Here is a 72,089-nt window from a genome sequence, read left to right on the forward strand (position 1 = left end):
TTTGGGAGATATGGCGTTTTTACCAAGGTCTACCATATTCGGCAGTTTTGAGCAATCGGAAACATTGATTTTTTTAAAATAGTAAACGTTGTCCAATTGAGCTCAAATTTGGTGGATATCTAGCCCATACAGTAAGGTTGATACCATAAAAATTTGGAAATCTAATTCACACAGGAAGTCACTGAAATGAATGACTTTGTCCCCTGTTCTCTGAAATTCCCGGCAGAAATGTGCAGATTTGGTTTTGCATTTTATAAAAATAGTAAATCAAGTCCAAATGACTTGAAATTTTACAGAGGTGCTCAAGACTCATGTAGGGACATTCTGTAAAATTTTCAAAGCTTTTTGATATCGACAAACCGTCGATCACAGTAGGTCAGTAGCCTACGAAAAATCACCAAAAATTCATTCCCAACTCTTAAATGCTCAATTTAACATTTATACAAAGCAAACACATCAAAACTCATTTTAAGCACTTAAAGCACTTAAAAACATTCAAATACATCAAAATACTCATAATACTCAATCTTGACTCTTTTCTTTCATCATCCACTCAAATCTCAAGGAAAACGTTTCTACAACGTATCAATCAAATTCCTTTCAATCTCATGCTCAAAATTTCTCAATCATTCATTATTGACCTCATACATCATGTAACTCATTTTACACATATATTTCCCTTTTTATCATGTAAACTAACTCTAGTGAAAAACTCATATATCATCATAAAATTCTCAACAAAAGCATGACAACTTCACAAAATGATCATAAATCAATTTGACCTCATTTTATCATTCGTTAACCCCACATCATATGAGAACTCAAAAACTCCTTCAAACTAAACTAAGTCCAAATTTTACTTAGCTTACATTAGACTTAATCAAACATATTAAAACACTACTATCATGCTCAATTACACATATCTTAAGTTAAATCACTTAATAGACACATAGACAAGAAGATCCTAATTTTTATTAAACTAAACTCTAAGAAATTTTATAAACTCACATGGATCTTTAATCTCATCATATATCTATCAATTTTAGTCATTTAAACTCACATCAAAACCATCAATTCACAAATAAGGGCATATATACACATATCCCTAATTCTAGTAAACTAATCTCATATCAAAACTCCAATTGACATCATATACTCAATTTACTCCATCAATCATCATCATATACACCTCATAAACTCATTTTCATCATCAATTCATCACCTTGATCATCAAGTCAAAAATTCCCAATTTGGGGTAAACTAACTCAACCGAATTTTTACATCACAAAGCATAGCTTTTCAAAACATACACAAATCATTACCAAACATCACATAGATCATTTTTCTCACCTCAATTCAAGGAAAGAAGAAGAAAAATTTTTGAAGGGTAAGATACCCATTTTTTCGAAAATTTGAAGGAAAAAGGGAGGGGGTGATTTCTTGCTCCAATCCTTCAAATAAACTCATATACACACTCATACAAATTATATCTATGAAAATGGAGATCACTTACCCAAGTTTTCACCAATTATCCAAATTTTCTCTCACTATTCTTGAAACCAATCTTCAAGGATTCTCTTGGATTTAAGTTAATAGGATGTGTTTATGGAGGATTTAAGTAGTGATTTATGTGTTTGGCATACTTGGTAGAGCTTCGGAGGTTTCATCAATGGCTAACAATGGAGGAAAGTAGAGAGATGAAGGGGAGAGAGAGATGACCGAAAATGGGGTGGAGAAGAGAGAGGAAACTTTTGCAAGATTGTATTTGATTTGGATGATCTTGTGTATCTTTAAAGAGATTTGTAAATCTTAGGGAATATTTAGTAATTAATGGATGATCTATCTCTCACTCTAATCTCTCTCTAATCTCTACACTCTCCATCTCATACTCTCAATTCTCTACTCTCTCAAATCCATACTTAGCAAAATTTAGGCATATAACATATGGTATGGGTGATTAAATAAAGTGTGTGAAAGGTGATCAAATAAAATCACAAAACTATGGTAATGTCACTCATTAATAAAATACCACATCATAAATATTCATGTGACCAAAATAATAATTATAGCACTCATATTAGTGCACTCACATATATATAATATTCCTCTTCGTAGGAAGAAAAATAATTTAAAAAAAAATATTATGCTCGGAAAAATTTTCATAAACCGGCCTCATTCGATTTCTCGATAAAAATAAACCATACTTGCTTTGGAAACTTAAACAAAATTCCAAATGCTAAGGTCTCAAATAAAAATCATAATAACTCGGTCACAATGACACACGTCACAAAATCACATAATTACTCAGTCACGTAAATTCACATAACATCACATCAAAACAGTCGGCAGACTCAGATAAGTTAGACGTCTCTCTGACCGACTCTATATATCTAGGTTTCTCACTCTTTCTTCCTCGACTCTATTTCCAACTCAGTATTCCTATTTTTCTTAATAGGACAGTCAATCTCTAACAATTCAGTATCCGGTAACTCTATTCCCGGTAGTTGGAAATAAAATAAAATCTCAACTCGATATCAATCAGCATCTCTATCTCAACTCATTTCTCAAATCTCATCACTCTAATTCCATCATCGGTTTATTCATTCGTATCTCTATTTAAAAGACAATCCGTCTTATCTACTCATAAAAAAAGTAGTCTCGTATTTCGACATCTCGGTACTCTTATTAGTGTTAAGACACTATCTCACAACATGAGGAAAAGTACGGGGTGTTACATCCTACCCCCCTTAAAAAAAAATTTCGTCCCGAAATTTGAGTTATTCTTCTTCGGGAAAAAGCTCTGGGTACTTCTCTTTCATCTTCTCTTCAACTTCCCATGTTGATTCTTCTTGACTATAATATCTCCATTGGATTTTCATCAAAGGAATCGATTCGTCCCTCAATTATTGGATCTTCCAGTCCAGTATAGCATCAGGTCTATCTCATCGTAGCTCAAAACTGGTTCCAGGGACACCTCTTCTTGATAGATGACGTGTTTTGGATTAAACACGAACTTTCTCAATTGAGAAACATGGAAAACGTCATGGACGTTCGCGAAGCTCAGAGGCAACGCTAGTTTATAGGCTACATGGCCTATTTACTCTAATACATATCATAAGGTCCTATATATCTCGGTTTGAGTTCTTGTTAACTCGAAAATAACATGCTCCCCGAGATAGGGAAAAACTCACATAATCATCGTTTCTATCATCAACAGAATCTATTCACAATTACTCAATTGTTGAGTTTTCTTTTCTCGATTTTGCTAATCGATGCCATAATTCATGGCTAAGTGGTCTCACTTCTATTGTGGAAGTCTCTAATAGGTATAATTGTATAAGGTTGTCAAAGTGGCGCCTTCACGTGTTAACACGTTAAACATCCTTCTACGAAAGATGCCCCCTCTCGCTTCTTATTCTCCTATCAAAGCGTCGTTTCAGTCTTGGCATATCTTCATACTGCCCACATGTGTGGTGTAAGGGTGTCATGAGCTTCGCTCATAATCTCATTCCTCAACTCTTCTTTATCGGGTATACACACTCTCTTTTAGACAAAAAGGCATTATCTGTCGTCTCTTCATAATTCTCTACTTTTTCGGTTCGAAACTTTATTCGCAATCTTTCCATCTTCTCATCCACTCTCTATGCTGTGACCAATCTCGATCGTAGGTCAGGGGTAACGTTCAGCGCAGAAATTATTATTTCTGTCGTTTGTGGTGGTATTACTACCTCCAAATTCATCTTCTCGAATTCCTCGATTAGGTTCTCTTCTCGAGTAAGGAGAAATCCTAACTCTCCCTGATTCTTTCTGCTCAAAGCGTCGGTTACAACGTTAGCCTTCCCGGGGTGATAATTTATTTCACAATCGTAGTCTTTCATCAACTCTAGTCATCTTCTTCGTCGTATGTTCAGATCTTTTTGTTCAAAGAAATATTTGAGACTTTTATGATCGGTGTACATCTCACACCGTGCTCTATAGGAATGGCGTCTCCAGATCTTCAAAGCATGCACTACGGCTGCTAATTCTAAATCATGCGTCGGATAACTCATCTCGTGTGATCTCAGTTGTTGCTAAGCATACGCTATAACTCTTCATTCTTGCATCAGTGCACATCTTGGACCATTTCTCGATGCATCAGTATAAACTGCATACTCTTGATCCGCTTTTGGAATAGCTAACACTGGGGCTATTGTGAGCCTCTTTTTCAGCTCTTGAAAACTTCGCTCACATTCGTCCGTCTGACGGACTTGACTTCTTTCTTTAGCAGATGCGTCAATGGCTTAGCGATTTCTGAAAAGCCCTCAATAAAACGTCGATAATACCCTGCTAATCTCAGAAAACTGTGAATCTCGTGCGGTGTGGTTGGCGATCTCCGCTCCTGTACCGCTTGAACTTTTGCTGGGTCTACTTCAATTCCTCTCGCGGAAACAATATGGTCGAGAAAATTGACTTCTTCAGGCCAGAACTTTCATTTGCTAACCTCGCTTAAAGCTTTTCAGCTCGTAATCTTTTTAGCACGATCATCATGTGCTCTTTGCGTTCTCGTTTACTCTTCGAGTAAATCAGGATATCGTCAATGAAGACTATCACGAACTTGTCTAGGTATTTGCGAAAAATGCAGTTCATATGATCCATGAATACTGTCGGGACGTTCGTCAAACCGAAAGACATATCTTCCAAACATCTTTGAGTTTATAGTAATGCCATAATGCATACGCGATGCCGTCTTCGGAAATATCTTCCGATCATATCTTCAGCTGATGGTATCCCGTTCTCATGTCAAACTTTGAAAAAGTGCTCGCTCCTTGTAGTTGATCGAATAGATCATCGATCCGGGGTAACGGATATTGATTCTTCAACGTTACTTTATTCAGCTCTCGATAATCGATACACAACCTCAAGCTTCCATTCTTTTTTTTAACAAAAAGAACTGGTGCTCCACATAGTGAAACACTGGGTCGAAAAGAAAATCGTATCTAGAAATTCTTGGAGTTGCAACTTCAACTCTTGCAACTCTGTGGGGGTCATTCTATACGGCGCTTTCGACGTCGGTACGGCGCTAGGTTCTAACTCGATCGTAAACTCAAGCTGTCGATCTGGGGAAAACCCGGTAAAGTCTCAGGAAAACGTCTTTATACTCTCGCACATCTGGTACGTCGTCAACGTTTGCCTCGAATTCATCTCTCTGGTTCAAAATATACAACATACGCGGTTGTATCTTTTCTTCGCAAGAGATTTCTTGCTTACAGTGCCGAGATAATCGGCGTCTTCTTCCATTTTCTCTCAATACCAATGAAGGAAATTGGTTCTCGGCCAAATGGCTGAAAATATATTCGTCTCTCCGTGCATTGTTTCTTTGCACGATTTTCTTCTAACCAGTCCATTCCTCACATTTATATCCAAGTACCACATATGCATCAGTCTCAGATTTCTAATCTCGAGCTTAATCGATTCTAACTTAAATTCTAAGTTAGGGCATACGGATGAAACCGTAGTAATTCTGTCTATGGGTACGGCTACTCTTTAGAGGTTGTGGATCAAGCTCTATGTTCAGTGTCGAACAAACATACTATGGGCACATCTTTCAACTCGCCTATATCTAACGAATTTCCTCTATTCTTGTCCGGTGCTTCCTACTCAAGCGCGAACAGTTTCTGGCGATGCGGTTGATACGCCCACGACGATGCAGTCGATTCGCCTGCGGGGTTGGTAGTTGCCTTCCTGATTGACGCGGTCGATAGGCTGGCTGTTGTCGCTGTGGTGGAAATAGCGGTAGATTCCCTCCATTGCTTTGAGTTGCGGTCGAAACTGAATCGGTCGTCTTTCGCTTCCACTTTGCTGACGATTCGGACACTGTTTCGAATAGTGCCCGATCCTTCCGCAGGTATAATTGCTTATTCTTTCTCATCTTGCGTTATCTCCGACGTAATTTATTGCTCTTCGACAAAGCGATAACCCTCGCGGTCCTTGAAAAACTGCTGCTGGGGCAGCTGGGCCAATTAAAAGCCGTTCGTCTCGGTTCTGATATTGTGGTGGCGCATCATGACTCTGCCACGGCTTCTTGGGGTATTGACTTCGGTCGTCCCATTTTCTCTTTTCTTCTTGCCCGCATCCAGGAAAGGATGGATTGCACATCTGAGTGCTCTAACTCGTTTGGGTGCTGAAGCTCAAATCACGTTCTCTGGCTGCATTGCCAGTCTTATATCAAATGCTCTATTTAATGCTTCAGTACACATAACCGCATTCTGACTCGTTACATCGTCTCGTACCTCTTGTCTCAAACCTGATCGAAACAAAACTGACATCTTCTCAATCATCTCTTCTCGATATGTGGCACACCGGACCTAGTCGCGAAACTGACGTTCGTATTCAGCTACGGTTTTATTGCCTTATCTCATATCATCAACTCTATTTCTTTCTTCGATCGGTTTTTCTTTCTCGGTAAAAGTCTAAGGGAACATATATCAACCTTAGAACTAATTCTCATAACTCACGAATCATAAGACTCTTACTCAACATCATACTATTTTCTCAATTCTCATAACTCATCGTCAAAGACATATTTCATGTCTATCAATGCAACATTAGCTCAAAACTCTACTCAAGCATAGAGACTCTCTGGTCATCGTCATATAGACATATAAGAAAATTTTCTCTTTCGAGAACTCTTACTAATTGCGGGGCGTAACGAAAATAAAACATCCTCTAATACTACGACGATGCTACATCTATACTAGTTGTCATCTCAGTCTACTATCGTGGAAAACATTATCTGCTCTAATCTGTCATCTCGATCCCCTTGAATCTGCTATTGCCTATTCTGGCTTAGCATCACTTCTTCTCGTCCTCGAATTTGTTAGCTTGTTGCATACTTGGCTAATATAATAAAATCCATAATCGAAAAGTTGTGCTCGTCCCGTAATAATTATATTCTATGGCTGCTCCCATATATCGTGTTTCTTCCAAACACTCTTCTTGTTATACCATCCTAGTTACCTAGACATTCCTAATTCTTGTCGGATGTGGTAGGGTAATAGGATGTGATGAATAAAAATGCTTGATTTTGAACAAGACGAGCTCAAGTAATGGAATGATTCCATAATAGCCAGTGCTGTTTCAAGGATAATGAAGAAGTTACAATTAAGGCAAGATCAAAAGCTAGAACAAAATCTAGAACAAAAACTGAGATATGATATGATAGAAATAAATCAATACTGGAGGTAGAAACAATCCACTAAGTGGAAAATGAATAAATTGTCCACTGTTAAGCAAGGGGCAAGGATTTCCAACACAAACGGCTCAGGCTCAAACACAGTGGATCTGGAAAAATTTTCTCAATAGGAAATAGTTCATCTCCTGTTGGAGTTCAAATGGATGCAGAAAAATTTAAATACGACCCAGCGGGATAGGGACTCAATAAGTCTACTCTCATGACTACTCTAGCGATGAAACGCGCGGTCCCGGTGAAAGTACCTCTATTTCAAAGTACTATTGGTCGATAGTATCTATGCATCCCATGAAGTCTCCATAACACGTTCGTCCTATTAGGGTCGTGTCCCTAAATCGCGCTAAAAACTCTAACTCTCGTCGTATTATCTCAACGGTTGGTTTCTCTGTTCCTTTTCTTCATCTTCTTCTTGGTTTATGCTTGGTTCCCTCTTCTTTTCGGAGGTATACTACAAAAGGAAAAAGAGTTATATAACTATCGATCTCTAAACTAACCGTTCGTCTTTACAAAATACAAATCCTCGTTTCTCATTTCACTTCTATATCTCATTTGTGATCTCAAAGTTCTCAAAACTCTCATCCAGTCTATTTCTCGTCTATCATCGTTCGAAATTCTCATCAATCTCTATTTCTCATTTTTTTTTTTTTTCATCATGCATCAGCATCATCATCATTCTCAAAGCTCTGCTAAAGATAGTGAAACTCACTAATCATAAACATCTCTTGTATATATATATATGGAAAATTGCCTCTTTCTCGAGGTCTTTTACAAAAGTAAAGTCTTATGTACAAAAGCCCTAACTCCAAAATGATGCTCTAACTATACAAGCATCATACATACTAAGCATATATAGATCTAGGCTATACATACATACACACTATACTATGCTTCTCTACCTATATATATCAACTATGCATCTATACATATATACGCGTCTACTAGACATACGTGATCACTAGACATCATATCTCGAGATCCAGCTCGTCGCCTCAATCAATACGGGCTGTCATAATCTGACTCATCCACTATCGGAGTATAGACAGGTGTCTCAGGAATAGGTATCCACGTATCAACTCCATCGGCAGTAGTCTGTCGCTGCAGTGGCTGGGTCCAACCATAGCCGACCGTCATCTCTGGAGTCTCCTCCTCGGGGTCCTCCTCATCACTATCGGAGCGTGCCGGCCGAGATCCTCCCTCCTGAGCGTCTCGGTACGGTGAATATAGAATCGGGTGCATGTACGTCTGGAAGGCCAAAGTGCCAAGCTCAGGCAGCGGGGCAACCCTCGGATATGGATCTGAAGGAACATGCTGCGTCTCAGACTCAGTAGAATCAATCGGCTGTGTCGACTCAACAGGTGGCAATGGCAACGGTATCGTCGCCGGTGTCAAATCCCAAGGCGGGAAAACAGCACTGGGAGAAGGAATAAGTGATACAAACGCAAACGGATCACGCTCAATCCCAGGTGAGTACGGCTCGAAAACCATCGGCTCTGGATCATCGGACTCGAGAGAAACTGAAATCGGATCAGCTGGGGGTAGAGGTGCCATCAGAATCGGCTCCTCGAGAGGTGGAGGCACAACAACTAGCTCCCTTCCCTGGGCTGGTCCCTCAAGCTCTCCATACGGCGGTGAAGGCGGATCGCCATGAGCAAGATAACGGTGGCTCAGCGTCGCGATGAAGCCACTAAGGTCTCCGTACCTGATGCCCTCCAACCAGGTAGTATCTACGTACTGGGGCACTAAAGATGTCGCCCAGTCTCGCCACAAAGGTGGCAGTAGTGGAATCAAAAGCGTAATGGCCTCCGCGCCATCGATCCCATAGGGAATAGCCCTCCTCCATCGTCGGTGATAGTGTGCCAGAAGTTCACCCAAGGTGTCATCCTCGTCCGGGATATACTCCCTGAACCATCGCTGCATCGCTGTCTCGATATGACTCGGCATCCTGTAATATAAAACATCATATCCATTAGAAAATGGATGACGAAACTTACTTGGTACATCTCAATCAACAACATACTCGTCCTCGTTTGGTACGGTGGGGCATCGGCTATACTAGCCTCAACATTCCTCCTCATATTCCACATCAACTGCCTCATATCAGATTCCATCATCTCAAATAATTCCGTCATCAAAACAATTCATAACTCATTAGTAACCCAAACTCAGCTTTTAACAGAAAAGCAATAAGAAACAACATCAACCTCTTACCTCGTTAAGCCGGAGGAGATGGGGTGCTGGGGTTTCGTTTCAAACTGACTCTCTCAAACTAGCCTAAGAATTCAAATTAGACTAGTACTCAAGTTAAAAAGATACCAGTAATCAAAGGTTCAACTCAGTCAAGCAATAGACTCAGAGCAGATGACCTGCTCTGATACCACCCTGTCGCAGCCCGAAATCCCGACACTAGTGATAGTGGGGTACGAGTGTCGATACGACTATTTTTAAAGAATAAAAGATAAGAAGAATAGGTCGAACATCAAGCGGAAGCTCACATCAAAGCATGCTAAGGAAAATATTATCAATTGAACCCAAGGGTAAAATCGTCAACGTCGTTGTAACTTTTTAATTATCAGGAATTTCACGAATAAAAATAAAACAGGTATAGCTTATTTTTCATAAGGAAACATAATATGCAGAGTATCGCAGCAAAAGGCGAACCAGTTACATGTATGGAGACACATAACCGTGAGTATATTACTTGATTCATATTCAAAGTAACTTCACATCAAGACTTTATCGATAAAAAGGAAATACGATAAAGTAAATACGTCATCTAACGATTCCCCACCAGCACCAGACCAATCTCACTCCTCGCTTAGCCTGCACATTTAGAAATACATGCAGGGCGTGAGTATATAATACTCAGTGGGCAAACGCCGAAAAACAAGAAAGGCGCTCTTAGAGCTATAAGTTTGAAACTTGCCACATCTCAGCAATACACAGAAATAAAGTTAGCGTAAATGAATCTGTGCATGCAGTTTTCATAATCAACATCATAAATAAGTAACTGCGCAGTTTAAACATTCATCATGTATGTACCACTTCCACTACTCATCATCAAAGGTACTGAGAAGTAGGCCTCCCTCTCAAGTACCGTGACCGGCCGACCCGAAGACGGCTCACAGTCACCTCTGTGCACAAAATCCCGCTTGTGGCAGGACCGAATTCGTCTCATCAGTAGAGGGTAACACACAAGCTCAACATCAAAAATTGGCAAGTCAAACAGTTCTCAAATATCATTTATCTCAAAACATTTGTTAATCTCATAACATCATTATATCATCAAATCATTTTAGAAAACTCGGATAATATATTTATACTCAAAATATTGCCCACCTGAAGACCTTACTCAAAAACTCCCGTCAAAGTGGAGTTACTTACTTCCTTGCTCTGCTCGTGTCTTCAGGGATCATCGTCATCATCGAAGGTTCATGTCATAAAATGAATCCCGATTAGAAACTCAACGACAAAAACTCATGCCTCAACTCATGCTCTATATTATATTCTATCTCTTAATCAACTCTACATAAACTCTTTACTCATTTCAAAACCTTAAGTCCAAGGATAGGTTTCAAGAAAATCATGGTTCTAAGTCTCGATTTATCACTCATATATGGCTCGTCTAATATCATTCAAACACTTAGGCAACACAATCACATAAGGCACATAAGAAAATACCATCAAACGTCATCAAGACATGTTCTGTTTTTACACAGACTCGACTTCAAACTTTAACACGTTCTGACTCCGACATCCCCTGGACTCCAGACTCATACCAAACGAAAGGTATTTGAGTCTAGTTTCATTTAAAAAAAAGTAGAGTCAGAAACTCCAAGTGGTTTGGGAGATATGGCGTTTTTACCAAGGTCTACCATATTCGGCAGTTTTGAGCAATCGGAAACATTGATTTTTTTAAAATAGTAAACGTTGTCCAATTGAGCTCAAATTTGGTGGATATCTAGCCCATACAGTAAGGTTGATACCATAAAAATTTGGAAATCTAATTCACACAGGAAGTCACTGAAATGAATGACTTTGTCCCCTGTTCTCTGAAATTCCCGGCAGAAATGTGCAGATTTGGTTTTGCATTTTATAAAAATAGTAAATCAAGTCCAAATGACTTGAAATTTTACAGAGGTGCTCAAGACTCATGTAGGGACATTCTGTAAAATTTTCAAAGCTTTTTGATATCGACAAACCGTCGATCACAGTAGGTCAGTAGCCTACGAAAAATCACCAAAAATTCATTCCCAACTCTTAAATGCTCAATTTAACATTTATACAAAGCAAACACATCAAAACTCATTTTAAGCACTTAAAGCACTTAAAAACATTCAAATACATCAAAATACTCATAATACTCAATCTTGACTCTTTTCTTTCATCATCCACTCAAATCTCAAGGAAAACGTTTCTACAACGTATCAATCAAATTCCTTTCAATCTCATGCTCAAAATTTCTCAATCATTCATTATTGACCTCATACATCATGTAACTCATTTTACACATATATTTCCCTTTTTATCATGTAAACTAACTCTAGTGAAAAACTCATATATCATCATAAAATTCTCAACAAAAGCATGACAACTTCACAAAATGATCATAAATCAATTTGACCTCATTTTATCATTCGTTAACCCCACATCATATGAGAACTCAAAAACTCCTTCAAACTAAACTAAGTCCAAATTTTACTTAGCTTACATTAGACTTAATCAAACATATTAAAACACTACTATCATGCTCAATTACACATATCTTAAGTTAAATCACTTAATAGACACATAGACAAGAAGATCCTAATTTTTATTAAACTAAACTCTAAGAAATTTTATAAACTCACATGGATCTTTAATCTCATCATATATCTATCAATTTTAGTCATTTAAACTCACATCAAAACCATCAATTCACAAATAAGGGCATATATACACATATCCCTAATTCTAGTAAACTAATCTCATATCAAAACTCCAATTGACATCATATACTCAATTTACTCCATCAATCATCATCATATACACCTCATAAACTCATTTTCATCATCAATTCATCACCTTGATCATCAAGTCAAAAATTCCCAATTTGGGGTAAACTAACTCAACCGAATTTTTACATCACAAAGCATAGCTTTTCAAAACATACACAAATCATTACCAAACATCACATAGATCATTTTTCTCACCTCAATTCAAGGAAAGAAGAAGAAAAATTTTTGAAGGGTAAGATACCCATTTTTTCGAAAATTTGAAGGAAAAAGGGAGGGGGTGATTTCTTGCTCCAATCCTTCAAATAAACTCATATACACACTCATACAAATTATATCTATGAAAATGGAGATCACTTACCCAAGTTTTCACCAATTATCCAAATTTTCTCTCACTATTCTTGAAACCAATCTTCAAGGATTCTCTTGGATTTAAGTTAATAGGATGTGTTTATGGAGGATTTAAGTAGTGATTTATGTGTTTGGCATACTTGGTAGAGCTTCGGAGGTTTCATCAATGGCTAACAATGGAGGAAAGTAGAGAGATGAAGGGGAGAGAGAGATGACCGAAAATGGGGTGGAGAAGAGAGAGGAAACTTTTGCAAGATTGTATTTGATTTGGATGATCTTGTGTATCTTTAAAGAGATTTGTAAATCTTAGGGAATATTTAGTAATTAATGGATGATCTATCTCTCACTCTAATCTCTCTCTAATCTCTACACTCTCCATCTCATACTCTCAATTCTCTACTCTCTCAAATCCATACTTAGCAAAATTTAGGCATATAACATATGGTATGGGTGATTAAATAAAGTGTGTGAAAGGTGATCAAATAAAATCACAAAACTATGGTAATGTCACTCATTAATAAAATACCACATCATAAATATTCATGTGACCAAAATAATAATTATAGCACTCATATTAGTGCACTCACATATATATAATATTCCTCTTCGTAGGAAGAAAAATAATTTAAAAAAAAATATTATGCTCGGAAAAATTTTCATAAACCGGCCTCATTCGATTTCTCGATAAAAATAAACCATACTTGCTTTGGAAACTTAAACAAAATTCCAAATGCTAAGGTCTCAAATAAAAATCATAATAACTCGGTCACAATGACACACGTCACAAAATCACATAATTACTCAGTCACGTAAATTCACATAACATCACATCAAAACAGTCGGCAGACTCAGATAAGTTAGACGTCTCTCTGACCGACTCTATATATCTAGGTTTCTCACTCTTTCTTCCTCGACTCTATTTCCAACTCAGTATTCCTATTTTTCTTAATAGGACAGTCAATCTCTAACAATTCAGTATCCGGTAACTCTATTCCCGGTAGTTGGAAATAAAATAAAATCTCAACTCGATATCAATCAGCATCTCTATCTCAACTCATTTCTCAAATCTCATCACTCTAATTCCATCATCGGTTTATTCATTCGTATCTCTATTTAAAAGACAATCCGTCTTATCTACTCATAAAAAAAGTAGTCTCGTATTTCGACATCTCGGTACTCTTATTAGTGTTAAGACACTATCTCACAACATGAGGAAAAGTACGGGGTGTTACAACAGGAGCGCAGACTGATCAACAGACTGAAACTTCTTCAGTCTCAGAAACAAGAACTTCTACAACGTCTCAAGGAAGCAGAGACAGAATTCAAAATGGCGTCAGAAGTTTTTGAAGGAGTGATTCATGAGGAATCACTTCAGCACAGAAGAAAGATGGAACGTGAAAGGAGCGTGCAGCAACAGCCAATAGACCTGAATTCAAAGGAGAATCAGTCATAAGACTCAGGGGGAACTTACACTTCAAACATCGATGTATCTAGTGATGATCACTGTGTAAGCTTCTCTCAACAATTTCACATGTATCTATGACTGCTTTTCTTTATTACTTTTCGGCTGTATTGTGCTTAGTCTGACGTGTCTGAATGCTTACTCTCTTTATTTTATGTATTAGACACGTGCACACTTATTTTAAAACGGTTGTCACACGATCACACGATCCTGCCCTTTTTACTAACAAGCGGAGTGATCTACGTGTCACGACTCCATTTGCATGGATTTCAAACGTTTATTGAAACCGCCTTATGCACGATCTCTCACACCTTCTTCAAAAACGTTTCATCTTCGACTAAAAGATTTACTCAATCTCAGAGAAATCTTTGTGTGCAAAATTCCTTGAGAGTACCTTTTTCTGCAAGACTAACAGTAAGAATCCACAGTTCTACCTCTGTGAGAATCAGCCATCAGACTTTTGCAGAAAACCTCTTAAAGATCCAAATGGGAAAATCAGCATCACAACAAGTTGTTTGTTACGAATATGTTGTCACATTGGAGTCACTCCAACAGTTTGCTTATTTCAACAAGATCAACGAGATTTTAGAACGACATGGATGGATGAAGTTCGTTCAATGTTCGCCTGAGTTTCTTCTCGACGAGTCGATTATCCGAAAATTCTACGACAACATCAAAACAGATGAATTGACTGGTGAACTCAAAATAGAGATTTCTGTTTTCACGAATGAAGGCTTCTCAGAATCAACAAAGATGTCCATCAACATATCTCAAGAGGCTAGGGAAATGTTCAACCTCCCGACTGATGGACCAGCCCCATTCTTCACCGATGAAGAAGCCACAGTGTTGGATTTGTATACTGAAAGCAAGAACTTTATGCTTGTATACAATGATTCCTGTTATTCACTATTCTTATCTCCTATCTGATTGTGTTCATGATTGCATATGTATGTTCTTTATCTCTGTATAAGTAGATTATATGGTGTGTTGTAGATCACAGAAGACCATATAATTGGAATAACCTTAAGAGATATAATATGATCACAGCCGAAATAACTCTAGGACAAGTTATTGGTTTAGGCTGCAGTATAGATGGAAGTAGTTTGTCTTGGCTACTTGTCTATATTGGTACGTCATTACGTATTGATAGGACCAACAGTTGAGATGTATTCTTCTATCTGACTTAAGTGAAGAATCAAGATCTCGGTGACTCATAAATCTTAATACTAATAAGTATTCAGATATATATGTTAATTCGTATATCACTTTGACTTACTATGGGCGAGAGTTAAATACTAACTCGAGTACTCTGTATCTTGGGTGATAGCGGTTAATATATGATATTTGATTATCTGTATTAGTACCCGTATCCGGTATAGGATAATGACATCCCCTTAAGGAGCTCAATAAGGTTTATTACGCTAAACCCTACAGGTTGATTAAGTTCAGGCGTAATAATAAAGATTGAGTGGTACTGCTTAAGGAATTATTAAGAGATTAATTAATTTAAGCTGTCAGAGCTCTAATTAATTAATGGATGTCGGATATTTTAAATACGGAGATTTAATAAGTCTAAATACAAGCCCCGACTCATCACCGGCAATAAAGGGGTAAGTCAGTATCGGTTCTCTAGTGGAATGAACTGATATTTATAAATTAATTATGGTCTGGGCTGACCATAGATAAATTAATTTATTTGAGGCCCATCTTTATTCCTTGTATCTGGTCCCTGGGCTGGCCCAATGTCTCCTAGCCCAAGTAGGGCAGAAAAACGCCTACACCCTAAAACTGGCGCCCCACTCTTCTTTCTGTATTATTAAATACAGCTGTCAGCTCTTAGGAAAATACACTGATCAAAATTAGGGTTTTGAGAGCAGAGAGGGGGCGCAGAACGTGATTGGCTTTTCTGTCTTGGGAGTTCTCATAGTTCGTTGTCCATCCAACGTTGGGAATTGAGCGGGATACAGTCGAGAAGATCAGAGCTGGAGTCTGAATCATTCGACGCGATCATCAACCATCTGTGCATCTGATTCTCAAGTAAGTTTTCCTAACACCTGTGTGCAGCTGTTAAATTCATAGGAGCATGTTAGGAATTAATCGTTGTATGATGAATTAATAATAATCCAAGAAACGATCATCGGGCAATCGAGTATTAATTCAATTTAATATTCCTTCACACAGAGCATATGAGAGAGGCGCTGATGAACAATACATCTGCCGACCGCGCCATCACCAATGTTCCGAGTATTTCAAGAATTCATCCTCATCTCAAACCCATTGCCAAAATTATCAAGAAATGCTGGTTTGGCACTCTTAGATCCCCAGGTCATCTCTCTAGACCACACAAATTAGTGTTGATCGCCCTGATGCAGAAATGCCCATTCAACTGGGAGAAGGCCTACATTCAGATTCTCGCTGAAGAGAAGAAGGAATCCCACTCCACCAGGCATCTGCGTCAAGGAACCAGAGTTTCTGCACTCATTCTTCATAGTGCTAAGGAGACACCTTGTTTCTGGAAGAACACTACTCAAGTGTCTTCCACCATCCATCTGTTTGAAAAACAGAAAAGTTCACTCAGAGGGAATATCAGTATCTCGACTGAAATTCCTCTCCTCATTTCTGAGCCACGATACAAGACTCGAGGCTCAACCAAAAGAAAGTTCGACAGCTTGTCGTCTCCAGTCAAGATCTCACTTGACACTCCTCCGAAATCTCACAATGAGGAACATGAAGAAGATGCACCAAAATCTTCTGAAGAAGTCCTAATGCCAAGCACGGAAACTCCTCAACAACAGGCTCCTACTGTTCCACCACCAGATGAAGGAAATCAACCGACAGAGGAGACACAAGCAACCAATGATAGAGAAACTGATTCTGAAGAACTTCCCCTCAGAGGTTTCTTTCACTACTGTCTTGAAGGGTTCAACAAGAAGGCAAAGTTTGATGATGTTACTAACGTCAATGCCGCATCCTCATCCTCAACCTTGGTCAATCAAACTACCCTTCTCAAAGACTTCGTGACACAATTGTCAGAACACTGTGTCACAACCCTCTTTCCCACAGTCTTAGCCTCACTGAATCCTGAAGAGTTCCAAGCTCTTGTCAGCTATTTCTTTTTCATCTTCATCAAAACCCTACCCAAATCCCAATACAAGGAGATTGATGAAGTTCTCACTGAAAGAGAGATGGAAGCTTTGGAGAACAACATCTTTGAGAAATTCAGAGTCACAAATGTTTGGGATGGCATCCACGACTGGGCACCCAACTTCAGACTGTACCTCACTTCCAGAGGTCTTCTCAAAGAAGAAAATGCTGAGGACATCAAAGTCCACCATGAATCTCCATCGCATCAGAGTGCCCCAGCCAAAGCAATAGAGAAAGGAACGCCAGCTGAAGAACAAGAACCTGTTGAAACTACCACTGATGAAAGATTTCAGATGCTGGACGAGAGACTGCTCATTCAAGAAGAAGCTTCATATGAGCTGAGAGTCAAAATTGCAATTCTTGAATCAACAGTCACTCATCTTCAACAGTAACTGGAAATCCAGAATAAATTCAGCGAGGTCCCTGAGTTTGATGACAAAGACAAACGAGAAGAGGACAGAAAAGGAAAAGGGAAGCTGACTGAAGAACCAAAAGGAAGTCCTCCAAGGAAGCCAAGCAAACATCTCCGCATCAACTAAGGACTAAAGAATATCAAGGAATGTCATCTAAACAAAAACTCATTATTTTGATATGATGTTCTTAGATTGTCTTAGTTCGTTTTTCTTTGTTATGTTCTTCACCACTTTAGTTTGAAACTTTGTCCTTTACTGAGTATTAAGCTGATCCATGATTATTCAGTCTTTGTTCCCCTTGCCTAATTTACTCTTGATGATTATGGATTATCTAATTTAGGGGGAATTCTGTTTAAGCTTTTCCTGTACTTGTCTGTCGTCTTCACTGATTGTTGGGAACTTGTTCGCATTTTCTATTACTTGGACTTGTAATGAAAATAGGGCCTATGAGTGTTAATGATTAATTGACGAGATTGCGTTCTACATTAGACTTTCAATTTCCAAAATCTCTTTTTGAGCATATCTTTTCGAATCATTGCATGCACTATACGCCGCCTATTTTCGGCAAGAGATTATGACAAATATTCTATATCAGTCCATATCTCATTTTTCTAGACACTTTTCTGACGGGCATTTATTACGGACGTCAAAATTCATTAAAACTGATTTGGCGCGCAGATTTCAAACCGCCCACATCTTTTCGATTGCCCTAGGAAACTGTTCATCTCCCTCGATCACACTTTCTCCATTACGACCACTACTCAATCTTCCATCACTCTTGCATTCTCTCTAACTTTCAAAATCCACAGCATTATACTGTGAGATCCCTTCCTGTAAAATTTTCTTCACAGATTTCTTTTTCAAAATGGCCAAGACCAACATGAAGAAAAATGACAACAAGAAGGAGGCATCCAGAGAGAAAGAAGTCAGATATGAGCAGACGGTGCACAAAGAATCATTCGAAAAGAAGCCGGAATTTGCAAAGGTCTCAGAAATTCTTCACCGGAACAGATGGATGAAGTTTGTCACAAGTGAACCAAAGTACCTACTCGACGACGCTGTCAGAGAATTCTACGAGAATCTCAGATTCAACAACTCCGAAGGACTAATCTCAAAGGTCAGTGACTCATCCAAAAACACCTAACGGATGGACTCGAATTTATACGAGGTCGTCCTAGGGCGGTAAGGTGACTCAAGTCGTCTCTCAAGGAAGGCTTAGCAGGGCTTTAACTGCGCTACTCACAAGAAACAGAAAGAAACCCTAAACATTCTAATCGGGTAATTGGGTCTGGCACTCTCTCTCTTTAAATCTAGGCGTAATTTAATAAAGCTTGTAAAATTATCTAGTGCAGAATCAACGGGAAGCATATTAATATATCTAGGCGAGAAATATATATGAAGCAATAGATCAAGCATAAAAACTAGGGTTCTAAACTAATTAATCTAGAAGCGATAAATAACCTAGAAACGTAAAGCAATATTTATCTAGGCGCATAAAGAAACAATTATCTAGGCGATGAAAACATCAAAAGCATGAATCAAATATCATTATTTAAGTGTTCGATTATCTAGGCAATGCAATAACAAGAAAGCTTGTAAAGATTAACTAATCAAAATGAAGAACTTACAATTGATTCAATGAAAACAACGATCTAGCGGAATCCACAAATATCTAAAATGTTTCTATCTACCTAAACTAGGGGAAAAAGCATAAAATCGCAGGTGGAGGCTGCTGGGGTCGAGAGCTGTCTTCCAAACCCTAAAAATCGGATTTTATAGGGTGAAAACGTAACTGCCGGAATTACACAGGGACGGCGGCCGCCGTGGGACGGCGGCCGCCGTGAGCGCCCTTCGCAATTTCTCTCCAAACATTGTGCGGCCCGCGCCGTGGGGCGGCGGCGCCATGGACGGCGGCCGCCGTGAGCTCAGACTCCCAACCGACTCCAAATGATGCCGAAACGCGCGGTAACTCCCGATTCCTGCATACGACAGAAGCACACCCAAAAGGTCATCGAGCACGTGAAAAATAGAGCACAAAGGTACAAAACAAGCTCGAATGCGTAGCAGGAAAACTCACAAAATCATCACAAAATAGGGCTAAATAGTCAGCATCATCGATGGGGCAAAATGCATTGAAGAGACTCTCAACGTCTCCAAAATTGTCAGAAAACTGTTCAATCTCCCGAACAGTGGATCTTCCCTCTCCAGACTGACTGATAAGGACGCAAATCAAACTCTCAAGTCTGCAATGAAGGACGAATCCGAATCGACGGAGAGTCAAGTTACTCTTTCCCATCTTCATCCGGAGTTTGCCATGCTGGGCAAAATTATCCAGAAGTGCTGGATAGGTGCTACAGGGACGCCCGACAAAGCTTCTCAACCTCAAAAGAATGTCATGGCAGCTCTTATGGAAAAGGAATGCTTCAACTGGGAAGAAGCTTACCTGAAGCTTCTTTACAACGAGGCTCACAACACAAGGCCGGCGACGATGGTTCGACAAGGGAACAGGGTCTCTCAAATCATCATAGAAGGAACAAAGAAGCACAAGTTTGTGCGATGGCCAAAGATGATCGAATTCACAGATAGCCTTCGTCTCTTCAAACTGGCAAGAAGATATCACAAACCTTCTCCGAAGACGAAGGTAATTGATATCTCATCTCCACCATCATCTGACTCTGATGATACACCTGATTCACCGCCATCAAAATCTCCTGCTCACACAAATGTGCCACGCCGAGTTCGTACCAATCTCCCTAAAAGACCCTCCAAAAGACCTACTGAGATGCCTTGGAAACTCTCTCCAAAATCCAAAGACAAAGTAGTTTTGGAAACTGTCCCAGCACCAACCCCCATCCTTCTTTCAAAAGGAACTCAGGAAGTAGTTGAACTTCAGACCGAAGCTCAACAAAGTGCTACAAATCACCTCCGACGTATAATTGGTGATGTTGATACGTCATCAAAAGTCTACCGGAACCTTCATAGACTTCTTACGTATACCTTCCTGAAGACGGTGCCATGCCCAAGAATCAGCAGTCTTCACAGCCCTGAAGCCGAAGATTCATTCGAGATGGAAGAGGCTTCCCTAATTAGCCTCTTTCATATTGAAAGTGTTTGAGATGTAATTCATGACTTTGACAAATTTTCCATGAATTACTTGTACATGTCACTCAACGATGATGCTGAAACGCCAAAGACGTCTGAAGAGCCTCTCACGATAGAACAAGTAACTGTTGTTCTCAGCTCTCCAGTTGGTGACACTGATCAACCAGCAGAATCAATTGCTGATCCTGCTGCTGCTGAACAACCAATGACTGATTCGATCAGTCAACCGGATTTGCCATCTACGCCTCCAACAAATCCTGCTGAAGCAGACCGGAATTGCATCCCTGAAGCTGTTGCTACTTTACCAGAAGAAGAACAGAGATCAGCTGACAATGCTGATCGCCCAATGTCTGAAGAACGAGTCGAAGAAATCCCCAAGTCTCCTCCGCCTTCAACGACATCACTCTTGAACACTGATAAGCCTACTTCACCTGAAGACAAGAACATCAGTCAAGAGCAATCAATTCCTCTGCCTTTAGCTGAAGGAAGAACAGAACGTCCTGCTCCAACCAGCCAACCCGAGGCTTCAACATCCAAAACCAATGAAGATCGTCAGCAAGTGCAGAATTCTTCTGCCGAATCAGATGTTCCAATAGAACACGTAGAGCTTCCTCGCGCAGAAGGACCAGTTCTATTTGATTCAGATTCCGAAACTGACGAGCTTCTTACTGTCTGGAAGCACAATCGGCCACACAGGAATCTACTACGGATCTCTGATGATGCTGAAAAACCGATGGATGTTCTGCTTGAGCAGCTTGCTGATCAACGGCTTGAAATCGACTTACTCCAACACGAGCTCAAACGACAGAATATTTACGGAGAAAAGTTCGTGAAGAAGCTTAAAGAAGTCGAGAAACAGGCAACTGAAGACATGGTCTATCATGCCGGCTTGATCAATGAGCTCCAACAACGGATAGAAGCATAAAAGAAAGCTCTACTCAGATACAAGGTTGAAATGCTTGATCCAGAGAATGGTCTCCCCAAAATTCGGAAGGATCACGCAGAATTGTACACACTCTTCCTCGAATCAGAGATTGAAAGGAAGACACAATACATTGGACTAACTGACAAGATCCGGGAAATGGAACTTGAGTTCCTACAGACGTTCATGCCGAGAACCGAAGTCAAGGAACTAGTTGCAAAGACAGTACAGCCTATCCTGGAATGACTGTCATAGGTGGAAAGGAAACTCCAACGAACCAAGGAATCTCCTGACTCCGCTCTCCTTCAGAAGATGTTCAATGATCTTCAAGAGTTACAAAGCCGACTTCCTCCTGCTGATGCCAAAAAGGGGGAAGAGGATATAATGGAGCGCATGCGAAGAGAAGCGGAACTGCTCCCCTCTGTTTTCAAAAGGGTTGAAAACAGAGCTGAGGAAATCACTGCAAGGGTTGCTCCCACTTTTGCCTCAGTAGAAGCCAGCAGAAAGAGAAGCAGAGAAAGCTCCTCAAATGAATCAGAACTGAAGAAGAAGAAAACTGTCGACTTCAGCTCAACTCTAGAGGAAGGTCAGAAGCTTGAACATTACCTCAAGAATGGATTGATTGTATCCCATCTGGAAAAGTTTGAGCGACCAGATAAATGGATACCGTCAGAGTTGAATGACTGGTGGGAGAAAATCAAGGAACGCTACACCAAATGGATGGTGTTTGCAAAAATCCAAGGTGACAAGGAGCGCAGGTATGAAGCCTGGAAGTACTTCCTCATGCAATTGGAAGAACGAGATCTTGTTCGCCGAATGCTGGAAGCTCAGAAGGAATATGGAAAAGGCATTCCTGACCCTCAGAAGAAAGTAGTGACTCCACCAAGGATCAAGAATGGAGTCGACAGAGAAAGGATCAAGAAAGAAGTCAGAACAGTTTGCAGAATTTGGAGCATTCATCCAGACTCCAGGGAAGGCAGAAAGATATGGGAAGCAGTCTTCAAACTCTACAATCAGAAACCTTGAGTCAGTTGAATGTCCTCTGTAATGTTCTTTTTCTGCTCTCAAGTTGTAATTTAGACTGATGTTTTGTCAGTCTTTCCGTAATGAAAAGAACAACTTCTTATTGATCTCAACCTGAAGACAATAACTCTTTGTCCAGGCTCTGATTATGGTTTTTCTGTCTTCTTTTTGTTCTGTTTTAGAACTGTTTTCGTTCTTGCTCTAAGTACAATTTTTTAGGTTCTATTGTTAAGGGGGAACTGTTTTCACCCCATGATTAGAACTTGTACTGTGAGTTCAGTCTTTTTGCTGTCTAGAACTGCTGTGTGGTTTTGGCATCATCGAAAAGGGGGAAATTGTTGGGAACCTTGTGGAATATCCTAACCTTTGTTTTGATGATACCAAAATTCGTAGGACTTATATGTAATAGACTAGAATTGTTTTGAACTCAAGTGTTAGAGTTCGTTTCTAGTTTAGTTGCGGTGTCAAAGACTGAAGACTGAAGACTGAAGAACGAAGACTGAAGACTGAAGACTGCAGATACCAACTGAAGTATCAGTTGAAGACTGATTATTTAATGCGCGCAAAGGACTGATACTAAAGTCAAGTATCAGTTGAACATTCCTCCTAGGACTGATCTTCCAACGTTCAGAGGAAGCCACGTACGCACAAGTACAGCCGCATTAAATGCAGAGATCTCAGAATATCTTATCTCTGCAGAGGTCATTCCTATCTGGTGGTTACTTTTCAGAGATGTCACATCTCCTGTCCATCAAAGAGAGCCGTTTCCACATAGACAAGGAACCTCGAAGATTGAAGCCTCAGCCCAAATTCGAATTGCTCTCCAACGGAAGAAATCTTGAGGACGATTTACGCCAACGGATCTATTCAAGAGTTCTCCTACAAATAGCGCTCGAGGATCACTTCAACCTTCACCGATTCAACGACATAAGCTGAAGCTCTGCCGAAATTGCTACTCAGCCTAAAGCTTAACCGCCCCAAAGCTTGAATCGAAGAAGAGAATTCCAAAGCCAAAATCAGTCACTGCTGATTACATACATTCTCTTAGACCCTAGGCATATATCTGTTTACCCAGAAGCCAAGGTCAAACTTGCTTCAAAGAACTTGTTCTTTGTAAGTATAGTTGGCACTCGTTCAAACCTCCCCCCATAAGAGTGTTTGAGTGGTTCGGAGTTCAGGAAGGTACTCTGAACTCTGAGTGAAAAGTCTGAGCACGAGGTGTGCTTAGCAGGGAAATCCTACGCGAGGTGTGTGGGTGCTGAAGAAGGGTTTTCTTCAGTTTACGGTTGTGTGCACCAGGCAAGCACACGGGTACGGTTTGCAGTGCACCAGTGAAGCACTTGCGGAGTGGATTGTTGGTCTGATCAACCAACCGTGGATGTAGGAAAGGGTTTTTCCGAACCACGTAAAAGTCTCTATGTTATTTACAGCTTTCAGTTTTACATTCTTACTTGTGCTATTTCAATTGATAAAAATGAACACTGAATAACAGCAAAGAGAAACCTTAATCCAACAACCTACTCCACCGAGGCTATTACGAAACTAAGTTTAATTTTCGCTGCGTATGATATCAATCTGACTGAACTATCCTCTGATAGTAAGGAAGAGTGATATCATCTCTATCTTTGCAAACACGACTGAAGCCCTTACTTGGATCAGTTAAGTTCCAGTAACTTAACTGATAACACATTACTGAAGAGCTTTCAGTATCAGTCGTCAACCCTGTTGGTCAAAACTGATTTCAGTAAAACAGGAGTCCTTGTTTGCATGCAAAGTTTCGTTTTGATCTCTGACTGAGATCCCTCTGATTGAGGTCAGTAGATTAAGTCAAAAACAGCCTATAGGTGTATTCCCCCCCCATACACCTATTCGAGACCCTCTGGACCTAACATCTCTCAACTGAGTCGATGATGAAGAACAGCTGCTAACCCCAGCTTTAAGTGTTGAAGATGATATATCTAACTCATGATCTGGACCGTTGATGATAGACGCACCAGATCAGTCCTTGAGCAATAAAACAGTAACATATAACAGCCACGCATGAAAGAATAAAATATGACTTGTTTTTGCTACTTAGTCCATTTACTCTTTATAATATCAAAACAGAGATACATATTAAAAAAAATCGTGAAAATGAGATGGAAGCGATGACTCTCTCCAAAAAACCCTAGCCGCCGTCTTCTCCATGGCTACGACGACAACCGTTTGCTCCGGCAAAACTGTTATGACTTCGACTAACACAGCCTCTCCCACCTTTCCGAAGGTCTCTACCAATTTTGATCCACCACTGCCACGAAAGCAAACATCCAGCACTGATAAGGATAATACTAGGGTTTCTGAAAACCCTAACGCAGCCATGACACCTTCGATGAACCATGCGCTTGTTGCGGATACTGATGTCATCGGAACTTCCTCCACGACTGACAATCCTACGACAGCTCTTAAACAAACGTATGCTGCAGTTATGGGTCCACGTCCGGCACGCAAGCCAGATATTCTAGCCCATACTTTTTTCACGTTAAAGTCGGAGCAGCAAGGGAATGAGGTTGCTTTTAATATTCCTTCGTCGTTGTACCAGAAGCAGGTCTCTGAATTTCCACACGCTCTCATTGGCCGACTTCTTTTGCGCAAAGGGGATAAGCCGAGGCCAAACTTGGTGCTCAAGCAAGAGTTGCAGCATACATGGAATATTCAGAAGCCTTGGAGCCTTATTCCCATGGGAAAGGGATACTTCACTCTAAAATTTTCATGCGCTGAAGACAAAGTCAAGGTGAAAAAACAGATGATTTGAGATCTTACGACATGTACTATTCGGATCCGTGAATGGGTCAAGATGTTTGATCCTTATAGGGAAATTTCCTCGCTTTGCCATGTGTGGGTTAGAATCTATTATCTTCCTGTAGAGTGCTGGTATTCGAAGATTATCACGGGAATCGCACGGCATATCGGTCTTTCGTTAAAACTGGATTCTGCCTCTGCTTATGGGGAATTTGGCCATTTCGCTAGAATTCTTATAGAAGTTGATTGAGCTTTACCTCTGCCTGAGACTCTCTTAGTTAACTGCGATGAAGGTTCTTTTTACGTGAAATTTAGTTATGAACAGCTGCGCCTTTTCTGTTCCAGATGCAAGATTACGGGCCATTCTATATATAAATGTAAGAAAGTGGAAACCAAGGAACAGGTCGATAAAGCTACTATTGTCAGAAATAATGAAAAGGAGAATAAGAAGGCTAAGCAAAAACATGTGAAGAAGGACAATAATTCTTTTGGTTGCTTATCCCCGGGATGCAGAGATCAACAGGATCACGATGACATATATGGGCCAGATTTATTGGAGAAATTACTCGTAGATACTAAATCGGGACCGGTTGATGATGATTATGAAGCGGATGGTGGAGATGACTCGGAGGAGGAGTCTTCGGATGATCAGGATCAATCGGATCATCGTCAGGAGGAGGAAGGGGAGCACACAGATGAAGAAGTGGAAATTGTGTTTGATGAGAGGGATCAGGAAGAGGATTTTCAGCAACAGAATCATGCCATAACAGGCATGCAACAATCTCCTGTGCAGCGGAGCAAAGAGCAAATGCCTGTGCATCAATCTAAGAAGGAGGATGACTGTTCTTTAAAGGGATAGGATAAAGTTCCTATAGAGGAGCTGCCAGCAGCGGACACTTTCAAAACTCCGATGGGGACAACTTCAGTGGAAGGAATTTTGGAACATAAGATGAAAGTCGCACGAGTTGTGGACTCTATTGTTACAGCTCATCCTAAGGAGAAGAAACATCAACAGAAAAAAAGAGGTCGGCCGCCGAAATCTGAACAAACAACGCGGAAAGCTGTTCAGGATGATAGCATTAAGGGTAGGCTCAGGAGGCATGAACAGGCGGTGCGTAGGCCGGAGCAGAGGCCTAGTTCTTCTTCAGAGAATTATATACATAAGCGTATGAATGCGGCTATTGAGGCATGGCAACAACCGCGGGCTTATACGTTGGATAATACTAATACCCCAAGTCCTCGTTCAATGAACAACGTTATGGCAAGAAGCTGGGCTGCAGAAGTGGAATTGGAGGACACTCCGACCACACATCAATAATTTTTTAATGAATATTCTGGCTTGGAATGCCCGGGGTCTCTCGGACGAATCTAAACTTATTCTCAAAGAGCATTGTCACTCTTTTTCTCCTATGGTTGTGGGCATTCTTGAACCCAAGATTAAGTATACTAAAGTCCCGACTGGTTATTGGCGGTCTCTCAATCTCATTCCTTGCCATGAAAATAAGATAGATAATAAACGTCCGAACATTTGGGTTCTCACTCATCCGAATGTTGTGGCTAATACTATTTTTTCTTCTGAACAGGTTGCGATTATTGATTGTATTTGGACTCGTTATCAGTTTCGAGTGGCAGTAGTTCATGGTTCGAACTCTCAAGTGTTGAGACGGCAATTATGGATTGATCTTCTTAGCTTTGCTGACGAAGCTACGGTCTTTATCGGGGATTTCAATGCGATAAAGGGAGCTCATGAGAGAAGTAGTGATTGTATGCCGAATGTCACTTCTTGCCGGGACTTCTGTGACTTCATTGCTGCTTCTAACTTTATTGAACCTCCTGCGGTGGGACTTAAGTTTACTTGGTCTGGTCGGAGGTTCATGCCTTCACATGTTGAATCCACTTTGGATAGAGCCTTAATTTCCATGGATTTTGCGGATTACTGGAGCTCTGTGTACACTCAAATTCTTCCCCGCTTGACTTCTGATCACTCGCCCATTGTTCTGCGCTGCTGCCAAATGCTTCACACTGGACCGCATTTTTTAAAATTTTTGCACATGTGGACCCTTCATGAGAACTTTCAGGATACTGTGCGAAATTCTTGGATGGAGGAGGTCTCTAGCCGCTGCCCGATTTACAAAGTAATGTACAAACTTAAACATTTGCGGGGTGTTCTAAAATCTTGGAATCATTCTGAATTTGGGAATGTTGACACGATGATCGCGGATTCACAGGACAAACTTCTTGATGTTCAATCGCAGATAGCAACTTCTGGCTACACCGCGGATTTGTTTGATGCAGAGGTGGCTCTTCAAGCCAATATCAATAAGGTTCTCACTAGGAAGAACAGTCTTCTTCAACAAAAGAGCAGAATCTCGTGGCTTAATGATGGTGACCGCAACACTGCTTTCTTCCACTCCATGCTTAAGTACACGAAAAAACCACACATGATATCTCATCTCTCTCTCGATAACGAAGTGGTTTATGAGCAAGAGACAATTGGTAATCATATTATCGATTATTTCACTAAGCTTTTTGAGGAGGATAATCAGGAGGAGCTGGATATCACTAATATCGAAGCTATTATTGATGAGGTGGTGGATGACCATCATAATGCTATGCTTACTAGAACTCCCGATGAAGATGAGATTAAAGCCGCTATTTTTGGGATGGACGCTAGCAGCTCTCCTGGTCCGGATGGCTTTTCTAGAAAATTCTTTCAGACGTGTTGGGATATCATTAAACTTGATATTTGGAGGGCCGTGGAGACTTTCTTTGAAAAGTCCTACCTCCCTGTTGGATGCAATTCAAGTGTCATGGTTTTATTGCCTAAAAAAGAGGTGGTTCACTCGGTCGCCGATCTCAGACCTATTGTGTTGTCTAATTTTTTCTTCAAAATTATTTCTAAGATTCTGGCCAATCATCTCAGCACCGTTGCTTCTAAGTATGTCAGTGATAATCAATTTGGCTTCATCAGTGGCAGGTCGATACATGATTGCATCATGCTCGGTTCTGAGGGTGTTAATTGTATGAAACGCTCTGGCAAAGGCATTAACATGGCATGCAAAATTGATATTAAGAAGGCCTTTGATACCTTGAGATGGGATTTTCTTCTGGCGGTTCTCAAGGTCGGCGGCTATGAGGCTAAATTTATTAATTGGATTCGCATCATTCTGAATTATGCTCGCCTCTCTATTCTCTATAATGGTCATCTGCATGGTTATTTCGCTTGCTCACGTGGAGTTCGACAGGGGGACCCTCTATCTCCTATTCTTTTTGGCATCGCTGAAGACGTTCTTAGTGCTCTCTTCAAGAATTGTGTTGCCTCGGGACATTTCACTCCGATGACTATGTGCAGAGCTCGTCCTTTTCCCACTCATCTCTTCTATGCTGATGATATTTTGGTTTTCTGCAAAGCTTCGGAGCAGAATGCTCAAACTATAAGGAATATCCTTACGTTTTATGGATCCATATCAGGTCAGCTTTATAGCTCTGAAAAATCTCATCTCTACTTCGCGGATAAAGTGCCTACTGCTCTTAGAAGGGCTATTGGTAGGGATGTCAATGCAGCCCGAAACTCGTGGGCCGACCCGAATAACCCGACAAAATTAGAGGGTTAGGGTTGAAAAATCGCAACCCGAAAAAACCTCCAGCCCGATTAGCCCGCACCCGACTAACCCGGAACCCGATAGGGCTAGCCCGAAAACCCGATGGGCTGGCCTGGTGGGCTGACGGAATTGTGACTGATGCATCCAGTTACAATTTCTGCTATGTTTAGATCTATGGTATTTGCTTAAATATATATAAGTAGCCTCTTTAAAAAAAGTGAAATTGATTAGTTAGAATATATATGTGTGTGTGTGTGTGCAATCTCATTAAAAAAAAGTGAAATTAATTACGGATTTTTTGTAGAAATTGATTATTAGTATCTCATTAGTTAGAAATTAATTATTAGTATCTCATTTTAAAGTGATACCAATTTTTTTTTTTTTCTGTCAATGAGACGTGCATGGAAAATCCACTAATTATTCAGTAATAATCCAAATTGATTCTAGTGCATTGATACATGTTAAATTTTACTATCTCATTTTAATATAATTTTGTTTATGTAATCTTGAATATCTTATATTTTTACATTTCATGCTTTGTCATATAATTTATATCTTTAATATCTATGTATATTTTATATATTATACATTAGATCATTAGGAATAATAAAATATAAATGATAATTTTATTTTTACGCCTTTGACCTGATTAGCCCGATGGGCTAGCCCGAAACCCGAAAGTTTAAGGTTAGGGTTGAAGATTTACAACCCGAAAAAATCTCCAACCCGATTAGCCCGCACCCGACTAACCCGGAACCCGATAGGGCTAGCCCGAAAACCCGGTGGGCTGGCCCGATTGACATCCCTAACTATTGGTCGTACCATTGATTTCTCGGCAAGCTCGCTGCCCTTCAACTACCTTGGGGTGCCTCTTTTCGTTGGACGAACTCGAGCTTCCTATCTCCGACCCATACATGACCGTATTATTAATAAATTTGCCCGTTGGCGAGGACGGCATCTTTCGATGGCTGGGAGAGTCTGTTTGGTCAAATCGGTCATCCAAAGTTCTCTTACTCACTCTATGATGATTTACCGTTGGCCTCGTTCACTTTTGAAGGTCCTAGATGCTAAATGTCGTAATTTTATTTGGACTGGTAATACGGAAAAACGGGCTGCTTGCCTTGTGGCATGGGAGAGAATTTGCGCTATCAAAGAAGAAGGGGGTCTGGGTGTTCGCTCTTTCACGCTCATGAACAAAAGTTTTCTTATGAAACGTGCGTGGAGCATCATATGTGGTGATAAACTTGGCTTAGATATCATGAAGCAGAGATATTTGAAAAGTTTTGGGTAGGTGAAAACGGTTATGGTTCCTTCATCCGTCTGGCTCGGTATTCGGACTGAGGTCGAGCCGCTTATCCATGAATCTTACTGTTATGTTGGAATTGGGGATTTCATCAATTTTTGGAATGACGATTGGGTAGGTTACTCCATTGCTCAAAAGTGTGGTGTCCCTCACTATGTACAAGCTTTTCTTAACTACCCAATTTCGGATTATTTCTATGGAGGTGTTTGGCATTTTACTCGTGAATTCGTTGACACCTTCCCGGAAGTCGTCCGCGACATTCTGCTGCTTCCGATGGGAGAGGGGCAAGATGTGAGATTGTGGAAGCCTTCACTTCGTGGAGAGGTCACTGCCACTCTGGCTTTTGCACATCATTGTTCTCGTTTTCCGACTGTCCGTTGGGGCACTTAGATTTGGGAGAAGTTTATTCCCACAAGGCGGTCAATGATCTGTTGGAGATTGATTCATGGGAGACTGCCAACTTTTGATAATCTTATTAGGCATGGGTTCATTATGCCTAACTATTGTCCCTTATGCTTTGATGACTTTGAAACAATGGACCACATTTTTTGGAATTGTGGTAAGATTCGTCCCATATGGAAAGAGTTCTTGGATTGGTTTAACCACGGGCATGATACTCATAATTCGGACATTATGAGCATGCTTGTGGCTGCTTGGGGGTATTCCTTCAGCTCGCAAGTCGCGAGTTATTGGAAGGCAGGAATAATCAATTTAATTTGGGCCATTTGGATGCAACGTAACTGTTGTATTTTCGAGGATGGAAAGTTTGAGGCTAAACGGATTTTACATTCGGTCAAAGTGGCTTTTCGCGAGATGGATCAGAACTTTAGTCTTAGCTCGATGAATAACAACTGCGAGGATTTGATAATTCTTAGAAAGATCGGCATTAAAGGATGTGCTTCTCCGCCGTCGGATTTTATTAATGTCTACTGGTGGCCTCCTCCCAATCAATGGATTAAAGTAAATACTGACGGCTCGGCTTTGGGAGCTCCGGGAAAGATTGTGGCTGGGGGTGATTTTAGAGATAATCACAGCTTGGTTAGAGGTTGCTTCCATGTCAAAGGTGATCTGGGGTACGCTTTTGAAGCAGAATTATTGGCCGTCATCACTGCCATTCAAATCGCTCATCATCGTAATTGGTATTATCTTTGGGTGGAATCCGACTCCACTTATATTGTGAGTTTGCTTACGACTCGCTCTTTGACTGTTCCTTGGCGTTTCTTAGCCTCTTGGAGAAGGGTTATTGCTTTGTTGGAAAATTTTACTCTCCATATTACTCATATTTACCGTGAAGGTAATAAGGCCGTGGATATCATGGCCTCTAATAATATGGAAGAAGGCTGGTGGCCGGCTGAAATTGAGGCTATTAAAGATGTTGTTCGTCTTGATATCTCCACACACAGTCATCTAAGGATGATTCATTAGTTATTTCGATGTGTTGGCTGTTTTAGTTTGGGGCTTTGCCTGAGACCTCGGTCTGGCTTCACTTCAGTTTTCTCAGCTCTCAGTTCGGCTGGGGGTGGGCTGTTATGATTGTTCAGCTTTGTTGGATTCAGCTTGTGGTTGGGGATGATTGTATTTTTGTCAAACACGTTATGGGCTGTTCTTCGTGGGTTTCTTTCTTAGATTATGTGTGTAGATGGGCTGGAGCAAGTTGGCGGGCTGCGATCTCTTTCACGAGGGTGCTGGGGAGATGGAATACGAAGGCTTTCTGCTTTCTTTATGCTGGATTTTTCATCAAGAAGTGGAGACGTTTTTGTCGTCTTTTCGTCAAACACCTTATATGCATTTCGTGGCAGACTTTGGTTGCGCTTAGATGGAAGAGTTATGGGGTGTCTCTCCGGCCCTTTTTCAGTTTTTGGGTGCGCTCAAAGCTGGGGCTTGGGAGGTCGGACCTCGTTGGGAGCTCGGCGATAATGAGTTTTCGTTATCGGCCTCGAGTTTTTGGAGCTAGCGAGATTTGGTCATTGAGGAGCTATGCTCTCTTCTTCGGTTTTCTCAGCTCTCACTTCGGCTGGTGGTGGGCTGTTATGAATTTTATTCAGATTCGTTGGATTCAGTTTGTGGTTGGGGATGACGGTCCTTTTATAAAACACGTTATGGGCAGTTCTTCATGGGTTTCTCTCTCATGTTCTGCGTGTAGTTGGAGCTTGTTGGTTGGCTATGAATTTCCTGAGGGTGCTGGGAAGATGGAATAAGGATGCTTTCGTGCTGGGAAGATGGAATCAGGATACTTTCTGCTTTCTTTATGCGGGTTTTTCCATCAAGCTGTGGACAACTGATTGTGGTCTTTTCATCAAACACCTGCTATGCATCTCGTTGCAGATTCTTGTGGTGTTTAGTTGGAGGAGTTATGGGGTGTCTCTCCAGTCCTTTTTCAGCTTTTGGGTACGCTCAAAGCTGGGACTAGGGAGGTCGGACCTCGTTGGGAGCTCGGCGATAATGGGTTTGCGTTATCGGCCTCGAGTTATTGATGATAGCGAGTTTTGGCATTTGAGGCGCTTTGATCTTCTTTTTTGTTGGTTTTTTGAGAGTTTCCTTTCGATGGGCATCATTTTCTGTCGGTCTTTGCTCATGTGGACTATGAGGGGTGTGCCCGTTTCTTCTTTGTTTCATGTTTTGCACTGTTTTCCTTGCTTCAGAAAATCCCAGGTTTACTTGGGGGCGATGATTAGGTCGGAACTCTTGAAGTACTCCCTATTTTCTGAGGTTTGTTCCCGTTCTCTTTTCCGATAGACGAGTACTTTTTTTCCTCTCTTCTTGGGAGGTTTTAACGAGGCTCGGCCCTTAGTCTGCTTCCTGTGATTTCAAGGGTTTAGGTTTCTTTTTTCTTTTTTAATAAAATTTTTATTTAATAATATCAAAACAGACCTCAACTCCTAAGCATGCAGCCATATATACAACAAATCTCCACCTTGGCAAATGCTCAGCAATAATAGTAACAGGCTTCCTTTCCAAACTGCCCCATCACAGGGCTTCCTATCACTTTAATGAGTAAGAACATTAACCAACTGTAAGCAATATCTAAACTTAGCAGTTGGAAGAGATTTTGTGAGCATGTATGCTGCATTATGCTCTGTTGATACCTTCTTGATAACAACTGTACCTTTCTCAACTTCATCTCTTACAAAATGAAGTCTTACATCGATGTGTTTACTTCTCTCGTGGAATACTTGATGTTTTGCTAGATGTAATGCTGACTAACTATCACAATTGATAACCACCTTTTCTTGCTTGATACCAAAATCTTCCAGAATCCCTTTGAGCCACATACTTTCCTTCACTGCTTCGGTTAAAGCAATATACTCTGACTCTGTTGTTGATAGAGCAACGACATATTGCAAACTTGATTTCCAACTAATTGCAGTGCCAAATAAATTGAAAATATAACTTGTTTGTGACTTTCTTGTATCAAGGTTTGAAGCATAGTCTCCATCACAGTACCCAATCAATGGATCTTCTTCTGTATTAGTACTTCATTTGAACATAATCCCATGATTAACAGTTCCTCTTAGATATCTAAGTATCCATTTCACAGCTAACCAATGATCTTTACCCGGCTCTGACATGTACCTGCTCACTACACTCATAGCATGTGCCACATCAGGCCTAGTACACACCATCATATACATAATACTTTCAACAATATTGGAATATGGTATCTGCTTCATTTTTTATGCTTCTACTTCTGTCTTTGGCCTTTGATCTGCTGTAAGTTTAAAATGTTGAGCTAATGGTGTAGAAACCTCTTTTGTGTCTATCATCATGTACTTCTTTAAAATCTTTACCAGATAATCACTTTGTACTAACCATAGCTCCCTGTTCTGTTTGTTCCTTTTAATATCCATGCCCAAAATCCTTTTGGCACTCCCTAGGTCCTTCATATCAAAACTAGACCTCAGTTCAGTTTTGACCAATTCAATTTCAGACTTCTCTGGACCAGCTAATAACATATCATCAACGTATAAGAGTAGATAAACAAGGGCCACGCCATTCCTTCTTTTGATATACACACAACTATCATGATTTGACTTGTCAAAATTGAATTTCTGCATGTGTCCATCAAATTTTCTATACCACTGCCTGCTATTTTGCTTTAAACCATATAAACTCTTCTTGAGTAAGCAAACTTTGTTTTCATCTCCAGGCTTTACAAAGCCTTTAGATTGCTCCATATAAATTGTCTCCTCTAACTCACCATGTAGGAAAGCTGTTTTAACATCTAGTTGTTCCAGCTCCCAATCAAACTGAGCAACAAGAGCTAATAAAATCCTAATAGAACTGTGTTTCACAACCGGGGAGAAGACTTCATTGAAGTCAATCCCTTCCTTTTGAGTAAAACCCTTGGCAACCAGCCTGGCTTTAAACCTGACACTATCTTTATCAGTTGCTTCAATTTTCTTCTTAAAAATCCATTTACATCCTACAGCTTTCTGATAAGATCTCTCAACTAATACCCAAGTCTTGTTTCTCAATAAAGATTCAATCTCTTCTTTCATAGCAATGAACCATTTTCCCTTTTCTTTCCCAGCTATAGCTTCTTCATAGGTTGCTGGTTCAGAATGTTCAATATCCTCAGCAATGCATAAACAATAATGAATCATATCTGACTCTCCAAATCTGGTTGGTGGTTTAATGACCCTCCTCTGTCTATCTCTGGCAAGTTTATAATCTGTGAGTTCATCAGAATCAGTCTCTTCATTTCTCTCATCTGATCTCTCTTATGTCTGAGTGCTGCTGCTCTCAAGTTCTGATAAGTATTGATTCTGCCCTTGCTCCACCTTGATCCTTGTATTACCAGTACTCTGAATCTCATGTGATCCTTCTACAAGATCTTTGTTGAGGTAAGGCAGATCACTTTCTATAAACACCACATCTCTACTTATGACTATCTTTTGGTTTCCCTTTTCTATACACCATAATCTATAGCCCTTTACACCCTTTTGATAGCCTAGCATGACACACTTTATTGCTCTAGCATCTAGTTTTCCTTGTTTTATATGAGCGTAAGCCTTGAACCCAAAAACCTTGAGGCTAGAATAGTCTCCCTTACTACCATACCACTTATGATCTGGAGTTAAGAAACCTATGGCAGATGATGGGCTTTTGTTAATAAGAACAGCTGCTGTAGAAGTTGCTTCCCCCCAAAATCTTTTGGGCAAACCTAAACTTATTAACATACACCTAACCCTCTCTAATATGGTTCTATTCATCCTTTCTGCCACCCCATTCTGTTGAGGATTCATAGGTACTGTCCTATGTCTCTTAATCCCTTTTGATGTGCAAAATGACTGGAACTCTTGTGATAAGAATTCTAACCCATTATCCGTTCTAAGACATTTAAGTGTGGTGCCTTTTTCAACTTCTACTTCAGTGCACCATTCTTTAAATTTCTTAAAAGCTTCAGTTTTATCTTTTAACACAAACAACCATAATTTTCTAGAGAAATCATCTATAATGCTCATAAACCATTTGCCTCCACCTATGGATGTAGTTTGTGTAGGTCCCCATAGGTCACTGTGAGCATAGTCTAAAGGAGCCTCAGACGTATGTTTTCCCACCTTAAAGGGTGCCTTTTTGCTTTTAGACAAAATACACTGTTCACAGGTTTCTAGACTTCTAGAGCCCTCTACTTTTATCAGACCTTGTTTTACCAACTCCTTTAGGCCATTTTCACTAACATGAGCAAGTCTCATGTGCCATAAACCCATATCATTTGAAACAACAGCAGCATTAGAAACACCAGACACCACAGAAGCAATGAGATAATAAAGCTGATTTTTTCTTATGCCTTTCATGATAACTTTGGATCCTTTGCAGACATATATATATCCCTTCTCAGAATGAAAGATGTAATTCTTAGATTCTAGCATGCCCAAAGAAATAAGATTTCTTTTAATCTCAGGAATATATCTCACTTCAGTCAAAATCTTAAAAGAACCATCATGCATTTTCAATTTTATATTTCCAATTCCTCTAACTTTACATACCTGATTGTTCCCGAGTAGGACAGACCATTTTTCATCTTCTTGTATGTCTGTGAACCACTCTTTGTGTGGTGTCATGTGGAAGCTGCAGGCTGAATCCATGATCCAAGCCCCTTCCACATTTCCTTCCATAACATTCAGCATTTCAGCTTGGTCAAGATCCTCTGCAACATCTGTTGAGTCAAATTTCTGGCCTTCTTTAGATTGTTTCTTCTTGAAAGAATAGCAGTCCTTCATTAAATGTCCTGGTTTGTGGCACCAATGACACTTTCTTGTCTCCTTCTGATCTCCATCTTTTCCTTTCGGTTGAGGAGCTTGTTTCTTGGGCTGGTTTTCTTGTTTCTTTGATTTCTTTGACTTGAACTTCTTTACGTTCAAGCTTTCTCCTGTTGGATCCATAGAGCCGCCATTGATTTACTTTTGCAACTGCTTTGCCTTAAGAGCATTCTGAACCTCCTCAAGCGTAATAGAATTTTCACGCCCATAAAGCATAGCATCTTTAAGTTGATCGTAGCTCTTTGGTAGCGCATTCAAGAGCATTATCGCTTTATCTTCATCTTCTATTTGGACGTCGATGTTCTCTAAGTCATCAATAGACTTATTGAATTCATCGAGCTGCTCTGCAATCCCCCTATCTTCAACGATCTTGTATGAATATAGGCGCTACTTCATGTATAGACGATTAGCTAGTGATTTCGTCATATACAAACTCTCTAATTTCTCCAAGATACCAGCAGCAGTCGTTTCTTTCGCTACTTCACGCAGAACTTTATCTGTGAGGCAGAGAACAACCGCACTATGCGCTTTCTCCAATATCTCAGCCCTTTTGATCGTCGTCGCCTCCGCGAATTTGCTACCCACTTCTGCATCTTTCTTCAGTGACGGTTTCAAAGCATCGGCGAGTCCCTGTTGGATCAGCATCGCCTTCATTTTGATTCGCCAAAGTGCAAAATCATTTTTCCCCGAGAATTTCTCTGCATCGAATCTCGTTGTCGTCATTGTGGATCAGCTTCCAAATCTTGATCAATCGGCGGTGGAAGAAGTTCCCACAGATGGCGCCAATTTGTGAAACCAAATTAAAAGCAAAATCGACAATGAGATTTACGTGGTTCGGGAATAACCCCTACATCCACGGGAAAGTTAGCCAATATTATTGATGATTCTGAAACGAGGAAGAGATTACAATTCACACAAACTCACCAACACTCAATTGGATCTAAAACTCAAGAAACTTGCTACAAAGATTTCTCTCAGTAACTCTCTTCTCTCTCAACTGACTCGATGATGAAGAACAGCTGCTAACCCCAGCTTTAAGTGTTGAAGATGATATATCTAACTCATGATCTGGACCGTTGATGATAGACACACCAGATCAGTCCTTGAGTAATAAAATAGTAACATACAACAGCCACGTATGAAAGAATAAAATATGACTTGTTTTTGCTACTTAGTTCATTTACTCTTTATAATATCAAAACAGACCTCAACTCCTAAGCATGCAGCCATATATACAACACTTCTGGTGCACCCAAGTGGGTTTTGACTTAGCCTTTTAAGGTTAAAACTCAAATTCCTACGAGGAAGGTGCACCCCTCCACACACTATAAATTCCTACGAGGAAGGTGCACCTTCCGAAGCCGAGCACGTGCACGTCGCACTTGTTGCAATGGGTGCTTTGTAGGCGCACTTTGCATTTCGCTCGTTCGCATCATCTTGAGGAGTGGCTCGGGTGACGTGGAATATGCGGTTCGGTGATGTGGCGGATTATACCGACGCATGGCACTTATGTGGCGGATAAGGGGTCCGGGTGGAAGGGCACTACTGACGTGGCAGTGGTTGGATAAATCTGGGTGGTTTGGCCGAAACAGTGTGATGGTTCGAACCGTTGCACTGGTTTGTTCGATCAGCCTCCTCCCTGCAGACACACCCTTTTGAAGCACCCCTCCACACACTATAAATAGAACCCCCCCCCCCCCGGAATGAGATTTACTCACCAACGAATTCAGATAATCAATCTTGTCATATTAGTTTAGTATACATACTCAGTCCCGAGTATCAAGACGTTCGACCGGATAGCGATCTCCTAATGCTAAGGACTCGTCTATCATCCTCAAACCGTTGTATCTTGGGGGCAATTACTGTAGATCCGCAAGCACAGAGCGAAAGTAATTTTGCCTTACGGAGAAAGATTTATTCTCGCCTTGGTTCTGCATCTTTTCCATTCATCGTTATTCTATTTTCTACACTCCCATGTAGCATTATTTTGTGTTTGTTGCTAAGTTTTTAGGAGTATATATATATTATGCCAAGTCTTTTGTCTATGTCCATGTACAAAGATTCAAGTCCAGTTCATGTAGGCATAAAGAGAGATACATGTTTTGAAATAGAAGACTTGGAAAAGAAGTGCACCTCGTTCAAGCTTTTCTTGAGTTTATTGTTGGCTGTTTTTGTGATTTCTGTAAAACAACAAGACAAACAGATTTTTTGTTCTAGGAAAGTGACAAAATGAGAGTTGGTGAATCTATGAGATGAGAATAGATTAAAACCTTGATAACTATTGTTTTGGTGAAATTCTCCTTCTGGAACAGCAATAAAATTGTTTAACTATAAGGTAGATTCTTCTAGAGAGAAATAAATAATGGTGGTTATGGCAGTAAAGGTGAAAGGTAAGTGCAGGAGATGAGAAACAATTATTGAAACAGAGAAAAAAAGATTATCTGCAGAATGATTGAGACAAGGACAATGAGAATGTTTGTGGGTAAGGGGATATATAAAAGGAAGAAGAAGAGAGCGAAAAGACAGAAGAAAAGAATTCAATCTAGGGAAGAAGAAAAAGAATTTGTGCAGATATTGGGAGAATGATTTCTCGAGAAAAGAAAAGACGCTTAATTTCGTAAATATGATTCTGATAGAAATAAAATGAAGTAATATTTTAATTTAGACTCATAAAATAGGGGCCTACATTTGTTGGGCTTAAAGACCAAAAAGATAAATTACAACCCAAAGCTTTAAATATGTATTGAGCCTTAGACTTAATAGAAATAAATAAGTAAATGAGTAAAAAAAAAAAAAAAGATGATAGATAAAAGGTTAAATATAATGAAAAATACTTGTAGTAATATTCCTCATATACTTTAGCAATGGATCAAAATTTTGATCGATGAAAAATAATAATATCAAATGTAAATCTATATCAATTTCCTTAATATAATATAATTATTAAATACCGGGCGTGTATCAATAGTATACTTAATGAAGGGTCTTTTACATTTCTCTTATGGAAAGGTCGGGATATCACAGTTATGTATTGTGAGGCGGATTTTAAAGATAATGTGCAATTCTAAAAATTGGTGAAACTTTATGTATTTAAGGGCAATTACCCTCCCCTGAAAAAAAAAATTACCAAATGTATATTTAATTCGCCGCCCCCCCTCTCCAAAAAAAATTACCCCTTTTGAGAAATGTATATTTAATTTTAAAAAATTGATAATGTTATATATTGATTAAAAGATTTTCTAAATAGATAATATATAAAAAATAAATATGATTTAAAAAAAATAACAACTGTAACTATTCGACCCATTTGGTAATTTTTATTTTTGAAAATTAGTTTTATGAAATATTAACTGTTCTTTTTTTTTTGTAGTACAACTATAAATGTTATATAAAATTAAATATTTTAAATTTTATATTGTCATATTTAGATTTTTTAAATTTAATTATGTGTGTATATATATGATGAAGACTAAAATACTCATCAGCGATGTGCTTGGTAATTCAAGTCTATTTTACCTAATTATTATTATTATTACTGTTATTAAATAACTAACCAGCGCAGGTTTAAGTGAAGACTTGGGATAATAAAAGGTTCGATTGAGCGCCTGCGCAGTTCGAAGAGACTATTCAGCACAGATAAAGGGAGAATTCCACTTTCTAGGCGAAGGAGTAAAGAGAACTGAAGCACATGCGCAGGATAAAGAGCCCGAAGCACCCACGCGGGATAAAGAACCCAAATTATCTGCGCAGTCACAAGATAACGAAGCTCCCGGCGCTGAAGGCTCTAGTTAGGAGTTAAAGATAAATTTACTAAGGCATTAAGGGGCTTTAGGCCCAATTATCTTAGTGAATGGGCTTGGGGCATTAGGGCTCACTCTCATGTCTATAAATAGAAGGTCTATCATTAGAGTTAGGGGATTCTATTCATTCTAGCACTACACTTGTAACATGTAACTCTCTTGAAGTATAGTGAAAAACCCGAAGAACTCCCGTGGACGTAGGTCTTGATGACCGAACCACGTAAATATTGTGTCGTTTATTGCTTTATAGTATGTGTTGATTTCATTCATTATCAACTGGCATCGTCTGTGGGAATATCGTAAGCCGCAAAAGTTAGACAGGGTTCTTTGATTGTGTATGCTCCGCGCAGGAATATCGTAAGCCGCGAAAGTTAGACAGGGGATGAGCCTTAAGTGGCAACTCAGCCGCTCTGCGGATATGTGAGCCTTAAGTGGCAACTCAGTCGCTCTGCGGATATCTGAGCCTTAAGTGGGAACTCAACCGCTCTGCGGATATCTGAGCCTTAAGTGGGAACTCAGCCGCTTTGCGGATATCTGATCCTTAAATGACAACTCAGTCGCTCTGCGGATATTTGAGCCTTAAGTCGGCCATCTTTGACGATTTTCAAAGAGTCAAAAGAAAAATTACTATCTCTTTTATCTTAGTTCATTTGCAGCGCTGAAATACTTTGTCTCCATTGATTCGCAAAAATTGACAGTTCTTATCTAATAAATTACCGAAAATCATGTATACTTAATTGACACGGAAGAGCACCTCAGCACTGACTTTACACCACACACTACTGGCTGAACAAAGATAACACTGTTCAACCAGACTAGGGGGAGTAGCTGATGAGGACTAGAATACTCATCAGCGTTATGCTTAGTAATTCAAGTCTATTTTACCTAATTATTATTATTATTATTGTTATTAAATAAACTAACCAGCGCAGGTTTAACTAAAGACTTGGGATAATAAAAAGGTTCGATTGAGCGCCTACGCAGTTCGAAGAGACTATTCAGCACAGATAAAAGGAGAATTCCACTTTCCAAGCGAAGGAGTAAAAAGAACCGAAGCACCTGCGCAGGATAAAGAGCCTGAAGCACCCACGCGGGATAAAGAACCCGAATTGTCTGCGCAGTCACAAGATAACGAAGCTCCCGGCGCTGAAGGCTCTAGTTAGGAGTTAAAGATAAATTTACTAAGGCATTAAGGGGCTTTAGGCCCAATTATCTTAGTGAATGGGCTTGGGGCATTAGGGCTCACTCTCATGTCTATAAATAGAAGGTCTATCATTAGAGTTAGGGGATTCTATTCATTCTAGCACTACACTTGTAACATGTAACTCTCTTGAAGTATAGTGAAAAACCCGAAGAACTCCCGTGGACGTAGGTCTTGATGACTGAACTACGTAAATATTGTGTCGCAGCCCGATTCCCAAACACTAGTGATAGCGGGGTATGGGTATCGATACGACTAAAATAAACGAATAAAGGACATCACAACTAAATTGAACATCGGCGCGGAAGCTTACATCAAAACATGCAAAGGCAAAGCCTCATAACTCGACTCGGGGGCATATTTGTCAACATCGTTCTAACTTCTTGAATGTTAGGAATTTCAAGAAGAAAAGCAAAGTAGGTACGGCTTATTTTTCATATGGAATCATAATATCAAGAGTATTGCAGCAAAAGACGTATCAATTATATGTATGAAGACATATAATCGCGAGTACATTGCTTGATTTGGAAAGATTAGTGTATCATCTCACTAAGGTTTTATCAACATCAGAAGGAAAACAAAGCACATCATCCTTAAGACTCTAACATCAGGGAAAACTGCAAAGAACTTCATCAGAGAAACCATCCCCACCAGCACCAGTCCAATCTCGCTCCAGAGCTTAGCCTGCACATTTAGAAATATATGCAGGGCGTGAGTAATAATACTCAGTGGGCAAACGCCGGAAAAACATCAAAGGTGCTCTTAGAGCTATATGTTTGAAAACTTGCCATACCAATCAGCATTACACAGAAATAAGTTAACGTCAAAAATATCTGTGCATGCAGTTTTAAACATCATAACATCATAAAGAAATGACTGCAGTCAAAATATTCATCATGTATGTACCACGTCTACAATATCATCATTATTATCGATACTGAGAAGTAGGCCTCCCTCTCAAGTACCGTGACTGGCCGACCCGAAGACGGCTCACAGTCACATCTGTGCACAAAATCCCGCTTGTGGCAGGACCGAATTCGTCTTCATCAGTAGAGGGTAACACACAAACTTATCATCAAAATTTTGGCAAGTCAAACAGTTCATAAACATCATTTATCTCAAAACATCAAAACATCTTATAATCTCATCATCATTTAAAACAGTTTAGAAAAGCTCTTAAACTGTATACTCAAAATAATGCCCACCTGGAGTCCTTTGCTTAAGCTCGGATAGGAACAGGTGACTTACTTCTTTGTCTCGCTCGGGTCTTCATAAACCATCATCATCATCACGAAAGTTCATGTGATAAAACAACCCTTAGTTAGAACTTATTACTAAAATCCAAACTCGTCTCAACAATAACTTCTTATTCAACGTCTATTCACCCAGTAAAACTAAATCTCTAGGCATACTCGACTTCTAAGGATTCCCACGTCTTACTTTCGATTTAACTCTCAACTCGGACTATACTCATAGCACACAAGCACATAGGCATGTAACACATAAGCATACAACTTCACATAAACACATCACAAACCAACAAGCAAAGCTTGACTCGGGGACCAGAGCAGAGAAGTGCTCGGTGGTCAGGGTGGAAAACTCAGCAGAGCGGAGCGAAACAGCTCGGCGAAACTGCGAAGGAATGCTCGCCAGGGCAGAGGAATCAACTTGCCCGGGCAGCGAAGTCATGAACTCTCTAGCATAGCAGTAGAGAAATGCCAGCGGAATGATGAACTCTCTGGTGCCAGAGGAATGGCGAACGTCAGAGGAATCAAACATCAGAGGACTCGATCGTCAGAGGATTCGACATCAGAGAAATCAGACATCAGAGGAATCGATCTCAGAGGAATCAACGTCAGAGGAATCAAACTCAGAGGAGTCAAACTCAGAGGAATCACGTCAGAGGAATCGATTTCAGAGGAGTCAATTCAGAGGAGTCAAACTCAGAGGAGTCACGAACTCTCTGACATTACAGCGAGGAATGAAATCGCTGTCCTCTCCAGCGGGGAAATGAACTCGCTGGCCTCTTCCAGCGGTGAAATGAATTCTCTGGCATGCCAGCGGGGAAAATGACTTCTCTGGCATGCCAGCGGGGAAAATGACTTCTCGGTTCCGAGGGAAATCAAACGTCAGAGCAGAGGGATGACTTCTCGGCTGAGTAGAGCAAGACTCAAGACAGACGGTGCAATTATGAACAACTCGAAAATCATCATCTTCCTCATTCTCAAAAATCATCAAAAACTCTCAAACATCAAAAATACATATCATGCATCATCAACTCACCCACGAACTCTTCAACTCTAAAATCATCAAAAACACGTAACTCTTTTCATACGTTCTTACTCAACATCAAAACATCATTCAAGACATATCTTACAAATTTCCCCAAAATCATAAATCAAACTAAGTTTTGTAAAAACTCATATCTCCAGACTCAGTTTTGAAAACACCTCATAATTACTTCAAATCATCACATATAACATACAAAACATCACGTATGACACATTCTCACCTCGGTTTTAAGAAGAAAGATTTTTACAGGGCACGAACCCGAGTTTTCGGAAATGAAGAAAAAGTAGAAGGGGAAGTTTCTCATGCTTAAAAACATCTTCTTGCTCACACGAATCACCACATACTTCTCACAACAAGTCCAGACTCAAAGGATCAGAACACTTACTCAAAGAGTTTCATGAAAAAGGACGTCTTTCGATTTCTTCCGTTTATAACTCAACAGATCTTCTTGAAACAAGCGTGGAAAGTGTTTAAGGCTAGATTTAGTGGAGTATTCTGTCTCATTTGTGACTGGTGAAGCTTTCGAGCTTAGTCTCCAATGGAGGAGAATGAGAAAATCGTGAGAGAGAGAAAGTTGAAGGGCCGAAAATGATGAGAAATGACTGAAAGAGAGAGAGGCTCTTCGGTTTTAGCAAGATTCTCATCCCATCGGATAAGTAGCATTAAATGCTCAAATAGTAAATTGTCTCCCCCTTAGCAGCAAGTCTCATCCGCCAATTTCACATGTGGGAAAAAGGATTAAAATATTGCTTGTGAGTGTAGGAGTGTGCGATGGCAATAAAAATCATAAGTCAAGGTTTCGAAAATCATACTGACTCAAATGACATAAGTGCGCACATAACATATAAATCACATAACGTCAAACAAATAACTCACAAAGTTATCATGTTAACGGATCATCACTTATCATTAATCTCATCGTCATTCTATCTTAATCCACCCTATAGTGACTCTCAATCACTACTTCGACTCTATCTCTCGTCTTTCATCTCATCTCAAAATTTACTCAACGTCTCCATCTCAACTCTAACATCATTCTCAATTCTATCAACATCTCTATCTCGACTCGTTTCTCAAATCTCATCACTCTAACTCCATCAGTGGTTTGACCACTCATAACTCTATTTAATAGAAAATACATCTTATCCATCATAAAAGAAAAATAATCTCACCTCTCGACATCTCCGCATTCTCAATAGTGTTAAAACACTATCTCACAACATAGGGAAAAGTACGGGGTGTTACATCCTACCCCCCTTAAAAGAAATTTCGTCCCGAAATTTGAGTTATTCATCTTCGGGTAAAAGCTCTGGGTACGTCTCTTTCATCTTCTCTTAAAGCTCTAGGGGAATACACACTCCCGCTGATTTCAAGTAGTCCATCAAATGTGACTATCAATTTCTTCTACGCTTCTCAAACTTTGCTTCTCAGTCATCTCGAATTTTGTGCCTTACAGCCATCTTCTCTTCAAGTTCCCATGTTAACTCTCCTTTTTGGCCGTGATGTCTCCATTGGGTTTTCATCAAAGGAATCGACTTGTTCCTTAGTTGTTGGATTTCCCGGTCCAGTATGGCATCAAGACTTTCTCTTCGTAACTCAAAACTGGTACCAGGGACACTTCTTCTTAATGGATGGCGTGGTTTGGGTCAAACACATACTTTCTCAGTTGAGAAACATGGAAAACGTCTTGGACGTTCGCGAAGCTCAGAGGCAACGCTAGTTCATAGGCTACTTGGCCTACTTCTTCTAATACATCAACAGTCCTACGTACATCTCGGTTTATCACTTCTAATCAACTGACTCGGCAGAGCCGAGTAATAACTTCTCTGTCAAAACAGAGGAATCAACTCCCCGTCAGAGAAATGAATTCTCTGCCACTACTTTGTCACGGACAAAGCTTACATCTATTCCATCCTCGTTGGGGCTTTCCAACCTCAAGGTCATCAAAGGTAATAACTGGGTTCACCGTGTAGGGGAACGACATCAGCTCCCCGAGATAGGGAAAACTTAAATAAACATCATTTCTAACGTCTAAAGGATCTATCAGTGATCACTCAACTATCGGATTTCTTCTCTCGATTTTGCTAATCGATGTCATAACTCTTGTACTTACGTCACCTTCATTCGAAAAAAATAAAAAAAAAAAAAATAAAAAAAAAAATCAGCAGCCTTCTCTCGAGTTCTGTCCGTAGTGTCAGCGGAGGAAAGGTGATTTCCCTGCCAGAGCAGAGGAATCACTAATCAGAGCGGCGAAAACAAGACGCCAGAGGAATCGAATGCCAGAGCAGCGGAAAGAATCGTCAGAGGAACGGTTTCCCCTCTGGCGCAGAAATCTTATTTCGTCCTAAACTCATGTTTATAACTCAGCGCTCTAGTCTCATCAAAAGTGTAACTCTAATGCTCAACATCTCTATTTACCATCATAACTCCATCTCATCTTAATAACAATCTCATATCTCAGTACCGTAGTACTATCTGTAGTGTCTCGACACTACTACTACTCATAAAAGTACGGGTTCGCTCGTGATTTCATTCTTCCACTTTTCTTATCAGGCACATATAGTCTCTTTCCTTAAACAAAACAACATTAACTGCCGCCTCTCGATAATTCTCTACTCTCTCGGTTCGAATCTTCATTCGCAACCTTTCCATCTTTTATCATTCTCTGCCGGAGCAGAGAAATCGTGACTTCTCTGCCAGAGCAGAGGAATCAGCGCCCGTTCTGTCCAAAGTAAAGTCCGCTCCCTTCATAGCTCTCTTGGTAGAGCAGAGCTTCTCAGTCGTAAGTCTGGTGTAAAGCTCAGTGCGGAAATTATTATTCTGTCATTTGTGGTGGTATTACTACCTCCCATTTTATCTTCTCGAATTCCTTGATTAGCTTCACTTCTTGAGTAAGGAAAAATCCTAACTCTCCCTGATTCTCTCTACTTAACACATCAATTACAACATTATTCTTGCCAGGGTGATAATTCATTTTACATCGTAATCCTTCATTGACTCTAATCGTCTCCTTCGTTGCTCAAAGAAAAATTTGAGACTTTAAAGATCGGTGTATAACTCACACCGTACTCCATGGAGATGGTGTCTCCATGTCTTCAAAGCATGCACTACGGCTGCTAATTCTTATCATGCGTTAGATACTTTATCTCATGCGGTATCCACTTACTTTGACTTCCTTCTCTCTAAAGTTAGTCCTGCACTAAGGCAGGGGAAACAGCGTCAGTGCAGAGGAAACAACTCCAAAGCAGAGGGATGCTTTCAGCTCTGTCGTCAGAGCAGAGCTCGACTTCAGCTTTGCTTCCAGAGCAGAGCTCAACTTCAAATCATCGAAAGGTAAGATATCTTTTCCCTCTTGCTTCAGCATACAACCTAGACCATTCTTCGATGCATCAATGTAAATCGCGTACTAAGTCTCTTCTTTAACTCTTGAAAACTTCGTTCATAAATGTTCGACCAACGAACTTGACTTCTTCAAGTCAAAACTCGCATTAAACTTCTCAGTTCTCAAACTCTCTAACGCGATCTTATCTAGGTATTCTCGAAAAACGTGGTTCATGAGATCCCTGAACACAGTCAGAGCATCCATCAATCTAAAAGACATTATTATAACGCATAGCGTTTATTTCTCGTACGAAATGTCGTCTTCGGAACATCTTTCAATCGTATCGCTGGTGGTATACTGTTCTCAATTCAAAATTGAAAAAGTGCTCGCCTTTGTAGTTGATCGAACAGATCATCGATCCAGGGTAACGGATGCTCATTCTTTATCGTCACTTCGTTCAACTCTCGAAAACCGATACACAACTTCAAACTTCCATCTCTCTTTCACCAAGAGGATTGGTGCTTCCTTCTGGGAAACACTAGGTCAAAAGAAACCCATATCCAACAGTTCTTGTAGTTGCAGCTTTAACTCTCGCAACTTTATGGGGGCTATTCTGTATGGCTCTTTCGACGTCGGTGACGCGTTGGGCTCTAAGTCAATCGTAACCCAAACTGTCGGTCTGGGGAAAAATCCCGATAACAACTTAGGGAAAAACATCTCTATACTCTCGCACGACTGGTATCATCAACGTTTGCTTTGGGTTTATCTCTCTCTCTCTCGGATATACAACATACGCGGTTGTATCATTTCTCCGCAAGGACTTTCTTGCTTGCCGTGCCGAGGTGATCGGCGTCTTCTTCCATTTTCTCTCAACATCAAAGAAGGTAGTAGATCCTTGGCCAGGTGGCTGAAAGGATATCCGTCTCTCCTTGCATTATATCTTCACATGGTTTTCCTCTAACCAGTCTATTCCAAAATTATCCAAGTGCCATATAGGCATCAATCTCAAGTTTCTCGCTTCAAGCTCAATCGATCTTAACTCGAATTCTAAGTTAGGGCACACGGATGGAACTGTAGTGGTTCAACCTACGGGTGTGATTACTCATTAGAGGTTGTGGAACAGGCTCTTCGTTCGGTGTCGAACAACGTACTATGGGCGCATCTTTCAATTCGTCTATATCTGACAAAAATCCTCTATTTTTGTCTGGTGCTTTCTGCTCAAGCGCGTATAGTCTCTGGTGATGAGGTCGATTCGCCTGCGGGGCTGGTGGTTGCCTTCTTGACTGACGTGGTCGAAAGGCTGGTTGTTATCGTTATGGTGGAGGTAGCGGTAGAATTCCCTTCCTCGCTTTGAGTTGCAGTCGAAATTGGCTCGGTCGTTCTCTGCTTCCACTTTGTTGCCGATTCGAACACTGGTTTGAGTAGCGCCCGATCCTTCCGCAGGTGTAACAGCTATTCTGTCTCATCTTTCATTATCTCAAATTCCACTTATTGCTCTTCGACAAGGCGACATCCCTCACAATCCTTGAAGGTTTACTGCTGCTGAGGCAGTTGGGCCAACTTCAGGCCATTTATCTAACCTTTGCTATTGCGGTGGCGCATTCTGACTCTGCCACGGCTTCTTAAGGCCTTGACTTCGGTCATCCCATTTTTTTTTCTTTCCTTCTTGCCCTCGTCCAGAAAAGATAGATGGCACATTTAAGTGCTCTAACTCATTTGGGGTGCTGAAACTCAAATCGCTTTCTCTGGCTGCATTGCCAAAACTACATCAAAATGCTCTATTTGATGCATTAGTACTCATAACCACCCTCTGACTCGTTAAATCGTCTCATACTCTTATCTCAACCTTGCTCGCAACAATTCTGACATCTTCTCATTCATCTCTTCTCGATATGTGGCATACCGAACCTAGTCGCGAAACTGACGTTCGTAAGTAGCTACGGTTTTATTGCCTTATCTCATATCATCGACTCTATTTCTTTCTTCAATCGGTTTCTCCTTCTCGGCAAAGTCTAAGGGGACAGATATCAACCTTAGAACTACTTCTCATAACTCGCAATTCAGAAGACTCTTGCTTCGACATCATACTATTTCCTTCAATTCTCATAACTCAACGTCAAAGACATCTTTCATGTCTATCATCGTAACATCAGCTCAAAACTCTACTCAAGCATAGAGACTCTCTTGTCATCGTCGTATAGACATTTAAAACATTTTCTCTTTCGAGAACTTCTCATTACTTGCGGGGCATAACGGAAACAAAACATCCTGTAATATTATGCCATTGCTACTTCCATACTAATCGTCATCTCAGTCTACTATCGTGGAAAACGTCATCTGTTCTAATCTATCATCTCGATCTCCTTAAATCTGCTATTGCCTACTCTGGCTTAGCATCACTTCTTCTCATCCTCGAAATGATTAGCTTTCTACACACTTGGCTAATATAAGAAAATCCATAATCGAACAGTTGTGCTCGTCCCGTAATAACATGTTCTACGTCTGCTCCCGTAACTCGTGTTTTCTCTTAAAAACTCTTCTCATTATGCCTTCCTAGTTACCTAGACATTCCTAACTCTTGTCGGATGTGGTAGGGACTAGGAGGTAAAGAATAAAATGTCTGATCTTGAACAAGACGAGCTCAAATAATGGAATGATTCCATAATAGCCAGTGCTATCTCAAGGATAATGAAGAAGTTTCAATCAAAGGAAGATCAAAAGCTAGAACAGAAACTCAGATAAAAACTGAGATATAATATAATGGGAGTAAATCAATACTGGAAGTAGAAACAATCCAGCAATCCACTAAGTGGAAAATGAATAAATTGTCCACTGCTAAAGCAAGGGGTAAGGATTTTCAATACAAACGGTTCAGGCTCGAACACAGTGGATCTGCTCAATAGCAATCGGTTCATCTCTCATATAGGGGTTCAAATGGATGCAGAAAAATTTTTATAACGACCAAGCGGGATAAGGACTCAATACGTCTACTCTCACGATTAATCTAGCGATGGTAAACGCGTGATCCCGGTGACAGTACCTCTATTACGAAGTACAATTGGTCGAAAGCATCTATGCATCCTATGAGGTCTCCATAATACGTTCGCCCTATTAGGGTCATGTCTCTAAATCGCGACGAAGTTTCTAACTCTTATCGCATTATCCCAACTATCTCTCTCTGTTTCTCTTCTTCATCTTCATTTTCTTCGCAGTTTATGTTCCTTCCGTTCCCTCTTCTTCTCGGAGGTATACTACAAAGGAAAAGAATCATATAACTATCGACTTCGAAACTAGCCAATCGTCAAAATACTAATTCTCTTTTTCTTACTTCACTTCTATATCTCATAAGTGATCTCAAAATTCTTAGCCACTCTAGTTCTCGCTTATCATCATTCGAAATCCTCATAAATCTCTTTTTTCATCTCAAATATACGTCTCAACTCGGTTCTATATATTTCATATAGAATTCTCATCTCAGTTCTCTATATCTCGACTTAATTCTATATTTCCCCTATAGAATTCTCATGGTTCTCGTCATCTCTATCGTTCATCTAACATCATGCCTCAAATCATCAATCTCAAAATTCTAATGTGACATCAGTTCTCTAGTCATCAACGTCATCTCTATATGGTAGGGAAAATTGCCCCTCCCTCTCGAGGTCTTTTACAAAAGCAAAAGTTCTCAGCACAAAACGCCCTATCACTATAATGATGCTCTCGCTATGCAAGCACCATAGGGACTAAGCGTCATGTAGGTTCCATACCAAGCTTCTAGCTATGTACCACTATATCTATACGTACACCTCTCTAGATAGTCTCGGTCGTCATCTATCAATCTCCCCTCTTGTCATCGTCATCCTCCATATCCTCACTCGGCTCATCCTCGACGTCGGTGTCTAATCCCAAGGCGATAAATCAGCGCTGGGAGATGGAAAAAAAAGTGGTTGAATCAACTGGGGGTAAAGGTGCAATCGTAAACGGCTCCTCGGAAAGTGGGGGCGTAACAGCTAACTCCCTTCCTTGGACTGGTCCCTCAGGCTCTCCATACAGCGATGAAGGTGGCTCAAAGTCGCGATGAAGCCACGAAAAATTGGTGCTCACGAAACGCCCGAACTCAGTCCTCAAGATATGTTGCGGCACCAGCGAAACCGCCCAGTCTTGCTACTTGGGTGGCAGCTGTGGAAACAAAAACGTAATGGTCTTCGCACCATCAATCCCATAGGGAATAGCCCTCCTCTATCGTCGGTGATAGTGTGCCAGAAGTTCACCCAAGGTGTCATCCTCGTCCGGGACATACTCCCTGAACCATCGCTGCATCGCTGTCTCCACGTAACTCGGCATCTCATCCTCGTTTGGTACGGTGGGGCATTGGCTACACTAGCCTCAACATCTCTCCTCATCTTCCAGAATTCATCATCAAACAATTTCGTCATCAAAACAGTACATAACTCATTAGTGCATCACACTCAGTTCTCATCAGAAAAGCGATAAGAAACAACAATTTTCTCTTACCTCGTTAAGCCAGAGGAGATGGGGTGCTGGGGTTTCGTTTCACAAAGACTCTCTCTCAAACTAGTCTAAGAACTCAAATTAGACTAGTACTTACTCTAAAAGAGTAGAAGCAATCAAAGGTTCAACTCAATCAAGCAATTAACTCAGAGCAGACGACCTACTCTGATACCACTCTGTCGCAGCCCGATTCCCAAACACTAGTGATAGCGGGGTATGGGTATCGATACGACTAAAATAAACGAATAAAGGACATCACAACTAAATTGAACATCGGCGCGGAAGCTTACATCAAAACATGCAAAGGCAAAGCCTCATAACTCGACTCGGGGGCATATTTGTCAACATCGTTCTAACTTCTTGAATGTTAGGAATTTCAAGAAGAAAAGCAAAGTAGGTACGGCTTATTTTTCATATGGAATCATAATATCAAGAGTATTGCAGCAAAAGACGTATCAATTATATGTATGAAGACATATAATCGCGAGTACATTGCTTGATTTGGAAAGATTAGTGTATCATCTCACTAAGGTTTTATCAACATCAGAAGGAAAACAAAGCACATCATCCTTAAGACTCTAACATCAGGGAAAACTGCAAAGAACTTCATCAGAGAAACCATCCCCACCAGCACCAGTCCAATCTCGCTCCAGAGCTTAGCCTGCACATTTAGAAATATATGCAGGGCGTGAGTAATAATACTCAGTGGGCAAACGCCGGAAAAACATCAAAGGTGCTCTTAGAGCTATATGTTTGAAAACTTGCCATACCAATCAGCATTACACAGAAATAAGTTAACGTCAAAAATATCTGTGCATGCAGTTTTAAACATCATAACATCATAAAGAAATGACTGCAGTCAAAATATTCATCATGTATGTACCACGTCTACAATATCATCATTATTATCGATACTGAGAAGTAGGCCTCCCTCTCAAGTACCGTGACTGGCCGACCCGAAGACGGCTCACAGTCACATCTGTGCACAAAATCCCGCTTGTGGCAGGACCGAATTCGTCTTCATCAGTAGAGGGTAACACACAAACTTATCATCAAAATTTTGGCAAGTCAAACAGTTCATAAACATCATTTATCTCAAAACATCAAAACATCTTATAATCTCATCATCATTTAAAACAGTTTAGAAAAGCTCTTAAACTGTATACTCAAAATAATGCCCACCTGGAGTCCTTTGCTTAAGCTCGGATAGGAACAGGTGACTTACTTCTTTGTCTCGCTCGGGTCTTCATAAACCATCATCATCATCACGAAAGTTCATGTGATAAAACAACCCTTAGTTAGAACTTATTACTAAAATCCAAACTCGTCTCAACAATAACTTCTTATTCAACGTCTATTCACCCAGTAAAACTAAATCTCTAGGCATACTCGACTTCTAAGGATTCCCACGTCTTACTTTCGATTTAACTCTCAACTCGGACTATACTCATAGCACACAAGCACATAGGCATGTAACACATAAGCATACAACTTCACATAAACACATCACAAACCAACAAGCAAAGCTTGACTCGGGGACCAGAGCAGAGAAGTGCTCGGTGGTCAGGGTGGAAAACTCAGCAGAGCGGAGCGAAACAGCTCGGCGAAACTGCGAAGGAATGCTCGCCAGGGCAGAGGAATCAACTTGCCCGGGCAGCGAAGTCATGAACTCTCTGGCATAGCAGTAGAGAAATGCCAGCGGAATGATGAACTCTCTGGTGCCAGAGGAATGGCGAACGTCAGAGGAATCAAACATCAGAGGACTCGATCGTCAGAGGATTCGACATCAGAGAAATCAGACATCAGAGGAATCGATCTCAGAGGAATCAACGTCAGAGGAATCAAACTCAGAGGAGTCAAACTCAGAGGAATCACGTCAGAGGAATCGATTTCAGAGGAGTCAATTCAGAGGAGTCAAACTCAGAGGAGTCACGAACTCTCTGACATTACAGCGAGGAATGAACTCGCTGTCCTCTCCAGCGGGGAAATGAACTCGCTGGCCTCTTCCAGCGGTGAAATGAATTCTCTGGCATGCCAGCGGGGAAAATGACTTCTCTGGCATGCCAGCGGGGAAAATGACTTCTCGGTTCCGAGGGAAATCAAACGTCAGAGCAGAGGGATGACTTCTCGGCTGAGTAGAGCAAGACTCAAGACAGACGGTGCAATTATGAACAACTCGAAAATCATCATCTTCCTCATTCTCAAAAATCATCAAAAACTCTCAAACATCAAAAATACATATCATGCATCATCAACTCACCCACGAACTCTTCAACTCTAAAATCATCAAAAACACGTAACTCTTTTCATACGTTCTTACTCAACATCAAAACATCATTCAAGACATATCTTACAAATTTCCCCAAAATCATAAATCAAACTAAGTTTTGTAAAAACTCATATCTCCAGACTCAGTTTTGAAAACACCTCATAATTACTTCAAATCATCACATATAACATACAAAACATCACGTATGACACATTCTCACCTCGGTTTTAAGAAGAAAGATTTTTACAGGGCACGAACCCGAGTTTTCGGAAATGAAGAAAAAGTAGAAGGGGAAGTTTCTCATGCTTAAAAACATCTTCTTGCTCACACGAATCACCACATACTTCTCACAACAAGTCCAGACTCAAAGGATCAGAACACTTACTCAAAGAGTTTCATGAAAAAGGACGTCTTTCGATTTCTTCCGTTTATAACTCAACAGATCTTCTTGAAACAAGCGTGGAAAGTGTTTAAGGCTAGATTTAGTGGAGTATTCTGTCTCATTTGTGACTGGTGAAGCTTTCGAGCTTAGTCTCCAATGGAGGAGAATGAGAAAATCGTGAGAGAGAGAAAGTTGAAGGGCCGAAAATGATGAGAAATGACTGAAAGAGAGAGAGGCTCTTCGGTTTTAGCAAGATTCTCATCCCATCGGATAAGTAGCATTAAATGCTCAAATAGTAAATTGTCTCCCCCTTAGCAGCAAGTCTCATCCGCCAATTTCACATGTGGGAAAAAGGATTAAAATATTGCTTGTGAGTGTAGGAGTGTGCGATGGCAATAAAAATCATAAGTCAAGGTTTCGAAAATCATACTGACTCAAATGACATAAGTGCGCACATAACATATAAATCACATAACGTCAAACAAATAACTCACAAAGTTATCATGTTAACGGATCATCACTTATCATTAATCTCATCGTCATTCTATCTTAATCCACCCTATAGTGACTCTCAATCACTACTTCGACTCTATCTCTCGTCTTTCATCTCATCTCAAAATTTACTCAACGTCTCCATCTCAACTCTAACATCATTCTCAATTCTATCAACATCTCTATCTCGACTCGTTTCTCAAATCTCATCACTCTAACTCCATCAGTGGTTTGACCACTCATAACTCTATTTAATAGAAAATACATCTTATCCATCATAAAAGAAAAATAATCTCACCTCTCGACATCTCCGCATTCTCAATAGTGTTAAAACACTATCTCACAACATAGGGAAAAGTACGGGGTGTTACATATTGTGTCGTTTATTGCTTTATAGTATCTGTTGATTTCATTCATTATCAATATATATATAATTGTAACTAATGCCTATTATACTAAAGACAAATTTAGATTAACTTGTATAATAACTAGAATCGGTTAAAATTATACACATTTATTTCTTGTTGGATAATCATTAATCACTGTTATCATAATATTTCAACGACTCTATTGCTTCATGTAAAAAGGACAAGGCAAAATAATTTTAGGGCTTATTCTAGTTGTAAAATTTTCATTAGAAAATGATGGATAAGAAAATATGAAAAATTATTATATTTTTTTATTTTTATTATTTTATATTTATTAGAGATAAAAAGATGGAAAATGTATAAAATATTTTTTCACACTCACTACCCTAGGATAATATTATCCAACATTAGAGAGAATATGAATTGCCCAAGAAAATTTTTCATCATAATAAAATATATAAAAATAATAATAAATTAGTAAATTTATACTTTTTCTCTCATTTTTTTTGTCAAAGTTATACACCCTAATTGGAAAAGTGAAAGTGTTAAGGAATGATTGAACAACAAAAACAAAAAAAACAAAAAATAAACAACAACGATAATATTATTATAATGAAAAATGTACATGGCTTTGGGCTGAATAATAATTTGGGTAAGATAGGGTATAAAGCCCATGCCTATGATAAAAGTGCACCACTTAAAAATGTCTTGGCCCAGTTGGATTTGATCAATTGTTTTTTGAGATCATATTTTCTTAGAGTTTTTTTTACTTTTTTTTTTGGGGGTGAATATTTTCTTAGAGTTGATCAATTGTAAATATGCACTTTTGGTCAATTTTACCTAAATAAGAACTGAAATCAAATTCGATTAACAAAAAAAATGATACCTCCAGTCCTCGACGCTCAACATGGCACTTTTGTATTTCTTTTCTTTTTTCTTTTTTAGTTGAGTCTGTTATTTATTTTGAGTATTTATTATCAGGAAATTTGGATTAAAGGCCTGTAACATTTACATGGACTTTTAGGGTTAGGGTTTCCTTCCCTATTTAATAGGTGTATCATAGTTGGAGTTTATTATGTGGATTATAGTATTGTTTTAGGGGCAGTTATTGTTGTAGGCCTTGGTGAGGAGTTTCCTTTAACTTTTATCATTTATAATACTATCAGTCCAGTTCTCGTTCACTCCACCTTTACTCTATCAATTGGTCCGACCTGCCATGGTTGCTACGATGCACAACACCGAGTCTCGACTGAAATATTTAAAGAAGGTGGTGGTAGAGTTGCAGACATCGCTGACCTCCATCATCAGTACTTATATTTAAGGCTGGTAATCGGCCAGGTTCGATTTTAACCGAACCGGTACCAAATAAAGGCGATTTCACTAACCGATAATAGGATCGGTTAATCGATTAACTGCAAATAACCAATTTTTTTAATTTTTTTTAAAAAATGCGCTTTCATTACTACTCAAGGGATTCGAACCTATGCCCTTAGGAAGAAAGAGTAAAGTCTTATCCATTCCACCAACTCATCATTTATATTTACATAGAATATAAAATTATTTTATAGAAACTTGTAATTATTTTTTATTATTTTATTTCAATTTTGACTTTTAAAATAAAATATAATATTTTAATTACTGATCGGTTAAAACCGATTAACCGAATTCTACAAAATTCGATAATTGAAAATGGAACCGAACCGATAAAAATCGATTAACCGACTGATTAGCCGAACTCGTTTTACCACCCCTACTTATATTATTTACGATTTCAATATAAATGTAAGCTTGTAGTAATTTTATTTGATATTTAAATTTCAGACATATGCATGTGAGGTGGTGTTATTATTATTATTATTATTATTATTATTTTTAATTACAAGAGACATTTATTATGAAATAAATAAGCAATCCGCACGCTGGCGGGACCTCTACACCACATAAAGGTGGAAAAATTACTGGCACACAGACAAGACAACTAGCCACATAAAGAATGAGAAAACTATTCGCACGCAGACGAGATTGAACCCAAGACCTCTCACAAAAAGAGTGTTTGAGTGTCTCAACTTTGTCATTTAAGCTAGACTTCATTGGCCATGTGCAATGGTATTATTATTCGGTCTTAATTTATTCCTCTTAGAATTGTTGGAAGAATACTTGGTAAAAATTATATAAATATGCGTTTCATTTGAATTTAATGGAAATAAATTATAGATTTGGAACATAAGTTTTTAGTTGATGAATTTGATGTATTTATTTGTTCCAGTTTATGACTATAAAAATGAGCCCATGCTAGAGAAATTAATTAACATGGTCATTGACGGTGGCTATAATAAAGTCTAAGCTTCATCTTATTTAATTCCAAATACCAAATAGTTTGACATATGATGATAAAGATATTTTTTTTTAGTTATTCTTCAATCAATGCAGTAAAAGAATCATCTCTTTCTATTTATTTATCGTGTTAGATAAAAAGAAAATATGATCTAACAGAACCATTTTTTTCTTTTTTAGGGGATGAGGGTGAAAAGTACTATAAAAAAATGGAGATTACCGACGACGATTTGTCGTCGGTAAAGAGGGCACGACAGCCGATAAAGGCATTGCCGGCGGCGTTACCGACAGCAAATCGCCATCGGTGATTTTCTCGTCGGTAACGCCATTACCGACGGCGATCGGACGCCGCCGAAAATTAACGGCGGTAACGCCGCCGGCATTGTCGCCGTTGAACGGCGGAGAGTTGCCGAAAAATTATCGACGGCAAATGCGGTGGCGCCACCATCGTCGGTTATGTTGACCGGACGGCGGTGGCGCACTCGCCGGACTTGGCCGAGATATTACTGACGGTGATTTGCCGTCGGTAATATTTTTTAATTTATTTTTTAAATTTTATTTATTTATTTATTTATTTTATTGTATAACCACAATTTATTTCTGTATTTATATAGTATTGCATAAGTTAGACGAACTTCCCAGTCGGTCACCCATCTTAGTAAGTTTCTTCAATTGAAGAGTGATTAGTTGATATTCTACTTAAGATTCTTGATTCCAAACTAGATTAGTGAATAATTGTTAAGTTTCTTCAATTGAAGAGTGATTTGTTGGGATTCTACTTAAGATTCTTGATTCCAAATTAGATTATTGAATAATTTTGTTAAGATTCTTCAATTGAAGAGTGATTAACTTAAGATTCTTGATTCCAAACTAGATTATTGAATAATCTTGTTAAGATTCTTCAATTGAAGAGTGATTAACTTAAGATTCTTGATTCCAAACTAGATTATTGAATAATCTTGTTAAGTTTCTTCAGTTGAAGAGTGATTAGTTAAATTTCTTCAATTGAAGAGTGATTAGTTGAGATTCTACTTAAGATTCTTGATTCCAAACTAGATTAGTGAATATTCTTGTTAAGTTTCTTCAATTGAAGAGTGATTTGTTGGGATTCTACTTAAGATTCTTGATTCCAAACTAGATTATTGAATAATCTTGTTAAGTTTCTTCAATTGAAGAGTGATTAACTTAAGATTCTTGATTCCAAACTAGATTATTGAATAATCTTGTTAAGTTTATTCAATTGAATAGTGATTGGTTGAGATTCTACTTAAGATTCTTGATTCCAAACTAGATTATTGAATAATCATGTTAAGTTTCTTCAATTGAAGAGTGATTAACTTAAGATTCTTGATTCCAAACTAGATTATTGAATAATTTTGTTAAGATTCTTCAATTGAAGAGTGATTTGTTGGGATTCCACTTAAGATTCTTGATTCCAAACTAGATTAATGAATAATCTTTTTAAGTTTCTTCAATTGAAGAGTGATTTGAGAGGTGATAGTGTGCTTAATTAGTTGTGAGTCTTGTGACTTAAGTTCATTTTGAATTGTAACTGCCACGGGCCCACGACCCTTACTTACTTAATTTCCTACTCTTGGCTTGTTTTATTAGCTAGACTTCTTTATTAATGAAGTTTCATATTTTCTGATAGTCTGGTTGAAAATTGATGTTGTGACACATATTGCTAAAAGAGGTCATTATCTGACATTTATGAAACATGAATTTGTAGAATTTGATTGAAGTAAACGAAACTTTTGAGATGAATAATCAATGTTTAAATTTTCAATTGTATTTCAATATATATTTAATTTTAATATTTTTGTATTATTATCTTTGACCAACTTATTAGATGATAAATGGAAAAAAAAATTGAACAAAAGAAAAAAAAGAAAGAAACCAAAAAAAAGGCTGAAAAAAATAAAAATAAATTACCGACGGCATTTGATGTCGGTAATTAGCATTTGCCGTCGGTAATTAGCGGCGGCGGCACCGCCGGCGTAATTTTGGCCGGACGGCGGTGGTGCTATCGCCGGATCTCACCGGCGCCAGTGATTAGCGGCGGCCACATACTGCCGGTAAATAGCGACGGCAATTACCGTCGGTAATAAATAAATATTATTAAATTAATTAATATTAAATATAAAATAATATATATTTAAATTAGTGGCGGCTGTTTTGCCGTCGGTAATTCGCCGGTAATAGGCAAATGGCGGGTCGCCGTTTTCACCGTCGGTAATTGCCGGCGGCGGCGGCGCCGTCGCTATTCACGCGTTTTTTTGTAGTGAAGGGGTTTACATACAACCTAAACAAAGTAGTTTATAATTAAATCTCTTGGTGGATTAATTAAGTGCTAATATATATGGTTCGCAACTATTACTATAAAAATGACCCCATGCTAGCCACATTAATTAATAAGGCCATTAAAACTTTAAAAGTGATTATAATGAAGTCTAGGATTTCAATTTCGAATATCAAGTAGTTCGATATGTGTGAACGAGTTTTTTGTGGGCATAGTTATTATTGTATGTAATGTACACACAATTACAAATCTATATTATTTCATGTATAAAGAATTTAAACTGTGTGCATTGTTTTACGAACAAAAAGTGTAACTCTTCTTTAGGCTCGACTTTGTTCGCATTTGTTTCTTTAGCATTTCTTACTTCTGTTCAAATTCTATTGTTCTGTTTGTTTGGACAACTTTTTCAACAATTTCTGCATCTGCTTTAGCCAAATTTCTGACACATCTTTATCTTTATATATATAAAAAGCAAAGTAAATGTAATTTAATTCAATTGCAAGGATATAATTGAAATTTATGGGAAAAAAATACACCCACTACTCTAATTCAAACTGCCGAAAATATTGGAAAAAGAAAAACTAACAATAAAATTTATTTCTATGCATTTTTTTCGCTCATTTAAAAAACTTATAAAAACTGCTGATAGCTACTATCCTACAACACTATCCTTTTTTTAACTAATAACCAAGGCAAACAAAATAAAATGAGTTCGGTATTAGCAAAAACCAATCTTAAATGATTTGTGTGATTTTTTTTTAATTATTGTCCCTTTCGAAAAGATAAATAATATAAATATAAATATTAATAAATTGAACCTTTTTACTGTACTGTTAGCCTTTATCTCTCCAAATAAGTTAACTAATTCAATATTATTATTAAAATACGATTATATAAAAAAGAAAAAGAGAACAAGAACCTAACAAATTCAATATTAAATAATCTTTTTACTAATTTAATTGAATATTAAATATTTAATTATTGATGAACACACTATCATGCGAATTCTTTTAACTACTTCCTACGTTCCACTGTAATTGAGACTCTTTCTATTTTGGATGTCCCACCATAAGTGATACTCTTTTTTTTTGGATAAAAGTTTTATCCTTTAAACACATTTTCACCTACACACAAAATACACATTTCTTAATTTTTGTGCCCAAAAAGGGGTCTCACTTATAGTGGGACGGAGGGAGTATAAAATTTGAAGTATATTTACAGACTATACATAAGTTTTTAAAAGGGTTAATTGACACATAAATACATTAATTTTGGACTAATTCTAATCTATATCTTTATATATATACAAGGAGAAGTGAGTGGAAATAAATTTAATTTGAAGAGTAAATTTGGAATTTAGATTCAATATATTATGTTTTCTCTTTATGGTACAATTAAATTTTTTTTTTTGGTATAATTTTCTTCATAATAAAATATGCAATATTTACTTATGTATCTTAAACAAAAGATCATGAATAATCTTATTTTGATACATGAAAAGTATAAATCAATTTAACGAGCAAGTTATGACCGTTTAAAATTTGTATATATTATTTATCTATTTATTTTTAGTTTTTAATTAATTTTTTCCAATTTGAGACAACTGACATGCTTAAATATTTTTTTCTAAATATTGTTTGTTCATGGTTTTCTTATTTAATGACATTTCAATTTTCATAGTATGTAGTTCTATGTAGTTTTTTTTAGCTCATGTAGTTCTATTTAGTTAACAACGAAAATTTGTTACAAGATATAATTTCACTATTATAAGAAGATATTATATATTAGTATATAATTTAGGGATTATAGCCAAAAAAATACACGAACTTTGATAAAAGTTGCAATTTTCACCTGAACTTTTAAATTGGCCAAAATATACGTGAACTTATATTTTTGTTGTAAATTTCACCTCGACGGAGTTCAATCATTGCAAGTTCAGGTGAAATTTACAACAAAAAATATAAGTTCAGGTATATTTTGGCTAATTTGAAAGTTCAGGTGAAAATTGAAATTTTTATCAAAGTTCGTGTATTTTTTGGCTATAATCCCTATAATTTATGTTAAGAAGGAAATAATAAAGTTGTCATGTTACAAAAGAATGTCTGCGAATATTTTAAACATGGATCCTTTATTATTGAATTGATTAATAATTTGTTTAAATCAATAAATATTAAAATAATTATAAGTTAATAAGTCAACAAAATTAATACATGCAATTAAATTTAAAAAACAAAAGAGTATTGATCAATTACTTAATTAGTAGATAATTTTTCAAAATAAGTTGATAACGAGTGAAGTTCAAAGTGAAATAAAGAAGGTTATGTGTTAATTATTATTAGTGTGATCTTTTTTGTCATTTTTGCACGTCCATAATAAGTGTAGTCATTCCATTTACAAAGATATATCATGATACTTTATCTCACTCACTTAATTATTACAAAAAAAAACTCATTTCACAAACCATTTTATTTATTACCAAAAATAAATTCGGTGTGACCTTTCTCTACTTCATTCACATATATATCTCAATATTTTTTTAAATTTGTGTCCTTTCATCCACACCACATCACAATCACCGCGCATAGCGCGGGAGGTACACTAGTACATAATGAAGGGTCAATGGTGATAAATAGACATTTTGATTAGACAAAAATAAATAGTTGTCACAAGTTAACTATCCACTTTTACGATAAGGAGACAACGATATACTCCTTATTTTCCCTATATAATTTTATATTTTTTTCATTTTGGGTCGTGGTCTAAATAAATTTCTATTTATTTTCTTGACATTATTTCATCATTATATTTTTACTTTTCACCGCTCTCAATAATAATTATAACATATTTTCATTACTTTCAATACTAATTATAAAACTTTTTCATCACTTCCAATAAAATTCGTGCCCGTCCATCTAAAAGGTTATTATCTTTTTAATTGATTTTTATTAATTTATCTAATTTTTGAAACTTATTATGATGTAATACATGATTGTAATCCCAATCTTGATCCTGCATAATGATATGAATGATCCCATTCACACGATAGTGTATTCTTCATTATCGTGCCAATGAGATCCCTTCGCGTGTTCCCATCATCGTCGGATTTCATGTGACAAAGAATCAGTTGGAAGTCAGGTGCATACATGTAGGACTGTAAACGACTCGAGTCGAGCTGAATACTAGCATGCTAGAGCTTGACTTGTTTAAATATTAGGGCGTTCGATCTCGATTCGAGCTTTTTATCTTGTTGATTCAACAATAGGCTTGTCACTCACTTACTAAGTTCGAGCTCGGCCAAGATGATGTTCAATAATGCCGAATTCGAACTTGAGATCGAGCTCATTTCATTAAATGTTCGTATACATGATGTTTGAACTCGATCTCATTAAAAATTTTAAAAAATATTCTTAATTAATATGTTACTTGGCTCGTTTAAGGCTCTTGAACTAACTCAATTGAAGACTCGACTGAAGGTTTGTGAATAGGCTCACAAACATGTTCGCGAACAATCGAATTCAAATATATTTGCAAACTCAACAAGCCGAGTGCTGTCAGGCTGAAGCTCGGCTTGATAAAATTATCGAGATCTGCTTGTTTACTATCGAATCGAGTTCCGAACTAATTTTTTTGAACTAAATCTCGAATAGCTATGTTATTTACATACGATTTTTTCATATTTTTGTATATTGATAAATGAATTTTATAGAAGAATATAGAATGAGAAGAAATGACAAAAATCAGATAGCTAAACCCAAGATGCTGAACTAAGCCTATGAAAAGCGGCCACTTGGCGGCACAATAGTGGGTCCCGCCAGTCCCACTTTCCTCCTCCATAGCTCCCCACAAATTCAAACTTATTAGAACTCAAAAACATTATACAATCCAAACTGTTTCATGATTTCCCTTAAATAACTACTAGAAATCTTGTCTAACAACCGTAACCTCTGCAACTCATCTCCCAATCAGAAAATTACTACACAAACCTTAAACAGTCGGTTGGGAATTGAGATTCGCATCCCAACTGTAATAATCGTATACGTATACATACTTCCCGTATACGTACAAACATGAAGCCACATATGCTTCCCGTATCCATACCCAACGGCTCGCCATCATATTCTCCGATGATCAAAGCTGCGCCGGATACGGCGTCGTCTTTGGCGGCCTCCGCCGCAATGTTGATCGGATCGGAACTCGATTTGGGCGCGGCGGTGACGAGGATCTTGATACCGGAGGAGGAGAAGAAGAACGAAGGGAGACCCTTGATTCCCAGGACTTCTAGCTACACGGAGACGGCGACTTCGAATTCATATCAGCAGCAGAAGAGGCGCCGCCGCGCCGCCAGTGATAACTCCCTTTTGACTCTGGAGGACGGCGGCGGCCGCCGCTCTCTCCGCCAAGATGCGGGGAGAGATGCCTCTGATACTTATATGCTTACTCGGCTTGGATTTAAGTTGCTGCGATACATTGGGTAAATATATTGATTTGATTTTGTTTTTTTTTTTTTTGGGGGGGGGGGGGGGGGGTGGCAAATTTATCGATTTTTCTGTTGATTGCCGCTTCATAGTGTGATACTTTGATGTGCATTTATAAACCATTTGAGTTCCTTAAAAATACAGATTTGAATGGTGTAATTTTTTGAGAGAAAAAGGGACTATATTGTTGTGAAAGTTGGTGTTGATTTAGTTCTGTGATGAATTTTTAAAATTTACATCTTTCAAGTCATCGTTTCTTTTCTTTCAGTTAAACACAGCTATTGTTTGAGCTTAGCTTCCAAACACATTCTAAGCTTTTGTCTTCTTCAGGGTAGGCTTCAAATGGATCACCAGATTTCTTGCCCTTGGCTGTTATTCTTTCCTTCTTTTTCCTGGATTTCTTCAAGGTTTGTATGTGTGTATATATTATATCTAAAACCACGTTTATAGCATGTTCTATATGCATAAATAGTTAAACACGGCGTTGTTCAATTAACCTATTGCAGTGGGATATTATTACTTCACCTCTGATAGAGTACGTAGAGGTATAGTCTATGGCGACCTTCGCAGAAATAGGTGAGCTTCCACTGAGATCAGTTGTAGGAAAACTTATTATTTGATGTTTTTTCCGAGTTTCCTTTTTTCTCTTTTCGTTGTTTTGTATGACTAAATTTTGTTTGGCACAGGCTTGATCTGTATTTGCCTAAAAATAGTGATGGACCAAAGCCAGTCATTGCATTTGTAACAGGTGGAGCCTGGATTATTGGGTATGCTTTTATGCTTATTTCCTTTTGATAACATAGTACTCAATGAATAATGTTTCGTTCTAGCAATGTTTTGAGCAATATTTCACATTTCTAAACTAAGAAAATATGAAGAAAAGGAGTTTTTTAAAATACTGGCATAAAGAGGTGGTATAAAGCAACGCTTTGCTGGAGACCGGGTCTAGGTTGCCCTAATTCTGTAGTTTTTATCTTATGAAAATGAGTGGAATTATAGATTATGTATGTTAGTTAAGCATCATATCCTTTGACCTCTTATGAACAAATATTGACAAGCGTTAATGTTGATGCAGCTATAAAGCGTGGGGTTCTCTTCTAGGACAACAGTTATCAGACAGAGATATTATGGTTGCTTGCATAGATTACAGGTAGCATCAATTTGTTCCATCATTATTTGATAATGCTTTTGAAACATTTTTTGTTTTTTTCAGTTTCCTATATGGTATGTACATTGTGTCTTTGAATGTAGTATGTGGATGTAAAATTGTGAAATTTTCACTGTTCTGACCATAATAAAATTTTGGCAAACTTGAGAATTTATGCTTAATGTGTCAGAATACAGAAAGTAGTTCCAGCGAATTCGAACTGAGATGAAAATTCAGTTAGTCCAAACTTTTGCATTATTTGAAGAATCGGCTGTTCTAGTTCCCTGATTAAAGGTTCACTGTTATGCAATAAAACGCCATTTTTACAGCGAAAGACCAAAAATTAGTTCAATCTGATTGTTGCAGGAACTTTCCTCAGGCAACTATTGGTGATATGGTTAAAGATGCTTCTCAAGGTATCTCATATATATGCAACAATATTGCTGAATATGGAGGGGACCCTAACAGGTATTTTGTTTATTTTTGTTTGCTTAATTTCCTTTACTAGGCTTTTGCATTTTTACCTATCTAACAAGATCCCATTTCCATGTTTTGTTAATTCGTTAGAGTATATGTTATGGGACAGTCAGCCGGCGCACACATTGCTGCTTGTACTCTACTAGAGCAGGCGATCAAAGAGGCCAGTGGCGAAAAGACTTCTTGGAGCGTGTCTCAGATCAAAGCTTATTTTGGTTTATCTGGAGGGTGAGCATGTTTACAACCTATCGTTTTAGGATATTCTAATTGCTAGAAAGCTTGAATTCTTGAATCCCATTTCAATATCTTAAAACTGATACATTCATCTTATTACTAAGACTATAGTGTGATATGAACTCAAACAAATGACTGAGAGTTGTGAGATTATGATCTCTCCAGTTCTGCAGCCTTCCGACTTTCTCTGTATTCTGTCTAAATTTGATGACCAATTAGCTAAGATATTGCTTATACCCCTACCAGATTTGTGACTCTCTATGGCTATGCAATAGAAATATAATAGCTGAGTTTGCTTCACATGCTTTCATTGGTTCTGCAATTTGGTCCTTCCATAATGCTTGTCTCGTTTTAGGTCTACCATTATACCCTTAAGCAACGACAGATAAGTTGAAAATCTGCAAGTACTATGCAGCCTGAATGTAGGCTTAAGGGAAAATCAATAACAAAATGCTATATGATATGAACTGATGTTTTTCTTCAGATTCTTACAGAGCTCAATCTATCTGTAGAAATAACAAAATTGATGTCCTTAAACATTCATGGACAGGTACAATTTGTTGAACCTGGTAGATCACTTTCACAATCGAGGTTTGTACCGCTCAATTTTCCTAAGGTATGGACAGTTGCTCATTTGCTGCTCTGAGTTATCACTATCTATCTGGACAATCTCTTACTCTCTCTCTCTCTCAGCATAATGGAGGGGGAGGAATCACTAAGAAAATACTCTCCAGAAGTAGTGGCTCAGGATCCTAACAACAGAAATGCTGTTTCTCTATTACCTCCTATAATCCTTTTCCATGGAACTGCAGACTATTCTATCCCCTCCGTTTCCAGGTCTCTGAACCTCGATTCCATGTAGTTCACTGTCTGAATTAAGTTTCTTTTATTGATTTAAAAGGATCAATTTTGCTCTCAAGAAAGATTTCTCAATTTTCAGTTACTCTGCACTTGCTTATACTTGTTCCCTCTTCATGCTGCATATCATTATATAACATCGGATATTTTTAACAGCACAAGCTTCGCTGAGACCCTCCGAGGCTTGGGAGTTCAAGCCGAGTCAATCCTGTATGAAGGCAAGACGCACACGGATGTGTTCCTTCAGGTATGATGAGGCTAACGAGTTTACTGATAAAACAAAAGTGCGGCCTATACTCGTAAAATTTTCTGTCTAGTTTTGCATCGGAGTTTTTGTTCGTGTTGGATTGATCATTCTGCACAAAACTCAGGATCCTATGAGAGGTGGCAGAGATGATATGTTTGAAGATTTGGTGGCCATGATTCATGCCGGAGACTCCGAAGCTCTGGCAAGGGATTCCACAGCACCTCCAAAGAGGCGGCTTGTACCCGAATTCATGCTGCGATTAGCCCGCAGTGTGAGCCCATTCTGATAATGGATTTCACCAAATTCCTACCTCTGAGTTCAAGCTATCCTATTTTAGAAGCCTTGTATATATACCTGTATCTGTCATGGACAAACATTAGCATATTCTTGTGGCATTTGTTGTTGAATACAGTGTAACAACATTCTTGATCGAGAAAATCTAGGAAATTTGTCGTCTGTTGTTAGTTTGGAATCAGAACAGTGTGTTTAGGGATACAGTTGAAACTTAACTGCAACCAAATGTAATAGTATTTATTTTTGTTTCCTGTCTCTCAAAAGAGAGAAGGAAAAACGGCCATCTTTTCTGTAGGGGCTTCCTAATTTATGCCCCTAAACATTAAACATTTTCCTGGTTGTTTTCAATGGCTATTTTTTATTTTTTGATGTAGAAGAATATAGACGTTTAATTCGTTGAGAAATATAGATAGTTCAGACAATCATTATTTTATTAGCGGAAGCGGAAGATGAAAAGTTACATAATCACAGACCTAGAGACAGCAGCATTACATTCATAAACTTAAACCAGCAGCCACATGGGTTGCTTTTTGTAAAGTTGAACACACTAACTTCAATATTTCTTCTCATTTCTTGCCTTTAGACTTGCCACCTGATCCCTGTATGCACAAACAAGATACCATAATATCACGACATGTACAAGAATTAAGTTGCTAATTTTCAAATGTACTTTATTTTGGTGTTTTGTTTTTTGCCTGGATTTTTTTCTTTATTTGAGCGTCAAAAGAGGTTTTCATGAGCCTCAGTCCGTAGCCTTCCTTTGTAACATCTTCCTTGTATTTATATAGTTCAAAATTTACTCTAAAAGAAAAAAGAAGAAGTAAAACTTGCCTTCTTCTTTGGCTCCAGAGGCTTCTGTTCTCCCTTGGAGGGGCCCTGTTTGGTGGCCGGAGCTTTGGCAGGCGCTTTCTTGGGCGCAGCGCCTGACTGAGAACCAACAGGCCTCTCCAACTTGATTGATGCCATTTTCTCCAAATGCGTGAATTATGTGATATCTACCTTGCTGATTTGAATGAAAATTGATAGTTTATACCCCTCATTGTTGATGTATTTATAAGCCAAGTTTCACAGTTTGTGGAAGGAATAACATTTTTAATAGTTGCAAAAGCAAATGCTATCCTAGGAATTGGAATAATTTAGGTAAAGAAAGGCCTCTTTTCCTCGCATGCTGCATCAGATGCTATATATGCTACTATTATTTGAGCATAATCTTTACTGCAGAGAAAGAGGTTTCAATAGAAACAGATAGGGTATAAATGAAGATATTTCAGATACTCCAGTAGTCACATCAGCTGTCCGCAAGATTTTGTCACAACCTGCAGACAATCATATTAGTCTAATGATGTTGCTTCAAAAGACATCATCAGACTTCTGCTTTCACATTTTCTTCTCAAACAATATATACATACTTATTTTTATAGAGGAAGGGTTTATTCATATATGCAAATAACAAGAAACTATTTCCATCGGCAATTACATAAATTGCTTTGATGGATTATAAGTTTTACTTGATAGCGCTCAACCAGTGTTCCTCATGCCAGCAGCAATGCCATTTATGGTAATAAGCAGGGCATCTCGCAGTTTGTTGTTATCGTCGTCTCGCCTCAACCTTTTCAGTATCTCCACCTGCAGCATGTTTATTGGATTCAGATAGGGAAGCCTGCTCTCGATCAGTTTCCGAAGGCTACGGTTGTTTTCGGACAATTTTTCATGTCCGGTAATCAACAGTACAAACTCTTCTGCAGTCAAAAGCTCCCTCCTTAGCTCTGCACCCAGCTCTTGCCTGCTCTCAGACACCAAAACTTCATCGTAATGCTTAGCTATTGGTATGTCTGCTTTTCCCAGAACCATCTCTATCAAGTCGATAGTCGATTGAAAGAAAGGCCACTCTTTGTACATTGCTCGTAAATCTTCAGTATGCCCTTTCTCGCAGATGCCCTTCAAGCCTGCACCAACTCCGAGCCAAGCTGGGAGAATCAATCGTGTCTGAGTCCAGGCGAATATCCACGGAATGGCCCTCAGGTGTCCGATTCCAGTTGAAACCTTTCTGCGTGTTGGACGGCTTCCAATGTTGAGACAGCCGAGCTCAGCCTGAGGCGTTGCCTCGTGGAAGTAGGCAAGAAATTCAGGGTTCTCATACACAGTATTCCTGTAAGTAGTAGAACTGATTTTAGAAATTTCATCCATCAGTTTACGCCATTTTTCTTCCTTGGGTGGTTGGGGTGGTCGTATGGTTGCGAGAAGCACAGCTGTGGTGTAGATCTCTAACTGCCGTACAGCCATTTGTGGTAGCCCAAACTTGGCCTGCACCATTTCTCCTTGCTCGGTTGATCTTAGAGTACCCTGCCAATTCATGAAAGATACGTTTGTTCAACACGACTACAAATAAGAGCTAATAAAGATATAATATAGTAGAACATAACAAGACATTCGATGCTTCTTGAGAAATTTTACATCATTGTACTCATCAACTGCATTGTTTAATCACCACTAATATACAGTGACTCGAACTGAATAGCTTAAGCAAGAAGACGAACAAAGCGAACAAAGGTTTTATGATTTTATCTAATATTAATACAAAAAATGTACTTTTCATGAAACATTCACTCTCAGATGCAGCTAGGAGAAACCATCATAATGATTAAACTGGATCGCAAAAACACCTTGGGACAGTTGAGAGGATTCTCAGCAGTTCCAAGACGATAAAATGGAAGAAGCATATGCTCTATATCACACTCCACATACTGTTCTTTCAAACAAGGAGAAACGAAATGCACTTGATTTTCTCTTTGGAGCTTGCTTCTTAATATCTTTCAACAATTTTATGACTTCCCTTTCAATGTCCATTTGATTCTCACCACAACATGTGAAACTTTTCTAGCAATACTATCGTGCATAGTTCTGGATGTACATTTTGCTTCTTAATTGGATAAAGAACAAATGCGCCAAAAATTTAAAATACCTCTTAAAAAAAATAACTAATACCTGACAGAAAGTTAAATTAACAGAGAAGGCAACCGGAGATGAGATAAAAAAGTGGATCTCACCATAACTGAACCAGGTGGTTGGGATTGAATGGCAAGATGCGTAGGACCACCACCACGTCCAATGCTGCCTCCACGGCCATGGAATAGAGTAATCTTTATGCCATATTCATTACATGCAGCGGTAACGTCTTCTTGAGCTTTGTAAAGTTCCCAAGCAGCAGTAAAACGCCCTGCATCTTTACCTGAGTCGGAATATCCAACCATCACCTGTTCCACAATATGCTAGAAGTTAGATTTTGCATAAGCCACTATAGCGAGAAAACAACAATAGTTACTGTACCTCCTGGTGTCCGTTATGATTCTTAACGATATGATCGTGATACCAATCAATTGATAGTAGCTTTCTGATGACTGAACCAGCTTGTCTCAAGTCCTTCACAGTTTCAAATAGAGGAACAACGCGAAGCCTATTACAGGATTGGGATAGTATTCTGTCAGTTGATAAATCTATGGAAATGCAGAAAAAATGGAAGATAAATATCATATTTCCAAGTTTCCAACATGCTTTTTCCAATGGGTGTAATATTTGCTTCTTGTCAGTCTTCATGAATGCTACAAAATCCTCTAAAAGGTACTAACCAAGGCTACCAATATGCCCAGTTCATAAGAATAAGGATAACATAATCTTTCGAATGTGTGTTTCCATAAATTTACATTCCAGCAGCAAAAGTGCAAAACATGTTTCCTAAAAAATAAACTAAAAATTCAAGCCACATTCAAGAAAATTTTCTCATCTAGCATGATGACCATTTTGTGTGAATTGTAAAGCTGATTATTGATCTAAAAGAAATAAGTGTAATGGCATAAAATAAGATCAGCTACATTGCACCATACACAATTCTCACGTTTTTGTTATATCACGTCAGATAAAAGTCATTCAGTTTCTTCTTGTAATAAAAGAGCGTTATAAGAAAACTTAAAAGCAGACAAAACCATCCAGATTTCGAATGTATCATAAAGCACATATATTGCTTAAACATAAGGTATAATTTACGCTAGCATTTTTAGAAGCCAAGGCATCTTACGTTCCACCAGGACATGGTCTTCCTAGCTCTCCAGCAACAGCTAGGCGAGCATCCTTCTGCAAAAGCTCAACTGCAAGAACATCACTAGCCTGCCAATTCACATAGGCAACACACCAGTTATATACTGAACCAAAGGAAGAGTAGAAAATTAGTTTTTGGCAAATGATTGTAGCAGGAATTGGCTGTGGAAACGTCATTTAAAGTTGCTACAAGCTAAAATTCATACATTGGAGGCCATAGAAATCACATATGCTCCAAGTGAATCATTTCCCAGTTCAGCGGCTACTCTGAAGGTGTCTAATAGTTCTTTAACATCAGGGGTAACCTATAAAGAAAAATAAAATACAGAAGCATATAAGTAACCATTTATACATTAAGAAAAAACTAGAATGCTGCAATAACATTGTGATCAAAGCAACAATGCCTACAAGATTT

At 38.8% G+C, this 72,089-nt stretch overlaps 4 protein-coding genes and 2 long non-coding RNA genes across 8 annotated transcripts in view; 3 read left to right on the forward strand and 3 right to left on the reverse strand.

Annotated features, from left to right (window-relative positions):
* LOC131024453 (uncharacterized) overlaps window positions 1-1,737 on the reverse strand; it is a 2,983-nt gene extending 1,246 nt beyond the window's left edge. The window contains exon 1 of the long non-coding RNA XR_009101848.1: window positions 1,514-1,737. This is a non-coding gene — a long non-coding RNA (uncharacterized LOC131024453). The remainder of the gene's footprint in view (window positions 1-1,513) is intronic.
* Window positions 1,738-8,897: 7,160 nt separating this feature from the next.
* Window positions 8,898-12,804, reverse strand: LOC131024454 (uncharacterized). Its single transcript, XR_009101850.1, has 4 exons — window positions 12,581-12,804; window positions 10,565-10,628; window positions 9,246-10,048; window positions 8,898-9,170 (listed from the first exon to the last, which is right to left on the reverse strand). It is a non-coding gene; the product is annotated as an uncharacterized LOC131024454 (long non-coding RNA).
* Window positions 12,805-20,749: 7,945 nt separating this feature from the next.
* LOC131025939 (uncharacterized) lies at window positions 20,750-21,616 on the forward strand. Its single transcript, XM_057955717.1, has one exon. The coding sequence runs from the start codon at window positions 20,750-20,752 to the stop codon at window positions 21,614-21,616; it is 867 nt and encodes a 288-aa protein (XP_057811700.1).
* A 9,237-nt stretch (window positions 21,617-30,853) lies between these two features.
* LOC131025940 (uncharacterized) lies at window positions 30,854-31,744 on the forward strand. The gene has a single exon (XM_057955718.1). The coding sequence runs from the start codon at window positions 30,854-30,856 to the stop codon at window positions 31,742-31,744; it is 891 nt and encodes a 296-aa protein (XP_057811701.1).
* Window positions 31,745-63,685: 31,941 nt separating this feature from the next.
* Window positions 63,686-67,930, forward strand: LOC131024456 (probable isoprenylcysteine alpha-carbonyl methylesterase ICMEL1). 2 transcript variants are annotated; one of them, XM_057953966.1, is made up of 11 exons: window positions 63,686-64,321; window positions 64,656-64,732; window positions 64,832-64,901; window positions 65,012-65,092; window positions 65,401-65,475; window positions 65,839-65,940; window positions 66,040-66,177; window positions 66,734-66,799; window positions 66,877-67,020; window positions 67,198-67,288; window positions 67,413-67,930. In XM_057953966.1, the coding sequence occupies exons 1-11, from the start codon at window positions 63,918-63,920 to the stop codon at window positions 67,572-67,574; spliced, it is 1,410 nt and encodes a 469-aa protein (XP_057809949.1). In that variant the 5' UTR covers window positions 63,686-63,917; the 3' UTR covers window positions 67,575-67,930. The 2 variants fall into 2 exon arrangements, with proteins under 2 accessions (XP_057809949.1, XP_057809950.1); XM_057953967.1 differs by having other exon boundaries at window positions 63,726-64,321; window positions 64,661-64,732.
* Window positions 67,931-68,828: 898 nt separating this feature from the next.
* Window positions 68,829-72,089, reverse strand: part of LOC131024455 (phosphoenolpyruvate carboxylase 4) — a 10,979-nt gene continuing 7,718 nt past the window's right edge. For both annotated transcript variants that reach the window (XM_057953965.1, XM_057953964.1), the window contains exons 16-20: window positions 71,881-71,979; window positions 71,655-71,743; window positions 70,910-71,036; window positions 70,630-70,836; window positions 68,829-69,925 (exon numbers count right to left, since the gene is read on the reverse strand). In XM_057953965.1, the coding sequence (XP_057809948.1) occupies window positions 69,101-69,925; window positions 70,630-70,836; window positions 70,910-71,036; window positions 71,655-71,743; window positions 71,881-71,979 (1,347 nt within the window). In that variant the 3' untranslated portion in view covers window positions 68,829-69,100. The remainder of the gene's footprint in view (window positions 69,926-70,629; window positions 70,837-70,909; window positions 71,037-71,654; window positions 71,744-71,880; window positions 71,980-72,089) is intronic.

Source organism: Salvia miltiorrhiza, chromosome 5, assembly GCF_028751815.1.
Source record: "Salvia miltiorrhiza cultivar Shanhuang (shh) chromosome 5, IMPLAD_Smil_shh, whole genome shotgun sequence".
Taxonomy (NCBI): domain Eukaryota; kingdom Viridiplantae; phylum Streptophyta; class Magnoliopsida; order Lamiales; family Lamiaceae; genus Salvia; species Salvia miltiorrhiza.

Coding starts and splice junctions, on each gene's coding strand:
- LOC131025939 (XM_057955717.1), top strand. CDS start 20,750: ATGTCACTCAACGATGATGCTGAAACGCCAAAGACGTCTGAAGAGCCT.
- LOC131025940 (XM_057955718.1), top strand. CDS start 30,854: ATGGACCACATTTTTTGGAATTGTGGTAAGATTCGTCCCATATGGAAA.
- LOC131024456 (XM_057953966.1), top strand. CDS start 63,918: ATGAAGCCACATATGCTTCCCGTATCCATACCCAACGGCTCGCCATCA. Junction 64,733..64,831: donor TTTTCCTGGATTTCTTCAAG/GTTTGTATGTGT, acceptor AACCTATTGCAG/TGGGATATTATTACTTCACC. Junction 65,093..65,400: donor GGTGGAGCCTGGATTATTGG/GTATGCTTTTAT, acceptor ATGTTGATGCAG/CTATAAAGCGTGGGGTTCTC.